The following is a 72,089-nucleotide window of genomic DNA, read 5'->3' on the forward strand; positions in this document are numbered from 1 at the left end:
TCAACATGCTTGCATCCATAATTCCATACAAACATAATCAATTCACCAAAACATGTCTCATAAACATAAGCACATGCATTAATTCAATGTTTAACCAAACAATTTCCATTTAAGAGTTCTCTAAACATGAAACTAAGTTATTTCCTTCTTGGTACCAAAACATGATACTACTTACAACGAAGTAGACATGAACGTACCTCGTATAAATAATCCTTTGTGCCACCTCCTAGAAAACAACCAATAATCACAAATTAATTTCCAAATTAATTTCCAGCAAATAAATTTGATTAAAACTCCTTAAAACTTCCTTTAAAATATATATTTAGAATTAATTAATGATTAGAAATTTAATAGGAACAAAAGCCCCAATTTAATTGCTCCTTAGAACCCTAAAATCTCAATTTAAATAAATTAAAACCCTAGGTTTTAAAATCACAAAATCTAAAAATTAAAACATTTATATAATCTGAAATTATAAATTTAAACCACCAAAATCATGAATTTGATACTAAAAGCATAAAATTTACACTATAACATCAAAACATAAACAAAATTACTAATTTTAAGCAAAATAAGAAAAACAAAGGGGAGAGAGGAAGGAGCAGCCACGAGGGACTGCTGGAGGGTCGCCGGCGGACTGGTGGCTGGCAGTGGCGTCAGGCTGGGAAGCTCATGGTGGCAGCAGGCAACAATGAGCTTTGCTCACGTAGGAAGGAGGAAAGGGAAAGAAAGAAAAAGAAAGAAGAAAAATAAAAGAAAAAGAAAAATAAAGGAAAAATAAAAGAAATAAAATAAAGAAAAATGATATTAACTAACCTTTTTGTGAGGGGAAATTTGGGGATTAATGGGGTATTTATAGGAGAGAGAACTATAGGATAAGTAGCGTAAAATTGGACCTCATGAAAATAATGGACTAATTAAATAATAAAATGGATTAGGCTTTGTTTTTATGGTCATGAATTGTAGGATCTAGGTACATAAAAATCCTATTGTAATAAAATAATTTGAAACTTTTAAAGTAAATTTCGAAAAAATACAAATAAATATTATAAATAAAATAAATTTCATTTATAAAATATTTTAAAATACGGGGGATTACAGTTCAACTGTTGAATGATAGTTTAGTCACTTTTTTTAGAGAAATTTATTTGCTAAAGTTATTGATGATGATGTATTGACACGCTTTCAAAGTAAAAATAAAAAAATAAAAAAAAAACTCGAATAATGCTTTTGTAGCTTTTTTTTCATTTTTCTAAGTGTAATCTGTTTATAATCCGAAATTTGAATTTATCTATTGAATCTTTAATTAATATATTTTCATTCCTTTTTTAAACGATTCCGAACCCACATTTCGAAATTCCTGGATACGCCACTATAATTAGGTTAAGTCATACCAATAATTATAATTTTGTTATGTGTATGCATAACTATTGAAATATTTGGTTTGACGAAAATGTATGTATAGGCGTGAAAAAAGAGTAATGAAGGTGAGCTGGTTGATTGGTTTGGAGGAAACATATGAAATTGTAGGTTAAAAAAGGCTCCCCTGTTTGATTTAGGTACTTATGTGATTACTTTGCTCTTTGTAATTTTCATAATTACTTATTAGGTCCCTTAAAGCCGAGTATTGGATGTTAAAAAATGAATTAAAGATAGTCGTGAAAGGAACAAGGAAAGTAATCTTGAGTAGAATTTTGAAAATTGATGAAAACGAAAAGTGAGTATGATTTCCTTTCAAAAAAAAAAAAAGTGAGTATATACTAAATAAGTACAATATACACCAAGTATTCCATATTATTCCCTCAAAAAAAAAGTATTCCATATTATTGGTCGAAGAGCTTGAACTTGTTGTCTTAGTTTTTTTATTCACATTACTACCTTGCCATTGATTTAAATGATTGTCATTTTCACATTACTGTACTACAAAGTCTGCAGACACTATACCACTCCCTTTTTTATTTTCCCTAATCATGTATTTTAAGTGTAATTTTTCAAATTGTTCAAAAAAAAAAAATTGTGTTATATAATATATGTATTTAGTGGATGTCCATTATACCCTTATGATTAAGTGTTCTATAAGTATAATTTTATCTAAGCATGTTTTTGCTATGCTAAAAGGAACACGTTACTTGATACATGATATTGCCAATAGAATTTATGGCTTAAAAGGTGTAGGGATTTTAAAGGCTGTTGGATTGATTCCATAGCCCATATGCAAGGATTAGCGGGAGATTGTAAGTAATCCTTGCACATAAATAATAAAATATATTGATGGTCAATTTGATACATACATTAACTCAAATATCAACGATTTATCTAATAGAAGTGGCCACATGTTAATTATTTATTTTGAAATGATACCATCCTGAAGATGGATATAAATAAATGTCATTGATTATATACTAGTTGTAAATGCTCCAATTAAAATTGATATTCAGAAGGACAACATCAATTGCTGATGAGCCTATAGCATGCCTAAAGCATGATGGATCAATATGTTCCAAAGATAATTAAGTATCTTCAAAAAGGAAAGGAGTCATTATTGACAATGACAAATTTGAGGAAGTGATAAATTCCATTACATTTCTTGAAGAAATCACTTTTAGTAAAAATTTATATGTTTCATGATTATATAAAAGACTCCAGAAGAGTATGAAATGTCCAACAAGATTAACATGTATGAAGATTATAGTCAAAACTCTTGCAGAGTATGAGTAATTATTGGATAAAATATTAGTTGATTGTCTTGCCAATTGTATAAAGAAACACATGTTGATATTCAAATATCACATCATACTCATGGCCATGCATAAAGTAAGTTTAATAAAGTGATCACTAGTGTTGGAAAACTGACTAGAGTTCAATTTCAGAGATGTGATTGGATGTGATAATTAAATTAGGCCATCCGGGTTCAATAAATACCCGTTATGGAAACCTGAAGTTTCATTTGATAATGTGCTGACACTCTCTCAATGTTAGATATATGAAATGAATTGAATGGCAAGACATAACATTGAGATTGAGCTATTATAATTTGTGTTGATGAAAATTTCAAGAGTTAATAGGTTTTGATTTTCATATATACGAAAGAGAAATAGGTGACCAGAAGTTCACCAGAATAACTACTTATATATTATTGTCAAAGTATTAGGTGACCAGAAGCTCACCAAATACACTATTTAAGTCTTCAAAGATCTAGAAGATCACCACCTAATAGAATTACAAGCAAGTGATTTACGTTTGTATACCAATTTTTTTTATTAGGGCTATTATATGTTAGCACATAAGAAATAGGAGAAGAAAGAAAAACGTACAACTACACAACACATGTCTCCCCATTGACATTGATCTCCAGAAGAGAAAATATTGTGGAAAATGTAATAATAAATACACATGATATGTAAAATTAATAACTAAATGATTCTTCATTGAAATTGTTCTCCAGAAGAGATAAATCTTGTTTAATACAAATTTTCTGAGAGATAAATTTTTATTGTGATCCTCCCAATGAAATGAATTTTAATGCAAATTTATGTACTAAGTTGGTATAGAATTAGACGCCCCTATAAAAAAAATATTTTACCAAGGAGATGAATTAACAAAAGTTGGAAAAAAAAAAAAGTAAATTGATGTTCCCTATAATGGTAGTTTGAAAAGTTACATGCCAACTTTTGTATATTATCAAGATATGTTGTACATTTATAATTTGATTTGTATTCAGTTATGACTCATGTTGCATAGTGTTGAAGATATATTTTGGTCATATTATGTGTATACATTGAGATAAAATCTTGCCAATAATATTTGAATCACTACACCTGAAGTGTGGGTTGTATAATCGGTTCCAAAATAAAGATATGATATGTGGCAAGATAGTGCAGTTAACACTTTTAATATTATAATAGTATATAAATACCATAGTGTATGAAATATCCTAAAAGTGGTATAGATATCTGAATTATTACAATAAATGGCCTATGATAAGAAAAGTTATGATGGTACCAATGAAAAATGTATTCAGATATCATTGTCAAAATAGCATGCAAATTAAAATTGTACCTTGAGGAATTATATGATGACACCTGTATATGATGGAACCGATAAATAATGCATATGCATGATAGAATGGACTAGTGAATAAGGGATCTGAAATGTATGTCCATTTTTTATGTCGACATGAAACTAAGATAATAAATCAAAAATTTATCATGGACTAGTAGTCCAATTAGAAAATGGATTTCTGAAATCCACACTTTACAGTGTTCGCATTTTTGTGTCTTTTATTTATGTGCATGTTTGAGTTTTAAATTTATGTATTACTCATTGTATATACAGGATGTAGTTTGATGCGTTATTCATTACATATGTATTTTGTTTAATGTTTTTATCATGAACTCTACATCTCATGCATATTGCATGTATTAGTTCTATACAACAATTGTGTTATATGTGAATGTTTATGGTATGGCAAGTTTATAATTATGATGAAGGCTAACAAGAAGAAATTTATACTCTGATGTGCTTATAATTGTGATGAAAGTTTATATGATGACGATCTAATAGCATGTTATGAATCATATATGAAAGTTCGCGCAGAACTTATATACAACGTATTCAAATATCTAGCCCTTCAAATTCTATATTCTGAAAAATGATAACGTTGATATTGTTATCAAACTCATGGAGAGTATTGGTGACTAAGTTATTGAAATATCAACCTGAAGTTTAACCAAGTGAGAGTTAATCGATTTTTATATTCATTGGAAAACTCCCGTATGAAATGCAAAATGTCTAAAGAATAATAGTAATGAGCTATATTGCAGTAAGGATAATCTTCTTATGGTCCAGAAGAACCATAAGTAAAGTATATAATAATACTTATGCTATATTATTACTAATTCATATAAGCTTAGATAATGATATCAAGATATCATGGGTTGCTATAAATTATTATCAATATTCGATTATCAATAGCTACTTTTACGACCTCCAGAAGTAGGCATAATTTTGATGGTAAGGCAACTTGAAACAATAATGTCATATAAGATAATGGTAAACGCAACATAGGTATTGTTCTCACAAGTATGGATAAATGAAGATGCTTTACAATGAAGATTCAAGTTTGATCAGGTAGGATCAACTATCAAGGAATGTTATTCAGCTACAAGTGTGAAGTTACTAAGGCATTGAATTCATTACATTGGAAGATCTCAAGTTATGCATTCATCATGGGGAGAAAATACGCGCTGCACTCTTTTTCCCTTATCCATGGTTTTGTCTCACAATGGGTTTTCCTGGTAAGGTTTTTAACGAGGCAACATGTCAAGGCGTATTATGAAAGTGTTGTACTCTTTTTCTTTCACTTGGTTTTTATCACATCGAGTTTTTCGTAGTAAGGTTTTAATGAGGCACACTATTCGATAATGGTCATTCAAGGAAGAGTGTTATATAATATATGTATTTAGTGGATGTCCATTATACCCTTATGATTATTCTAGGATATTCTAGATATAGGCTTGTTATTTTACAAGGAAACCGTAATTGTATCACATGTATATATATATATACTCCCACATCATTCAATAATAAGAATATCGATCTATTCTCTCCCCCACTTTTCCTCTTTCTCTTTAATTTCATAACAAAAAGCGTAATTTTTCAAAAACATTTTTCCCTACAATACACTTTCTCAGTGCTAGCTAGTACACTTCATCTATACTTAAACTAACATGGAATTTTATGCTTGAATCCAAAAGAAAATAATTACATATGTAGTTGAAAACCGTCACCGAGGCAATCACTCAAGCTTACATAGTACCCAAAAATAAAAATAAAAAATACGAGCTACCAAACACTGAAAATCAAGAAGCATATCTTGAAGACTTGAACGTGCGCGATTATACAATTGGAAAGGAAAAAGAAAGGATAATGACTACTCCCTCTATCCCTTAATTTTTGCTCCACTTTCCTTATTAGGGTGTCCTTTTTATTTTGCTCCATACCAATAGCAATAGGGACTACCATTTTCCTCTCACAAACAATATTTAGGACCCACTATTATTCTCTCTCATCAACTTTACCCAACCAAAAATTAATAAAGTGACATATACTTATGGGGCAAAAATAGAGGGACGGAGGGAGTACTTATGACCGAAAGCAACGGCCATTTTTGTAATGGAATAGTAGGCAATTGAACATTAGACAAATGGGCGAATTGGTTCACTGAGGGAAAAATTAAGTGACCAATTCTCATAGTGATTAGAAAAGTGTCCTAGAAAAGTTTTGAAATTTTTTTTTTTTTTTGTGACGGAGAAAAGTTTTGAGTTTGGATGTGGTTGGAAATCTCACTTAGGTCGATCAAGTTTTTATTTTTTAAAAATTAATTAATACTCACTCTGTTCTTAAAAGATAATTGCAAATTAGAAGAAAATCATCATCATAGCTATAACAAATTGTTAATTTGGTGAAGAACTTTAATTTGATTCATTTGTTATCTTTAGTTTGATTCAATTTGTTAAGTTCTTGCTAGATGTCATACATCTAGATTTCATTTGCATATGTCCTACGATTTCGGATCAATAGAACAGCTCAATATGGATCAGTCATAGACCCCGAAAATCATTTGCTATAAAACTAAACTTCAATTCATCAGTATTGAAATAACATATTTTCTCGTTCGACATTATCAGATTATCAAGTTCTACTTCTCGGTGTTATGAAAGACACTAATCAGAAAAAACTGTGATCCTTTGGACATAAGAATGACTCGATCAATCAGTTTCAGTTTCGTCAGTTGCCTCTCCCTCATCAAGGGATACCGGCTTTGAACTGCCTCTGAATTGTTGAATCACCAAAACAGAAGCATTTGTTGAGACCTCTTGAGAGGTCAACAATCCACCAACTGGCCCTAATTCAGGGGAGTTTCTCTTTAAAGTAAGACCCAAATTTGCAGCAACCAAGCCTTCTGGTGACCTTCCTACCAAAACCATGGTACAACGGCTACATTCCTTGACTATGCTGACAGTATCAGAACTTGCTGTTACTACTCTTTCCTCATACTTAACTGATCCACCATCGGACACTTTTTGCTTAACAGCATTCATGGCCTCTTCGTCAGATGCCCTTGAGTCTCCCTTGTTGCCGCTGCTGCTACTATCAATAATATCGAGAGCCACTGTTTCACCTCTCCCCATGTTTTGGTCTGCAATGAAGTGGACTATCCTCAGGGTGATCCCAGGATGCTCAGACATCCGTAGACCCAGAGCCAATGCTTCACGGTCATCAGGTCCACCAAAGAAATAAACACTGATGGTGGAGTCAACATTGCTGGCTGCTACATGGGAAGATCCACCAAACCCACGATCTACTAGAATACCAACTGAGCAAGGAGCATGTTGGAGCACCTTTTTGTTCACCAATCTATACTCCTGTCGTGTGGCTTCTAATGATCCGTCAACCCTTTGGTGTTTGTGGTAGGGAAGGATAACGAGAGCAGTCCTTTTGTTCTCAGCACTAGCACATATGTCTTCATGCATGTCAGGGAAGCGAGAGATTGCTGTCATGGGCCTGATTTGAACCCGGCTGAGCTGCCCATATGCCTCAAAGGCCACCACAACTTGGTTTGAGTCTAACTTCATTGTCTTATTCCAGAAGGGAAGCCCGTTATTCCTGGCTTTGTGAATCATTCGAATTGCAGATGATCTCTCAGAAAGCTCCATGAGATGCATCGCATAGACTGTGAGCCGTTGCTTCTTCTCTATTCCTCGCAAAGCTTCAATTATGTTGATCATTGTTGGGATGTTCCTTCCGCTGTGGAAGCATGTTAAGAATTCGGAGTTGGGAGCTGGGGTCTTTTCTTTGGACTGTCCTCAGCTTATATGCGTGCCTTCTCTTAGCAGGTTTATACACGGCTGTCACAATTGGTGTTGTCATGAATGTGGTTACTAGGGCCATAAGAACCATAATAGCAAAAGTTTGATCATTTAACACCTATAAAGATCAATTAAACGTTAGATAAGAAATTACTACGAAGAAGTATAAGATAAGCAATTATAAGTAATATTGGTTGAAGCCATTAGTAGTTTAGTACCTTTCGATCTTTACCGATATTCAGGACAATCAACTCTACCAAACCTTTGCTGTTCATTAAAAATCCAAGAGCAACAGCCTCATTGACAGGTACTTTACAGAGGCGAGATACAATATAAGTCCCAACAACCTTGCCAAAACAAGCAGTTAGTATGACAAGAAGTAGAAGTCCCCATGACTGAGCCCCTTGGATGGTGGCCACGTTTGTTTTAAGACCACTCGAAACAAAGTACAAAGGAAGCAGGAGGCCAGACACAAGATCCTCAACCTTTTCTATCAAGGCACTGGCAAGAGGCCCTTCCTTCGGCGCTAGAATCCCAAGAACAAATGCACCGAAAAGGGCATGGATTCCAATAACATCAGTCACAAAACCTGCTGCCAAAACTGCAGCTAATGTGGCACAAATGAAAAGCTCATCCACTGGCTCACCATCAGGGCAATAATGCTGATTCATCCACTTAAAGATACTAGGGACTATAAGAATGCACAAACAAACGAAGGCTGCACCACACAAAAATACCCACAAAGAAATGAGAGGAGATTTAGATTTGCCTGTGCTAGAAAGAGCAATGGCTAGAGCAAGGAGAATCCAAGCTGCCACATCATTGACTGCAGCTGCTGACATAGCCATACGGCCCACATCAGTGGTAAGGAGCTTAAGCTCAGCTAAGATACGGGCTAAGACAGGAAATGCTGTGATAGAAAGGGCAACCCCCATAAATACAAGGAAGGGGCCTTGGCTTACACCTTTTGAAATGGTTGCCCTAAGGATAAATGATGTACCGACCCCCATCAAAAATGGCAATGTGATGCCTGCAAGAGCAATGCTCATGGTTTTCTTTCCTGTTTGGCGTAATACTTTTAAATCCAATTCTAGACCCACAAGGAACAGAAAGAAGATGAGCCCGAGATTGGCAAGTGTGTCCAACACTGTAAGACTCTTGGGGGGAATACTGCATGCAGGAACTTTGTGTTACGACCAATAGCAGATGGGCCTAGTAAGATTCCTCCCTGTTAAAGCAACAGAAACAGAAACAGGACATTGAAAACTCAAAGTCAGGGTCAAGATTACACTTGGAATAATTTTTTAGGAAATTATTATCTAATATTCTTGATACATGTGTTTACTTCACATCTCTAGAACAAATTACAACTTCAGCAACTTAATATATTGGGAGCTGACCCAGGCTGTACAATGGAAATGATCAATAGGTCATATATTAACATCAGAAAAGTATAGCAATTTAATTCATTTTAGAGCTAACCCAAGTTGCAACAAACTCATACTTTCCAAAAGAAAATATATCGGTTGGATGATGCTAACATCTAAAGTCATTCAGATAAATATTTACTTTAAGTAAACACAATTATACTTGTAAATTTTAATCATAATTATTTCTGAATTTAATCAGCTAAAGAAAGCTAAACATTAGTTAAGCACATCACCTCACTCTCTTCAGACTTACGGAATATTTCACATCATTAGACAGAACACAAACATGAATAAAGTTTTAAAGGCCTTGTTTCCTGGTTTAAAAAATAAATAATGGTAACCATAAAAAATTTCGTCCCCAATCATATGTTTGAGGATGTTTTGGACTTTCTGTGAATAATTATGCAATCACATCTAGTATTTGTAATCTAATGGGTAATGGAGTAAATGGACAGTTAAAACACCCAGCATAGGTTGAGTCACTTCCAATAAACCATTCATTACGCATTCATTTTTTATTAGTTAAGTTTGTGCTTTCAACTTTTCTCAAGTTCCTCAGCAATACTGCCAGATGTTAGGATAAAAACCTGCTATGCTTTAAGCAGTTTGAGGAAGACAATTCAGAATGTTCCAATAACAGCAAAACTTAATCATATAAAAAGTACTACTCTAAGCTTTGACATTTAATTGCTTTTTCTTCATTATAGTCTTATAGAGGCTTTCCGAGATCACGAGTTATAAATATGAAAAACAATTGAATAAATACAACAAAAGCTTCTCATGTGCCACAAGTGCTCAACAACAAAACTCTTTCTTCTAAATTTTATATGCCTTGTAATGTAAGGCAAATTTGGGCACTCATGTTAAACACATGCATATCCAAATGTCAAACTATGATAATTTTCCATATTTTTGGTCCAATCTAAATTAAAGTGTTTATACTCAATGTATTGAGGACTAGACCAAAAAAACATTCAAGTATAAAACTACTTAACCAATATCATCATCGAAAATCAAAAGTGTCAGCAAGTACTGCTAAGCTACTCAATTCTAAGTTGATATGAAGATGTCTGCTAGAGGTAAAATAGTCGAGAAGTAAATACTTACAATGACCTCAGCAATCACACGAGGCTGCCTCAGAGGTCTAAGAAAGAAAGCCAAGGTACGAGTGAGGACGAGAACAAGAATTATTTGCATGGTAAGAAGGGGAAGAGCAAAATCAAGAGGATTTTCTCCTTGGAAGATTCCGGTGGAGGTAGCCTGCATCGGCTTTGGACAAGTAGTAACATTTACAGCCATGTTGAGATGGAATTATGATGTGAATAAGGTACAAAACCAGCAAAATCCCTCTTTAGTGCCCTGTTTACATGAATGAAGAAGATTTTGTCAGCCAAATATATATGCACAATCATATATACAGTTCACTTCTTACATGAAAACATTTTTGCATTTCTAGTCAAGCAACTAAAGGAGCCGAATTGTCTAAAATACATTTATATGTTACACACTTACACTCAAATAAATGGGCGAGCCCCCATTTATCTCCGAGAGAAACGGTTTTTGTTTATCTCATGCACTTTTCAGTGCCACCTAGGCATTTATTCAATAAAAAACTCTGTATTAAAAGTGGGCCCAAATTTGGGTTAAGTCACGGTGTTAGCTTTAAAATTGACGGAATTTAGACGCTACTTGACCCCCAATCCCCAACATACTTTTAGAATTGCATTTCCCCCAAATTACTGTAATGGAAATGTCATGGTTTCGCTCTGTATGTAGATCTGGCTGAAGGTTGTTTGTCGGGCCTGCTCCGCAGCGGTGTACTTGTCTCTTAATTTCTGTTCTTCGAATGCTTCTTCGCTGTTACGGTTAGTTTTAATTCGCTTACGCAGTTCCAATTTGCCCGTATTATTCCTCCATTAGTCGAATGTGTTGAGTTGTGCTCTCTATATAGCTTAATTACAAGTATTTATGTTTCATTTGTTAAATAAATGATTGTAATATTTGCTAATTCTGTTCTAATTGGATTGTAGTACTGTTGTTATGATACGATTTCTGTTCTAATTGGTTTCTATTTTTGTTGTTATGAAACGAATTTTGTTCTAATTGGTTTCTAGTTTTGTTGGTATGAAACAACTGATTAGTAATTGTGATTGTTGTTCGTTGAAGTGTAGTTGGCTAAACCTGTTAAGCCCCATCACTGACATTATCTCTTATGCATGTACTCTGCATTTTCTGAGTGGATACATTATGCTTTTTTTTTATTTTATTTTTTATATATATATATGCTAGTAGGTGCTTGATCTCATGTCTGAAATGGAAGAAGATGGAGTAGTTCCTTTAGGAGGGAACTGTGAAGAGATTGGTACCTTGATGGAGTGTGTCGTAGGTGAAACTGAACAAGAGGTTGGTCCCTTGTTGGACATAGGTGTAGTTGAAATTGAACACGAGGTTGGTACGCTGTTGGAGATAGGTGTAGATGACAATCAGCAAGAGGGAGCAGAAGCTATGAGTGCAGAGTGTTTGGAGAACATTACCTTGTCTCACACCAAAGAAAATAACACACTCCCTTCTTGTTTCAATGACAAAACTAGGAATTCACCCCAATCCCATTCCCCAACGCATACGGTGAAGTCATTGCAAACCCTTATTTCCAGTACTGAGGAAATTGTGGATGCAAGTGTTGACCCTCCTAAAGAGGGAATGCTATTTAAACGGTGGGAGGAAATTGAGTTGTACTACAAAACTTACGCGGAGCAGTGTGGATTTGGGGTGAGTAGGGTGCAAGGATCATACACTACTACAAAAGTGAGGAGGGCAATAACTTGGAGGTGTGAATGTTGGGAGTCACCGGATATGAGGGCAAAGCGTGATGCAAAGAAAAGGGCTAAGTTCATGGAAGTTGGGGGAAGCGGAGCAAATGTGAAGGGTCTTATTGGTGAATTTTTTTGAGCAAGGTGTAACGGTTACTCAAATTCGTGGTTGTTTAGGGCTTGAGAACATACGATTGCCTAGCGTGAAGGATCTTCAACACGAGGTGTATAAGCAAAGGAGATTGAAGATGGCCGGTGGAGATGCACAAGCCATGATGGCATATTTTGATTATATGCAAGCCGATAACCAAAGGATCAATACGACTCATTAACCAATACCCCAACTGCCGAGGTAAGTGCATGTCCATTGGAATATTCAACAACCCACCAGAACCCATTTCGTTAACCCAACGGGTTCTCCTCTCATCAAATGTGTGGCATATTCTGGAAAATGTCTCAATACGACATTTCATATTAGGTGGCTGCAAATTACAGGTCCCACATAAGAGAAATAAACAACAATTCAGGAATTATATTTACTTTTGAAGACATTGAATACATGACATACCCGACCAAACACTTCCACTTGTTGCTTGATGACCTCGCCCTTTGCCTTTACTCTGCCACCAACACTAACACTATCATCCTTCAAAACCAAATACAGCAGTTCAGTTTCAAACTCACTACAAAAAATGCTCTAGAAAATATAAAGCAATACACCCTATGAAATTTCATACCAAAAACAGTTGAGTTGATAGAACTTTTGTTTCAGAACTTGAATTTCGATTCTTAGCCTGTATCCATCACAAAATCACAGCTTTCAATCAACACACAATATTGCCACTTGATCATCAGGATTAACCCATAGAATGAAAAAATAACAATGACAATAAAGACAACTCATTTACCATTGAAGTTGTTCCCCACCACCAAAAAATTGCACACCACACTCCAAACGATCAAGACAGATAATATAAGCAAGCTTTGGCTACATAAACAACCAAAATCCATATGTTCAAACTGAATTCCATATAGTAATTATAGACATAATTCTTTATTTTTACTTAAACAAGATCACAGTACATATCAACTTATAATTGACAACACTTTATAATGGATTTGCTATTCCAGAAGGTATGCAGCTTCATAATTTAAATCAATTAGTATTACACAATAATTTTTCACAAACACATATCCAATTGATTTCGCAAACAACATCTCAGCAATAACCATAACAGATTAATTGGGTAATAACTGGATTCAATTTCGCAAACAACAATTAATTAATAACTATTAGTTATTCTAGGGCTAATTCTATTCACCAAAAGGGTTATATTCATTCAATTGATTTCGCAAACAATAATTATGCAACTCAACAATTTCTTTACCTCAATCGCAGCAGCAACTCAATCGCAATAGCTCAATCACAAATCCACATTAGCTATATCGGCTTGAAATTGCTCGAACGGTTAGTGAGTTGAGTAGGCTTCCCTGCATGTGCCCCTAAATGGAATAATCGCTTCGCGATGAATTCTCTTCCTCAATTCTGTCACTAGCATGAGCAACATTCACTCTCTTCCCAGGAATTGGTTCTAGGGTTTGGGTTAACGGTTGTTTACAAAGTCGTTAGTCAAACATTTGACTGGAAACTAACGACTAAGAACCGTGAAGTAGCAAGTTGTTGCAAAAAGACATTTTTAACCCCAAGATAAACAAAAGTCGTTTCTCTTGGAGATAAATTTAAATTCGCCGCAAATAAATGTGTATCGACATTTTGCCCCATATTAATTGTCTAACTGTTAGACAACTAGCTCACTCTTTTAAAACACTTTGAATTTTCGTTTACATCTCAGTAATATTTTGAGTTTATAAGATTCTAAAAGTCCGAGAAAAATGAAAGGAAAATTTCAAAGCAATACTCGTATTATGCACGAGAAACCAGATAACAGATTGGCAATTGTTAATCCAACATGATGCTATTGGTTATGCTTATGCATATGAAAATTTACCACAGATTTGTTTAATTAAAATTTCAAAATAGTCGTTGTATCAAATACAAATTCAGAATTTGACAATTCATTGTACTAAAAAAAAAAAAGAGAATAGCAAAAAGAAATTAGTTAAAATGACATGCAAATGAATTTAATACTCAAAAGTCAAAAGTGTCAATTTGTTTTTATTTTTTTTAATGTGATATGGGTGAAATTAATTTTGGTGATGGTATTGGCAAAATGTTGTATGAGAAAATATCTCAATAATTATTCGTTTATTAAATTTAAAGATTAAATGATTCATTTTTTCTATTTTTGTTTTTTTTGAAGGATAGCATTCAATTCACTTTCACCTACCTCTGACTTGCTTAGCATTTGTTGATTACCTTACCAAATCAAGAATATTTTAATATATTTATACATTGAAAACTAAGATTCATTGATATTTTCACATTTCCCATCAAAAAAAGGAAAGAAGAGATGACATTCATCATATTAGAAAAATCAAATTTGCTCCATTTCCTTTCAACATTCATAAGGCATATCTAGATACATTATTTACACCAACATAAAATAAAAATTCTGACACTTGAAAATTTCAGCTTTTAGGGAGAAATTAGTATTTTTTTTTTATATGCACCCGGGTGTATCGTGCTAACGTACTTAAGGGTAAATGAGGAAAAATAATACTCCGAAATGTTCCCAAGGCTTGAGATTAGATTTCGTAAGAGTTGACTAGTTAATAGTTTGTTATAAAAATTAAATCTACATATACCTATCGTTTTATAACTTTTGATGAAAATTAAATATTCAATAATCCCAATTTTTAAGGAAAAAAAGTTGCACACAATTTTGAGAAGGTCCCAGATTGTACATATTCTTGAATAATTGTAAAGTTGGATGATTATTATATAGGGTCATGAGAAATTTAACATTCGAAATAATTAAATAAACCTTGATTTTCAGCGATTCTGAAAATCATAACTATTACGGAAGAAAAAATCACAACAAAACAAAACAAAAAATACACGTTCTACATTATAAATTCAAGCACCATTGCATAATTGCATTGCAAGATTCTCAAAGAATTTTCATTCTTGAAAAAAAAAACAGAACAATTTCAAAGAAAAAATAAAGAAAGTTCACCTGGAGATTTTGATGATATAGTTGAGTAATTCAATTATCTGAGAGAGAGAGTAAAATTAATTGAAGAGCTAAAACACTGAAATTAAGAAACAGAGATCTATATAAACAGCCTTTCAAAAGAAATCTACTAGTATATAAACAGGGAAAATACAAGTTGATCTTCTAGGTCAACGATACAAACAAATCAAGAGGGTATTTCTGTCTTTGTTATCATTTAATAAGGGGTATTTCTGTGAAAGTAGCCTAATGACTTGTTCAATTTTGGCAACTAGATTTGTCTACTGGTGAGTAACGAAGATGGATGTACATTAAAAAAGTCAATAGATGAGATAGTGTGCTCTCCTCTCTCTCCTCTAAAAGAAGAAACCCCCCAGTAAACCAAGGTGCTCGCCGGAGATCCGGCGCTGCAGCCGTTTCTCCGGCGAGTTTCCTCCATTTTCTCTTCTTTCAGTCTGTGAGGATCGCCGACGTGTCTCTGTCCTCCTCTTCTTCTCTTACTTCTCTTCTCCTATCTTTTTTCCCCTTATCGATCTGCTTTTAGGCGACTTCAAACGCCGAGCCGACGCCCTTTTCTCTTCTCTTATAACCTATTAATCTCAGTCTAGAAGGTGTTTATGTGACCCTTTTCCCGGCTAAGAAGTTTTAGAGAAGCCCCTATATTACCCACCTAAGAGAGGAAGGTTCTCGTTCAAAGGATTTCGCCGGCGAAACAAGAGGTCTGGACTAAGCCTAACGCCGCCGTCATAAAGGTTATTGGTAATTTTGACCGTGACGAAAACGGTAAAGTTAGGGTTAGGGTTTCATGGGTCCTTGCCCTGGAGGGCTAGACCTAACGCCGCCGTCATGAGTGGTTCGTGACGAAAACGGTGAAGTTAGGGTTAGGGTTTTGAGGTTCTTTGCTATTATGGTTTCGGATATTAGGTCCGAAAGGGGCTCTCTGATATGGTCGGCTTACCTAAGTACTTCTTGTTATTCAGAGTTTGCTTTATTTTATAGGAAAATTTGATTCTAATAATCTCACCTTTGGCCGGTTTGCTGCTAATAATCCCATCTTTTAATTATTAATAATTCCACCTTTAGGGGGCATTCTCTTCTAACAGTCCCTAACTTGTTGGTGACCAATGTAATAGGTTAATATGCCACATGTCACTTTGTGATTTGTCGAAATATTTTTTATATTTCTTTTAAAAAAAATTAAAAACAAATTTTTTTTTTCCTTTTCCTTCTTCCTTATCGTTGTGAAAATAAAAATATAAAAATTAATTTTTTTTTCTTACCTTCTGGTGGCCAAGGAATTTTTTTAAAAAAATATATATATTTTTATATTTCTTTTAAAAAAAATTTAAAAAAGTAATTTTTTTTCCCTTTCCTTCTTCCTTATCGTTTTGAAAACAAAAATAAAAAAAATTAATTTTTTTCCTTGCCACCTGGTGGCCAAGGATTTTTTTTTTTTTTTTTTTTAATATTTTTTATATTTCTGTTAAAAAAAAATTAAAAAGCAATTTTTTTTCCCTTTCCTTCTTCCTTATCGTTTTGAAAACAAAAAAAAATTAATATTTTTTCTTACCTCCTGGTGGCCAAGGAATTTTTTTTAAAAAAAAAATAAAAAAAAAAACTTACCCAAACAACAAATTACCAGTCATAAGGACCATTAGAAGAGAATACCACTCAAAGGTAGGATTATTAGATAATAATCAAAAGGTGGGATTATTAGCAGCGAATCGGTTAAAGGTGGGATTATTAGAATCAAATTTTCCTATTTTATAAAGTTATGTATGGTTTATTTTAGCCTTTCTTGGTTGTTGTCCTAGTTTGCTGGTGTTATTGGTTATAGTTTATTGGATAGTTGTGTGCGGAGGGAGTTTGGATCCCTTGTTAAGGGATTTGGTTTTGTTGTAGTGTTGAGAGAGCTAACATGGGTTGCCGTTGTTTGGGGGACGAACAAGAAGTTGACCATGACTAGGGTGAAGTGTGTGTTATGGTGGAATGATTATGGTTGTCATTCTGCTCCCTTCTTTATAGTGATCATTGTGATCATTACTCTTGAATTTTTCTATGCGAAACAGGCGCCCAAACTTTGTTTTGGGGTTTCTTGAGCCTCGATGTTGTCAAACCTTTCTTGCCAACAAGAACAACTTATGAATGATAGGTCACATGTCCAAGTGATCGATTTGAAGGCCTTACTTGGTGATAAGTTGATGCCACTAGGTAAGATTAAACTAGCCATGATCGAACAATTTCGATATTCTCTGGTCTCTTTGTGTTTTGAAGTAGGTATCCGCTCTTTGACCTATAAAGAGGTCCTAATTCGATACATGTCCGGCTAACCCCAGTTATGTAATATGGTTTTTAGTGTCGAAAGTGGTAAAGGCTTAAATGTTAAAAGCCATGTAGTAATAAATTTTAGTTGTTATTTTGTATGTTGTAATCTCTGATTTTCTTAGTATAATTTGCTATTGTAAAAAAAAAAAAAAAAAAGTTACGATTGACGTTGATACTTCCTATGTCATTTTTTTTTCAATAAATTTACTCGAGTAAACTTAGACATCTTAATAAGGTACTCAGGTTTAGCGTACAACATTGTTTGTGTTGCCTACAATTGTCCAAGTTTACAATGTAGTCCATATATTTTGGTCAAATTATCTTTGGTAACATTCAACTTCTAATTAATAAGGGCAAACAAACCAATACATAAGGAAGTAGCTGATTTATAAACCAATATACCTTGGTATGGGAAACTATGTACCCTTCCGGTAATTGATTTATTACCACTCTCCCATCTAAAAGTATTAATTTGGGTGTTTGGGTCTGGTTCAGTGAGGTCTGGTCGGGTCGGGTATATTTTAAAACTTCAGTCATGCTAAATTATTATGTTCATGCGAATCGAAAGCTGAATCGGATATTTTTATACTTGATTTCAAATCGGGTCAGGTTGGGTGAGGTTTTAACACCTCTACAGTCCCATCATTGTTTTTATATCTTTAGCCCAAATTCTATATACACAGGCTAACAGATTGTGAGTGGATCTCGCAAATTCTTACCTACACACTTGTGCCGCAGCTAAGCTAAGTGCACCACTGCACCCATATATATAATATATAATACTTTAAAAATGAACATACATTTATTTTTCCCTTCCTTATATCTTAACATTCTCTCTTCTTCTTTCTGCAGACATCTACTTTTGGCCTCCTATCCCGACAGGAAGTGCGATGATGTTACAAAAATCCGTTCTTCATGCTAGATCAAAGTTGAAGTGTTTATGGATTCCGAAATGCATTATGAAGTAAGTTAAAACCGGTATTTGAGACCAAGTTACCTTAGAGCCTAGTCCGATTACTAATTAGGCCTAAAACGTGCTCATACATGTTTAAACTTGATTAATAACGGATCCAAAAGCGTCAAATGCAATGATTGGATCCAATGGATCTTACATTGTTGACAACCAAGCCAACCAGAGCATTTAACCACAAGATATTCGTGCAAGGCCTATACATCTAGATAGCCCTTTCAAAGAGCTTTCCAACGGTATATTCTAAGCCCAATTCCGAGTTAAAACAAAGAAGTTATCATCAAAATACTAAACCGGGCCCTAAAACCGACACCTTTGCACTCAAACGGCCATATCTTTTGATCCATAACAGATTTTAACCTAATTCTAACAGCATTGAAAATCGGACATTCAGAGCTTTCCAATGATATCTTATTTGTCTTAATCCGACTTTGCAATCAAAAGTTATGGAAGTTTTAAAAACGCGTTTTCGTATAAGACAAACCGCACCAAGCGCAACTCTGTAAGTTAGGTGCACGCAAGTTATAAAGTTGCGCGCGGCACTCAGCGCGATTCTGAGAGTTGCGTGTGCCACCTAATGTCGCGTCTCTAAAACCCTAAACCTAGATTCCTACGCCTAAAAATAGGGATTTTCGTTTAATCCTAATCACAATAGAAAAATCAGAATTCTAAACCCTAACATTCTTAAATCCCTAATCTCTCAAGTACTCTTACTATCATACTACTTTTCCCCTCTCTTGCCAACTACTCTTCAACCCTAATCCATTCATTTGAAGTCCTTGGAGGTACAAAGAAGAAAGAAGTCTATAAACATATAAAACGGAGATTTTGCAACAAAGGAAAATAATTAGTTTCCTGAGCACTTAGATAAAGCACTTTTCTTTTCTTGTTTAAATAACTTTAATCAATTAATTAGTGTTGTTTGATCACTTTAAATAAACTTTAATTCATCAATTTCACATAGTATTCTTCCGTTAAACAAGACTAAAATTGGAATAATTATTTGATTGTTTTATCACTTAAGCCAAGGCGAATCTTATTTATTTTTGTTCTTTACACGAATTTGAATAATAAAGAATAATGACATTCGTTGCAATGTAATCTTTATGTGATCAATGTTTGTAAATAAAATCAACTAACTTAGGGTTCGTTTGGCATTGTTGTGGTTTTCTGGTTTTTGGTTTTTTTATTTTCAAAATCATATGATATATGTCATATAATGAATAAAAAATTAGTCAAACTTATTAAAATCCTAATAATTTAGAAAACTGACAACTAAAAAATGGAAACACATTTTTCTTGTTTCCTGTTTTTGGTTTTTGATTTTCAAAAAAACAGAAAACTGAAAACAAAAAACAATGTCAAACAAGCCCTTTGTTTTAGGTATCACGTTGCATATATTGTTTGGTGATGAAATTGTGAAAAAGGAAGAGCTAGTAGAGGCTGCACTTGGGCTAGAATAGCGATTCCTCCCTAAAAGGAACGTTATTTTAGTACCCTCGCTCCTGAACTCATTTCTGGTACACGTAGACCAATTTGGGCAAGGGTAAAGTTATGATTCATGCTAAATATCCCTTGAACCCTATTTGGGAGAAAGGCATGAACGAGGTTTATGAGTTTTCCTAAAACTCTTTGGCGACTCCTTACTAGTTTCTTACAAAAAAACATAATGATAGGATCAACTCTAATTCAAGGTCCCCCAAACAGTCAGGAATTCAAATCCTAACACGCCTTAAAACGGTGTAAAGTCTTATGCTTTTAAAGGGTCATGGGCATAGAGGAGAAGGATCCCCTACAATGGGCACACTCTCCTCACACTTTCTTACCTCTATTAATTTCTCACTCCTCTGTTTTCTTCTTAATCTGAAATTTTCTCTCTCCTCCTTTTTTTTTCTCCTTATTTTATAAGTTAATTTTCTTTCTTACCTCATTTTCCTTCAATCTTTATATTTCTTTGTCCTTCAACTTCAGATATTCTCTGATTCATCACCATTGTAGCATTCTTCATCATCATCATCATCATCATCATCTTCGTCGCGATCGTGAAATTTGAGGTAATTTTAAGTGTGTTTTTTTTTAAATAAATATATGAACGTTATAAAATTGTTGATTTTTATCAATTTTGCATTTGTTTTTTCTAATCTATCATGTTATAGATCGATAATTATTGTCTCTATGATGAACCAAGATTAGATTTAAAGTGGATATTCAAATTTTTAGAGTTAAAATAATTACCATCAAATTTGAGTTCTGTAAATAAAAAAAAAATAATAATAATTGAACATACAGTATTTTTAAAATTGAACATTTTATACAAACTGAACATTAATACAGTAAAATGAACATTAGTATATAAAAATGAACATATTTTAACGATAAATTTTATCTTTATTTTTTGTTAATATATACAATAATGAATTTGAACCTATATGAATGTATGAAAATCATGTTCATTTTTAATACTACCTTCGTTTCATATTTTTTGCAAATTTGGGGTATTATTTGTGAGATATAAAATATTCCAAAGTTGCAAAAAATATGAAACGGAGGTAGTATACTAAATGTTCATAATTTTTTTAAACATATTCATTTGCTTACGTGTTTATTATTTTTATACTAAATGTTCATTTTATTTAATGTGTTCATATATTTTTATGAAATGTTCATTTTATTAGTTATGGTTCACCTATTTTATGGTTGTATAATAAATGTTCATTTTTAATACTACCTCCGGTTTTTTTTATGTGCAACTTTGAGCCATATTGCGGTTCACGAAGCAAAAGATTGAAGGGTAAAGTTTAAGAAAGTATAATGGTGATTAATATATTATAGGAGTATGTAATAAAGGTGGAGAGAAAATATTTGGATAATTAATCAAACCACCCACTTCCACCACCAAAACCAGCCACCACCGCCGCCGCCTTCACCAACACCGTCGGCTTCACCACCACTACCACCCCCACGAAACCACCACCACAACCAACCCCACGAAACCACCACCATCCTCACGTCTTTCCCTCCTTTTTCCGGCAGCCCCCTCCCTAACCAAAAAACCCATAAATTTAACATTCCCCTCCACCACCAGCCCCGACCACCTCCAACCCAGACCCACCCCCAGACCACCCCACCACCCAAACCCGCCATGAAAGCTCGATTAACCTCTTTATCATCATCATTCTCACTACGTCCATTATCACCATTACCCCTCAATTTAACCTCTGATTTCGATTTCAACACCTCTTTCTCTCTCCTAAATGTCATTCTCATTTCCCCCAAAAACCGAAAATCCACCATTAGCAACAATGTCTGTCTCCCCCAATTCCTCTCAACCTCCGTTTCCATGGAACTCAAGCTCCAAAACCCAACACCCAATTCTGAAATTCCGCAAAAACCCACCTCAAATTCTGCCTTAAAAGACCTTTTTATCTTGGAACGCGCGTCTATCGAAGCGGGTGCTAGAGGATCTGCCGGAGCTTTTACTTATGTTGCCTTTACCCGCTTGAAACTGTGAAGACAAAGCTTCAGACAAAAGGGGCTAGTCAAATTTACGCAAATTCCCTTGACGTCATTGTTAAGACCTTCCAATCGAAAGGTATTTTAGGGTTATCAAATTCCAGAAATACAAAATCAAATCCTAGAAAATCAAAACTCAGGAAATCGAAATCAAAATCCAAAAATCGAAATCAAAACCCAGAAATTCGAAACTCAGAAAATCGAAAAAAAAACAGATAATTCGAACATAAATTACCCCACAAAAACGAAAAAAAACCGAAATTGATAACCAAGTTTCAAGCCCAAAGCAGATCCGACTGAAAATTCAAAGAGGAAGACCACACTGTTCATCGGTGGTGGGAGCTAAGGGTCATGGTCATAGGGAGCAGATTTGCGGTGGGATGGAAGGTGGTTCTGAAGGAGCAGAGAAAATGGTGGTTGGAGGGGCGGTAGTCGTGACTCTTGAGAGATGAGGGTGAAAGAGATGAAGAGGGTGAATGGGTGGTGGGTAGATGAGTAAATGGGTGGGTAAAATTAGGTTAATGATTTTAGATTAGACAAAAAATTTATTGTGATTAAAATAATATAAGGGTAACATTAAGAAGATCTGAATTTTTAAGTAAGGGCAAATTTGTAATTTTCTGGGTTTTTGTTTACTAAAAATAGAAAGAAAATAGAAAGTTGCACATAATTGTAAGCGGACTAAAATGGCAAAAGTTGCACATAAAAAAAAACGGAGGTAGTATACTAAATGTTCATATTTTTTTTATTGACATGTTCACTTTTTATTACTAAATATTTATTTTTTTACATGTTTATTTTTTATTTCTAAATGATCATTTTTCTTACGTGTTCATTTTATTTTTTACAAAATTCATTTTTAAGGTCGCGGTCCCTCAATTTTATAATTATATGATAATCATGTTCGCTTTTAATACAGTAAATAATCATTTTTATTTATTTTTTTTACATTTCACCTTTTAATACTAAATGTTCATTTTTCTTATGTGTTCATTTTTTATTACTAAATGTCCATTTTTTTTTTGCATGTTCATATCTTTTTTACTAAATGTTCATTTTATAGGGTGTGATGAAGGTATCTTAGCAACAACAGGGTGCACCTAAGACTTATTGGCTCGATCTCTTAATAAGTTATTGTGCAATTGGATGTAAAGTCCGCACAAAGTCTAAAAGGTACTAGTGATATCAAAATCAAAGTCATGTTCTATTCACTTAAATCAATCGAAATTTCAAGTCATGTCCTCTGATCGAATTTTATTTTCTTATTAAATTCATTTATATTTACAGAACTAAATTTTCCACACCAAGGAAAAAAAAATATTAAACCATTTCCACATCAAAATTGATCTTTATTGACACTCTAATTTGATTATTTGATCATTGTAAGCATTTACGGAATATTGATTTTTAGTCGTTCAAATAAAGGGTATAATAAATCCATTATAGTAGTAGTCGTTTGAAATAGATTACGGTAAGTGATAGTTATGGCTGTTTTATTCTCCAGTATTTTAGAAAAATAAGAATGCATCCTATGAGACTGTTAGTGGACTGTTACATTCTTGTTTATTGAATTTTAAGATTATTTTTTTTATTTATAGTCAAAATTTAAAATATATCACTAATTCAAAATTAGTTAGGAACTGATGTGCTTTTATGACGATTTAAACTATGTAGTAGGCATGTAAAGACTAATAATAATTGGTGAAAATGTTCGATTAAATACATAAAAAATAGCAAAGTAAGCATGAAATATTAGAAATTTCTAATAATAAAAATAAATAAATTATTCTAAACCTGTTGAGTTGACCCGAACCCAAATCTTTGGGCTAGGGTTGAACTTTTCTTGACTTGTAATCTGAAGCGAACCGACCCGAAATGACTCATGACCCAACCCGATTGACAAATCTATATACAATAATAAAATCATATTAGATTGTGGAGTATATTATTTGAATCGATTAGAATATATTATAAATGGATGTTGTACGTTTTGAACTACTTCTTTTGCTCTAAAAAATATTATGATATAAAATCTAAATTTTGATGATAAATACTGAGAGTTATAATTTAATTTTTTTTGAATAAAATTATAATTCAATTTGTACATATGAAATATTGGTATTTTATCGAAAATAAAAACTCTAAACTAACAATTTTATCCTAAAATTCTATCCAAATTTGATTTGATTGAAAATAGAATTTAAACTAACCTTTTTATCCGTCTATCTAAATCTATCCAACGCGGCGCGACACTTGGCGAAACGTTGAAATGCCAAGTGACGCTATATCGTGGCCTGACTAAAAGTTTAGCGATAAGATTTTTGGCTTGAATGTCAAATACGGTCATATAATCTTTTTTATAATGCAGGATATTTAGACATATGATATCATAGGTGCTTATTCTGTGTAGCTGGCCACACCGTATGACCGAGGTTACTTATAGGAATTACTTATTCTGGGATTACTTATTTGGGGTTACTCAGTTGGTCATGTTTTACTTATTTAAGGGTTACTCGGTCAGTCAGATGTTACTTTTTCAGGGGGTACTCGGTCGGTTAGAGGTTACTCACACACAAAAAATACGCTAACTGACTAAGTAACCCCAGAATAAGTAACCCATGACCAAATGAGTAACCCCGGAATAAGTAACCCCAGAAAAAGTAACCTTGGAATAAGTAACCCTAGAATAAGTAACTCCAGTATAAGTAACCTCGGCCACACGATGTGGCCAACCACATATGAAAATTTGTGATTTACGCCCTCCGTTTTTTTTTTATTTGCATCACTTTTCTTTTATGGATATTATTTTTTTTTTAAAATGCATCACTTCTATATTTAGTAACTTTATACTATATTTTATCATTTCTCTCTCTTACTTAAACCCCTCTCAAATTATTTTATCATTTCTCTCTCTTCTATGGTCCCACTTAAATAATAAAAATATATATCCTCTCACATACTTTCTCTTTCATGGTCCCCATCTTACTTTTACTATAATAATTTATTCACCCACTCACAATATTATATTACTCTCCTAAAACTTTGTGCATTCCCAAGTGATGCAAATAAAAAAACGGAGGGAGTATATAATAGTGTATTTTGTTGTAGTTTTGTTTGTAAATAGATATCTATGTTATTATTGACTTGAAATTATTTTTATTGAACAGAAATTATTTTTACTTATCAAAACTAATTTTACCGATTAAACTTATTTTTACTGATTCTCAATTATTTTTTAAATAATTTAAATATATTATAAATGGATCTTATTTTAAAGAACTTTTTGAAACGAATTTTATGATGGAAATAGAACCGAGTTATAGGATATATATTAAAAGTTATGATTAATTTTGTATATATGAAATATTAGAAGTATATCGACGATAAAATTTTAGGTATAAACTTTTTGGCTTTAATGTTAAATACGGTCATATAATCCTTTTTCATTATGTAAATATTTAGCCCATACGATATCATATCGCTTATTTATATAATAGTGTACTTTTGTAAAGATATATTTAATTTCTCAAAAAGGATTATTCAAATAGTATAAAGTAAGATATCTTTGTTATTATTGAATTGAATTATATATTTTTATCGAACTTAAACTAAAATTATTTTTACTGATTAAAACTTATTTTTACTAATTCTCTATTCATTTTTTAAATAAATTAAACATATTATAAATGGAACTTATTTTAAAGAACTTTTTAAATCGAATTTTATGATGGAAATAGAACTGAGTTAAAGGATATTTATTAAAATTATGATTAATTTTGTATATATGAAATATTACGATAATAAAACTCTATACAACAATTTTATCTTAAAAATTTTTTCCAAAATTTGCCTACTTAGCATCATATGTATCACAATAAAACCTATTTGTCGCCTACGTGGCTCAACACTTGGCTAAAAACTAAAATGCCAAGTATCGATGTCTCGTAGCCTGGTTGCGAAACCGACTTTATTTATTAGTGACTAGTACGTGCCCCGGACGTTGCCCCGAGTAACCATTTTAGAGAGTGTGCTTATTTGTGGGCATGTTTTGTATTATTATTATGATTATAAGTACTTCCTCCGTTCTTTTAATATTGCACCACTTGCCTTTTAAAAAAGTTACACAAATATTGCACCATTTCTATTTTAAGATAAAAAATATTTCTGTTAACACTACAAATACCCAACATAGCCTTACTTTTTCACACTTATTCTTTACTTTATGTTTACATCACATGGACACTTTCGTATTTTTACCTTTCTCTCACTTCCTTTTTCCCACTACCAAAATTATTGTGCCCAACTTGTATGGTGCAATAATAAAAAAAACGGAGGAAGTATAATAATAATAATAACAATAATAATAATTATTATTAGTAGTAGTAGTATTTATATTTTTTTTAAATGTTAGATACAAAAAGAAAGTAGAAACACTACCTATTATTCTTTTTTCACATTTGTTATGTTTTTTTTTTCTATTTTTGTAAGTTACACTATATTCACTTGGTCTACTACGACCAAAGTTAGTGAATTATACATAAAAAAAATATATATATAATTAAGATATTGTTTATCAAAGTTCTATGTCGACATATGTACTAAATTTAATTGGAACACTAATAGTAATTTTTTTTTGTAACACATAAAATCTAAATATTATATTATTGGCCTAATTGGACTATTTGTAATATATGGCTGATAAATGGGATACAGAGGCTTTGTAAAACCCGTAAAATTCTAAGACCTTGCTAACATTTATCTGAATTCACTTCAAGATTCCCTTGTATTGTACGGTTTATGTTGTAACCTAATTTTAGTAGTTTTTTACTTCTTTAATTCCATTAACAAAATCACAAACATACACAAAAAGTTACAACCGAATATGAAGAATATCTAATTCAAAAGCTTTAATGGTAAATCAATGGAAGACTAAAAAAATTAATGATACATGACCATATTAATAATTATTATTACGTGGTTATTCGTATAGAAATAAAATTCTATTGTTAATTGGATATTAATATTAATTTGTGTTGCTATAAATAAAATTCTAGTGTTAATAAAAAGATAAATTTTTTTCAAAAGAATTATAAATTATTTTTTGTATACTTTTTTATCCTAAACAAATCTATCCAATCTAATCTAATGTGGCATCTAATCTAATCACAGTATTAACTATTTGTCGCCTATGTGGCTTGACACTTGGCGAAAAACTGGGATGTCAAGTGACTGCGAGACCGACTTTATTTATTAGTGATATGATATGATATGATATAATACTCCGTATATTTATGTTACGTATTATAATAAATATCTTACTATCACAAACCACATAATAAATCACAAACATATACAAAAATATTACAATCGAATATGAAGAATATCTAATTCAAAAGCTTTGATGGTAAATCAATGGTAGACTAAAAAAAATTAATGATACATGGCCATTTTTATAATTATAATTACGTGGTTATTTGTATAGGAGTAAAATTATATTGTTAATTGGATATTCATATTAATTATAATATATGGTGTGTCCCTATAAGTTAAATTCTATTGTCAATAAAAAAGATAAATTTTTTTCAAAAGAATTATAAATTATTTTATGTATACTTTTTTATCCTAAACAAATCTATCCAATCTAATCTAATCTAATCACAATATTTGTCGCTTACGTGGCTCGACACTTGGCGAAAAACTGAAATGTCAAGTGTCGGCGTGTCGCTATCTTGTAGCCTGGTTGCGATATCAGCTTTACTTATTAGTGACTAGTACGTGCCCCAAGCGATGTCCCGGATACCCATTTTAGAGAGAATATTTGTGGTCATGTTTTGTATTATTATTATAATTATAATTATAACAATAATAATTTTTGTTATTAGTAGTATTTATATTTTTTTAAATGTTAGATAAAAAAAAAAAACTAATGATACATAGCCATATTTATAATTATAATTACGTGGTTATTCGTATAGGAGTAAAATTTTATTGTTAATTGGATATTTATATAATATATTAATAATGGGTGGTTTATACACACGGTTGTACGATGCGCATCGTACACACGCCCCAAAACGACACCCCTTAATAAGTGAAACGCAAAATAGTAATTCATGGTTAAAAAGGCGGAAAGAACATCAGTAACAATGCAAGAACATGTGGATTTTAAAGAACATTACGATGGAAACAAAGAACGCGTGAAATAAGGAGGTAATTTTGGGTAGTTACGGCCCACGTGTTACTGCCCACAATAATTGTAAAAAATCATTTGGTAAAAATAATTTCCCAAAAAATCTTTCTCTCTCTAGAATCTCTCTCTATATTCTCTCTAGAATTCTCAAAATTTCAAAACCCTAAGATTTTTCACCCATCAAATTCACAAGAATTAACCTCTAAAATTTTAAAATTTGTGCAATCAACTAAAGAATTTTGATATAATGGCTGATTCTAAGGAGTTGTAAGTGGCATGCAATTGTTTTTAATTTTTTTTTTCCTTTTTTGTTGGGTTTGGCGAGGAACTATCATCTTCGTAGTTCTTGATTTGTAAGTGGCTGATTCTACTGCTTATTTGTTTAATTTGTTTGATTATAATTTTTTTTTTTTGGGTTTTTGAAACAATAGTATTGAACAAGAGAAGGGAAGTGAGCATGAAATTGGAGCTACGAATGAACCTCAAAACGCAGACGCAAGGGTCGAGGTTGAAGACGATGCTACTCTAAATCAGTTTCTGCAAGGTAGTGGTAAAAAACCGTACACTCCATCTGTAATTGGTCCAATTGTAGATCCCGCGCTTCTAAATGAGATTGCAAAAGAAGATGATGCTTCAAAGTGAGTTAAAAAAGTTCTCTTTTTGGATTTATAGTATGTCCTTGTTTTGTTTTTTTTATGTTTTTATTTTTTAGTACTTCAATGTACTGTCAACTTCATTAAAAATGGTAGATCTGTATGGTAGGGTCAATTTTTAAAGTATTATTTAAGTGTATGTTCTCTATATGAAGGTGTTATGTTCTTTTGTTAAATCGTTGTGTACTTTTAATTTGAAAACAATTAGTATTGTTCAATTCACTTTTGATGTTCCCTAAAATTCAGCATTCTATTCTTTTTAGTAGGCATATATGTACTTTTAGATTGAATCTATGTGTATTCATTTTTTATAAATTGATTGTTCTTTTTAATGCATATGCTATGTGTGTTGGTGGTTTTATGGGTTTTAGGTTGGGGTTGTGGCTGGGTAGGTATGGTGGGGTTTCGAGTTGGGTTGGGGTGAGAGGTGGAGGTGGTGGACTGGTAGGGGAGTGGTGGGTGGCTGGTTTGGTTCAAGTGCAGGGGAGTATTGGCCCCTCAATGGTTTCCAAAGATAATTCCTTGAAATTCAATTGCAAGTTCAAGTTATATTCCAAAGTAGTGGTTCACAAAAAATTCTATCCTAAAGCATAAAATAATTTGACACTGTGACTACATTTTAACATAGTTTACTTATAGTAATCTGATCAAAGTATGCTTTGTCATAGAATTTCATGTGATGACTTATTAATTATCAGATTAGCTTCTGTCCAAAACTTGAAATTCCACCCTAAAGTTCATAGTCAACCATTCAAGGAAGACAATATCATGGCATGTCTGCCGCTAAAATCCCAAGTCTCCTACTAAGTCTATTCCAAAGTAGAATCCCAAGTCTCCTACTAAGTCTACATGTATGTCTTGTAATGCCTATGATATATTAGTTCTTTTGTAATGCCTATGTCATGTATGTTTAGTGTTCCTTTTTATTTGGTTTTACACATAAGTTGAGTGCGTTTTTAATTGTTGTATAAATATTTTTAGGAATTTAGATGTTCAACCATTGGATGTGAAGGATGAAAAGGCAGAACAACAACATGAGGAGAAAGGTTCAAAGAAGAAGAAAGACTATAATTTCAAACAAATTGCTACTAAAAAAAGGTGTGTAGAATGTATATAATTTTCTTTTTAATAGGTTTGTATGTTTTTTTTTTATTTTAAGACATGTTCTTTATGATTTTATGCACATAGCAAATATATTTAAAACATATGTGTTCTTTTTTTTTGTTCTTAATATTACAGGAAGAAAGTTGTTGAGCATACCACTGAAGAAAAAAGGCAAACTGTTCAACAGGAAAGAAAAATAATGCTGAAAAAGAGGAGGGCTCCATTGGGAGAGCCTTACTTTCCAGTCAAGGAGAAGCCTGAAGCTGGTGCTGCTCAATCAGCTTCACAATCTAAGGCTCAAAGTACAATAGTGGAAGTGTCAAAGGACATTCCAAGAAAGAACAATAAGGATAAAGGACTTGTTGTTAGAGAGAAAAAAACTGATGTAGCTGAAGTGGATGTGGGTGAACAAGGAGAAATAAAGGAGGAATTTACAACATCCCAAAGGCACACTGTACAACCTTTGCTGAATCTAATAAGGGGATTGGAGGAACAAGAAGAGAAGCTGCAGGCTATAAGAGATATGGGATTTGGAGGTATACTACACCTTGATATGCCTAGGAGCTCCCCTAATTTTAATGCCACATTGGTTCTGAATGTGGATGCTAATGAGGTGTGCATTGTATGTGCTAGAAATAGGACAATAGACATCAAACCTGTTGATGTTCATTTGGTGTATGGTTTACCTATGGGAGGGAAAGTGATAGTTGATGCTGCAAATGAGAATGAGGAGATGGTGATGAGAGAATTGAAAACTTATCATGGTGGTGGTGGAATTCCAAAATTCTCGGCTTTGGTTGATGACTTGTTGGAACCAAACAACCCACCAGATGATAGATGGAAGAGGAGTTTTTTATTGCTAGTGGTGAATTGCTGCATTAAGTCTGTGGCTAACACTCAACCCTTATTCGAGTAATGTTCTTTATTCCCTAAACTAATGTTTTTTTAGCTAATTATTTGTTATGTTCTTTTATATACATAACATGTTCTTTATATGTAACTGTAATGTTTTTTAGAATAATATATCTGTTACTTATTATATATTGTATGCTATGTTCTATTTTATAAAACTATATGTTCTTTTGTTAATTCTGACATGTTTTTTAGTATTATATATGATGTTCTTTCTTATATTTTGTTATTTTATTGGCTAGATTCATGCACACAGCTGTTGACACAAGTCAAATTTCAAGTTTTGATTGGTGTTCTTACACAATACAAAGCTTGATTGACAGTTCTATTTACTATCAAGGAGATGTGAAGGAATACTTTCCTGGTCCACTACCATTCCTTATGGTAGTTTCCACTTTTATTTATTCTTTTATTTAAATATTTTGTATATAGATATATATGTGTTTATCGTACTGGGTTTTTTGTTAACAGATTTGTTACTTTGATCGACTACAAAGGAAAAATATCATTATGGCTAGACAAATTCCTTTAATCAAAGAATGGGATAGTGATAAAATAGCAAAAAGAATTGCTATTGAGAGGAAGCTTGGCTTTGGGCTTGGCACACTGTTGGATAGAATTGAGATCCAAGATGGTTGTGGCCAGCCTTTAGCTATTGAAGGTGTAGTGGACCAACAACAGCAACCGCAGCAGCAACAACAGCAGCAGCAACAACAACAGCAACAACAGCAACAGCAGCAACAACAAGTTCAGGAGGAACAACAACAACAACCTCAAGAACCTTCTAATTTACAGGTAAGCATTTTATAATTAAATATATAAAGTATGTTCTTTAATGGTTAAATATTATGTTCTTTAATGGTTAAACTTGTGTTCTGTAATGGTTAGACTTATGTTCTTTTCCAACTAATTACATGTTATTTTGCTTTCTAATTAAGCATGTATTTTTTTTAATTTTCAGTGTTCTCTAATGACTATGGTTATGTTCTTTTTTATTCCTTACATGTTCTTTTATTTTCTAATTCAGCATGTGTTATAATTTTTAGTGTTCTTTCATGATTATACTTATGTACTTTTTTATTAATTACATGTTCTTTTTTTTCTGTACTTTGTTCTTTTGTAGGAATGCACCCATTTGCTACGCCAAGCAACAGAAACAATTGCTTCTGGATTTGTGAACCTCTCCAAAATTCTTAAGATGGGAGAGAGGTTCCATAATAGACCTATTGATGGGGATGCCACACTGTACAATGTAGCTGCAATGTGGTCCAGACTTTCTGGCATTAAATTGTCGGAAAAAGTAATAAACAATGTACCTTCTCAAAGGGTTGAGGGGAGTTCCATCCTGAGCCAAGATACAGACTTCTTTGCATCTGACTGGTTTGGTGAGATGGTTGACAATGTTGTCAAGAATTCTGGAGTGGAAGGAATCACTGTGGAGAAAGAGAAAGAAGGAGGTGAAGAGGAGGATTCTCAACCCACTGAGTTGGAGCCATTGGTATTCAGTGTGGTTACCCCTTTGACTCCACCAACACAATATACAGGTGATCTAGACCTGAAACTGGCATTGAGCACAGGAAGTCCCCTCAATCTGGGAAACCAACAATTTTCAGACATCGATGAATTTGATTCAGCATTCACTGACCAACAGTTGGAACCAAGTGTACCAGAGGAGATGTTAGATGGTCAAAAGACAGGGTAACTAATAATCTCAAAATGTGATTTCAGATTTGTGTGGTATATTTATTTAGATTTGAATGATTTAGAATACAAATCTGTAATATTTATGTATTATTTAGATGAATGTTGTAACGTTCTTTATGATTTCCTAACTTGTTCTTTACAATTTCATATGTTGTTCTATGTGTTGTCATATAATATTCTATAAAGTGTAATGTTCTGTTTGATTTTATATAATGTTCTCTGAGATTTTATGTGATGTTCTTTGATTTTTTATTTGATGTTCTTTATGGTATCATATCATTTAATGTATGTTTTTTTTTATTAATGATGTATAATATAACTACCTTTGAGTGTAAAAAGGATGCCAGATGAAAACAAGGATCAAGGTATTTTGAGAAGGTGGTAGAAGAAAATGTAGCTGAAAATCAAAGGTATATACATATATACATAGACTTTATAATTATTATGGGTTATTGTTGTTACTTCATAAATATTTTTTGTTTACAATTATTGATTAATACAGTGATGCAACCGAAAAAGAGATGGTATATGTTAGAGCAAAAAGACAGAAAGGAAAGGAGGAAAATAAGGAAAAAAGGTATATGTTCTTTTATAAAAACTGTATGTTCTTTACGTTTTGTTCTTTGTTCTTTTTATAAAAATTTTATAAAAAAATCTATAAAAGATAATTATTATACTGAATAGTATGATTAATTATATATGTGTGCCTTTTTAGTGATGCAACTACAGAAAAGGTAGATTGCAAAAAAAAAAACAGAAAGGAAAGGAGAAAGTGGAAGAACAAAGGTATATGTTCTTTTTTTAGAAATATATGTTCTTTTTAAAAGTATTGTTTGTTATTTCAAATGATATGTATGTTCTTTTACATAAAATTTTATTTGCAGTGTTGGTCCAACACCTACAAAGAGAGCTAGGAAGTTGGGAAAGGTGTACAGGTCTCCTTTCCTAGTGCAATATTCTCATTTGATAGAGGGCACAGATGAGTTCAAAGAAGCTATACTGGAATATGCTTTTTCGGATGTACTTGATGAAGAGTATGTTTTTATTCCTTGTACTAAACTATGCTTTTTCATATGAAATTGATGAAAAACAAGCTTTATTACCCTTATTTAATATTTCTATATTTTTTTCTTTTTATATTTTTTTTTTCTTTTTATGTAGTGAGTTATTTTATGACGATGGATTTGCACATTTGTCAAGAAAATTGATCAAAACAATGGGCGACAATGTATACATCTACAGCGATATAGTTGACGCTTTTTGTCTCATACTTAATGCAAAAAATTCTGCTGATGACAAAAAGAGGATTTTCTTCCCAAATGCAGCCATTGTAAGTGTAATTCAATTGGTTTTGATCCCTATTTTTTTTTAGGATATATTATTAATTTGATTCTAATCCTTTTGTTTTTATAAAACATAGAACTTGTTATGCGTGAGCGATGCGTATGTTGATGATAGTCAAGAAGCTACATATGGTATCAAATATGTTAAATTCGAAGAGACAATCAGATATTGGCTAATTGATTGCAATATAGAATCAGTTAAAGGATATCAGCTGGTAAGTCATATAATGTTCTTTTATTTTAAAGTAGTGTTCTTCTGAATTTAGTATATGTTCTTTAATTTTTAAGTAGTGTTCTTCTGATTTTAGTATATTTTCTTTTCATGGATTAGTTACACATTTTCTGTGACTTCCTTCACTATGTTCTTTTTATTTCTTTGATTGTTCTTTTATATACGTGTGTTGTTCTTTCATGTTTATATCATGTTCTTTACAGTATATTCAATGTTTTTTTTAAAGTACATGTTTTTTTATCTGCCTGTTTCAGTTGTTCTTCCCTGTGTATGCGCACGACCACTTTTATGTGATGGTCATAAATACAAAATCAAAGGCTGTGGAAATTTTGGATAACAGACCACTTGTAGAGGGTGTTTCTTTTTCAGAAAAGTACCATGACTATCCAGAGAAGTTGGTAAGGATGTTATTTAACTTTTATAAATAATGTATGTTTTTAATTAAAATATATAGTGTTCTTTTTGTCTAACTTTTATATTCTTTCGTTGTGTATGGTAGAGGCATGCCTTCTCAATGTACCTGAAACAACATGGGATGAAGTTATGGGAAAAAGTCCTCAACTATGAAATAAAATTGGTAGACATGCCATGGAGAACATTGGACAACAATGTTGATTGCGGAATATACGCAATGCGCCACATGGAGACATACTTCGGGAAGCGTAAATGGAATTGTGGCTTGAGGGCTGATAATGTAATATTATCATATTTTGTATTTTTTTTTATTTAAGAAAATAACAAACATTAATGTTATTCTTTTGTTTTTTTTTCTTTTTTGTGGGTGAACAGTTTGATGCATTGAAGGCACTTAGAATACAGTACGCATATGAGATTCTTGTGGATCAAGTGAATAAGCGTCATGCAGATTTTAGCATGAAGGCCAAGAAATATTTCAAGGAAATTAGGAATGATTAGAGACACTTGTGTTAGTTTTTGAACAAGTATGTCTTTTTGAAAATTTGGTGGATGTTGAACAATTAGCACTGTTTATTTTTTGTATAGTTGGGGCTAATAAACTTTGGAAGCATATTGATTTGGAAGAAAGAATAGAATGAACATGTACAATGTTCTTTATACAACATGTGTTCTTCTGATTTTATGCAATGTTCTTTTGATTACAAACAATGTTCTTTTATTAACATATAATGTTCTATTGATTACATATAATGTTCTTTTAAAAACATCTGATGTTCTTTTTGTTCAGTGAAATTTTATTTCTAGTTATTTTGCATCATATGTCTTATAAACTAACACAAAATATGTCTTTTTATAGGCCACAGTAACCACCATTAATATGCAAAATATGTCTTGTTAAAAAAAAAACTGAAATAGAGTGTTCTAATTTATAAGATCTTATTAAAAAAAAATTAAAAAAAATATAAGGACAAATATGAAATAAAAAAAATTGTTAACGTAGACTAAATAGTACATATCATTTATAATTCTCTAATATTCACTCCAAAATAGTCATCAGGCTAAAAAAACTCCAAAGATCCTCCAAATTCGTTGGAATGTGCCAGAACATTTCCATCAGGTACAGGGAGGAAATCCTTCCAAAAAAAAAAAAAAATTATTTAAGTAAAAGAACAATATGTATAAAATGAAAGAACAAGTTGTAACCATAAAAGAATGTAATATAATATAATTAAGAACAATATATACCTTAATCGTAGTCTGTGCTTTTTGTTTCATCTTTGAAACACCCTTTGCGCTTTTCTTTCTCCATGACTTTATCTTTTGACCTTTGAGCTTGTTGGAAACCTTTTTCTTTGTGCTTTTCCACCTAGTATTCTTTTGACCCTTTTTCCTTTTTTTGATAGGATCCTTGACATCTACCTGAACTGTGTGTTCTTTAACAATGCCTCCATGTTCTCTTTCAAAACCTCCATGTTCTTTTTCAAGTCCTCCATGTTCTTCAGCCAATTCCTCAAATATTACTGCTGGTTCTAATAGACTGCCATCACCTTTTTCTTGAGTAACATCTTGTTCATTCGTTTTTGATAACTCAGGTGGCACATCTTTATCTTCTCCCATCAAGAGATTAATCCTAGCAGTGCATTCTTCAATTGCTTCCTCAATGACAGCTCGAGCACTCAAGTCATTTTGTGCTCAATCTACAAGTGTGATAAATGTACGAATATGATACAATCTCCATACACTACAAGGAGTGACACCCATTTCAGCAACATCATTGTCATCAACTCTAGTGCACATAGCAGCTTTTGTCCATCTCTTGCAAATGTATCTCTTTGGGATATAAGTAATGTTGTTTAAGTGTAAGACACGAAGTGAGTGCTTGCACAACAAACCTACCTCACCAAAATATTTGCAAGTACAATCAACTGTAACTGTTGATTCATCAAATGCAACAGTATGCATGATCAAATCCTTTTTTGGATGCCCAACATGATATTCATAAAGTGGAGGTTGAAATCCTATTACCTTTGCCGTGCAGGGAACACCATTGACAAAATTGTCTTCAAAATGTAAATAGATTTGAATAGTATAAATCTTCCTTGCATGCTCCAACAATCCAATATCTGCCCAAACTATATGACGATTTCCAGTCATACTATCATAATCATTACTACCTTCTCTACTCCTCCACTCATCAACAACCTCAATAAAAGTAGTGTAGAAATCACATAGACCATGAGTGGCATGTAGTCGACGGGAAACTGATTTGTTAGTAGTTTCACTCCTCTGAGATGACATAACACCGCCACTAAAATAATCTTTGGAATATGCAGGACACCACATCTCTTTGATATTATACAGATTTTGCAGCCATTTATTATCTGTGCATTTGTACGTTTTCTGCATGCTGTAAAATAAAAGAACATCATACTAAGTGAAAAGAATGTCAAATATAATAGAAAAGAACACTTGTCTACTTAATTCCAGCACATTAAGTTCACTTCAGAAGAACATCAAATATATGATAAAAGAACATTAAACGAACAACACAAGGAACATTATTTTAAGTAAAAAGAATGTCACATGTAATAAAAAAGAATATCTCTCTATATTAATCCAGCATATTGGGTGTACTTGAGAAGTACATCAAATAAATTACAAAAGAACATTAAACATGAAAATAAAGAACATCGTCTAGCAACTTAAAGAACATTGAATCAGTAAAATATTTAAATAACATAATTTTAAAATTATTAATTCATAGCGTTACCTTGACCAATAGTGCTCGAATTCTTAAATAGTATCGGTATACTTCAAAACAATATCAAACAAATCATTAAAACCTTCCTTTGCTCTAAGTCCTTTGATATTTTTCTTTGCATTCTCCCCAATATGCCACGTACATAGTCGATGTCTGGAATTTGGGAAGACAACCTTAATTGCTTTGGCCATTGCTTGAGCTTGGTCAGTCATTATTGTCACCGGATGTTTGCCACCCATGGATTTCAAAAAAGTATTGAGCAACCACTCAAAAGATTCCCATTTTTCATTGATCAAGAAGCCAATACCAAACATGACATTATTGTTATGATGATTCATACCAACAAAAGGTCCACAAATCATACCATATTTGTTTGTACGGTACGTTGTATCATGGACTAATAAATCACCAAAAGCATCATAATCTACCTTCATTCTATTATCACGAAAGAAGAAAGATTGCAAATGACCTTTTTCATCAACATCAAAGTCATAAAAAAAGTCATACTCACTAGATTTCCTCTCCTTAAAATAGCTAAGCAAGCGCTTTGCATCACAACCGTCAAACATCATTTTCTTATGTTGGGATAAAGCACCATACGCATCCCTACAAAGAAATGAAAGATTTGCCTCTCCACCAGCTTGATGTTTTAAAACACGCACTGCATCAGCAACAGGTATACTACTCTCAGTCAAGCTACTCATCATCACAACTTGTTCATTAGTAACCTGTGTACATACAAAAAAACACATTGTTTCAAAAATAAGAACAGCATGTATTTGTTAAAGAACATATATTGCGCATTTAAGAACATGATTTAAAATAATTTTAAAAATTGTACCATTACCTTCCTATGAGACCTAATCAAATGTCTCTTTGAAACAACAACCCTACTATGATTATGAACCATAGTGTGATTGACCACGACATACAAACCAGACACCTTATCAATATCAAATTGTATATGAGCCTTGCAACCTGTGCGGAAATTCCTCTTTTGGTAAACTTTTGATTGTTCACCATGCTTCTTCTCTTGCTTAAAGCCAACAAAAGAACACACCAAAAAGCGTTGCCTAGGTGTCCTATCTTTGTCATCTCTACGATTCAACCTATCTTTACGTATACCAAAACCATGTTTAAATGCATAACTATTATACAAATCATAAGCCTCTTCATCAAACTTAACTTTTCTGTCAAATAATTCTGATTCAGTTGCCTCGGTAAAACCTGAAATAGGATATCAAAATACATATATATTAAGCTGATGTTCTTACATAATAACATGATGTTCTTTTAAAGGTATAAAATGTTATTTAATATATTTGTAATGTTCTTTATTAAATGCACATTGATAACGGCACATTAATTACAGAAAATACAAAACAGAGTACAACAAAAGTACACGACTCTTTCAGGAAAGTACATTCCATTACAATAAAAGTATATAAAGAGTACTACAAAGTACCTATATAATTAACAATTGCACATGCACTAATAAATAAAATCAACATTGATTTCAAATTACATATAATAACAAATAAAAAAGAACATATGTAAATAATAAAAGAACTTCATCTTCAACCTCATGAAAATCACTGTGAAATTAAAAATATAAAGTAATTCGATAATAAAATTAAAATTATTAGTAATAACTAAATCTAATAATCAAAATTAATGATTAACAAATGAAAAATATAATGAATTAAACAATTCACCTTCATTAAGGTTTACGATACCCTCGACTTCACCTTCATCGTTGATATCATAATCATTTGCATCATCGACAAATCTAGCATTAGAATCATGGCGAAATTCAGATTGATAAACCATTAATAACTTCTTCTACAATGAATTCAAATGATTGATCCTCAAAATTTTCTCTGTAATTCTCTCTCTGTAATTTTCTCTCACTAAAAAGTTTGAAATCTCTATGATTTTCCCTCTTTAAATCTTTTTTGAAAATATCAGTTAACAAAAATTAGCAAAAACTGAAAGCTATAAAATCGGCAACAATTTAGCAAAATTCACGTGATGTTAAACTGTCTCTTTTTTTTTTTAAATTCCCGTAATTAGAAATTAATGGAATTAATCCTGCCAACTCAGCAGGTGTACCATGAGCATGGTACACCCTTGTGTACTATCAAACTTTCAAATTATAATATGTGGTGTGTTGCGTAAAATTCTACCGTCAATAAAAAGATAAATTTTTTTCAAAAAATTATAAAGTATTTTATGTATACTTTTATATGCTAAACAAATCTATCCAATCTAATCTAATCACAATAATATTTATTTGTCGCCTAAGTGGCTCGACACTTGGCAAAAAACTGGAATGCCAAATGTCGCTATCTCGTGGCCTGGCTGCGAGACTGACTTTATTTATTAGTGATATGTATAAAATGATTTGTATCCCAAAAAAAAAAAAAAAAAAAAAAAAAAAAAGTAAAAAAAGTCATGTATTATGTAAGCTATATTTCAAAGAGATCTCCCACTTTAAAGAGTGTCATTTACAGATTTACGGAGTTAGTACAAGGCATAACACCTACTCCGCATTAGTAGGTAGTTCCCAAGAGATAAAGCGCAAATTCCACCCCGAATCCAAATGAAAATGACAAAAATACATGTTGATCGATGTTAAATCAAGCCTTATATTTCTACTTTAAACTTCTACAAGGATAGGTTAAGCAATTTCCGCCAAACTACACAGAACAACCTAACCATACATTATACTTAGTATCACATTATCAAACCAGACACAAAGGCAACTCACAAATTATCACTGTAATCAAGCCCCCTTGAAATACAAACTAACAATTGACGTTGCCATCTTTTCCAAACAATAAATAAAATACATTCCCATGTCATTTTCTGTGAGCTAATTTCTACTGATCTAAATGTATGGAAAGAATGAACAAAATAGTCAAGAGGAACGATCGTGGCGACTTGCATTTCATGAAGATCCAACAGTTCTAAGAAGTTAATTCTGTTTGGAGTCATCTTCTACAGGGTCAATATAGTAAAGCGATGCCAGACAAACAAGGACATCTGTGAGGAGAAGTCCCACAACATCAAACACATACTTTGGGGCAAATAAACCCCATACCTGCAAGGCAGTTTGTACTCTTTAGTTTAACAAAGGCACAACAAATGAACCAAGAATTACTGAAAAAAAGGTGTAATCATTACCATCAAATGCCGTCTTTGTATTGTAACACATAGTACCATACAGGCCACTGAACTTGTAGTCATACATCCATACATCAAATATACCTAACCATACGATAAAAGAAATTGATCAGCAACTTACAAAATCTATAAAACTGATTCCACAATGAGAGCATATAAACTGCACATTTGCGTATGGGTCAACTTACTTGAGATAATTGTGCCGATACGGAGAGTTTGCTTTGCCTTTTCTGATTATTTGAATGTCTTTGAGAAATTAGAATAGGAAGACCAAAAATTGGTAGCAGGAGAGAAAAACCAAACGTGTCAATTGCCAGCAGAATTGCTTGTCTTACAAGCATGAACTCATCAAATCTGCAAATGAAGAAAAAACCACTTGTACAGTTGCTTGAAGAACACATGATCAGTTAATGTGTAGGGGAAAGATGCAAGCAACTATTAACTTAATCAAAATTACATGCATGAGATCATTGGAAGCCAAAATGAGGGCTTCACTATAACCAGCCAAGTCACATATCCATATCCTTCTCCTCTATGCATGTTATATTTCATAACCCATTTGCAACAAAATGCAGAGTTCAGAAAGTATCCTCACCCAACAAATGCAGCACCATATCGAAGGCCATCAAATGCACACCTGTATGAAGATGAAACACAGCATTAAATTTTATTGTTGGACAAAGATCTAAGAAAATACAGCTTATTATAATTGCTACTCAAATAGAGTAGATTCCTACAAACAAACATCGAAATAAGCCTTCAGATCCCTACCAGTGACCGCTGCAGAAAAAAAGAGCAACTGCAAGAAGGCTCCACTGAGTTGTAGGAAGAGAATAGAAAGTAACATTGCTTGAAGTGCCATCTGTAGCAACTTGCCATACGTTCTCCAACCTCATGATGCAAAATGCTGGGAAATGGCAGACCAAATAAAATTATTAAGGAATAGAAAGTCGTGCAATCAATCAACTAGGATAATGCAGAATATTGAGACTCCTCTGATTCATAATACTAGGCATTTAGCTGATTCTTTTTTATCCAAAAAATGAGTCATTCTACAAGATTAACACAACTCAAATGTCACCTTATGGAATCAATATGGTATTATAAGTCATTTTGCCAAATCAATGCAACATTCATTTTTTTTAGTAAAGAGTAATGTTAATCTTAACTAATTCTATCTGAAATCTCAATACATAAAACGACTTATATTTTGAATCAGAGGGAGTAAGCAATAACAAATTTAACTTGGCTAAAAGCTTCAAAAGGGCATGGCATAAGCACCTGCACCGACAGAAGTTAAAGCAACAACAGATCCTTGCTTTCCTGACAGTAGTATGATTGCAGAACTCCATGCACTTAACATGGCAATTATCTTACTAGCAAGGTCGTTTTGATGATACAAGGTCCTCTTTCTGATAAACAGCTGATTAATCACTAAAGCCGCCAATTGGGCAATTCCAACAGCATATATTACCCGAGGAATGTAACTTTTTCCAATGTCCTGGAGTGTGACAGGAAGATTTAAAAGTTCACTATCTAGGATCCAGTGTAATGCAATGAGCGCATAACACAAGATGGTTCCCAAAATAACATATTTTTGGACCCACTGACAAGAGTTGTTGCAAACATATTTGAGCAACAGGTATGCTAATAATAATAGAGCTAGTATAGACACACTTGAAGATAGAGAGATCCAAAACAAATTATCATGGGCATTCCCAAGCATTGAAGCAACACTTGATAAGTTACCAGCCTGCTTTGACAGCCCAAATTCCATAATAAATCTGAGTGCAGAGACCAACAATAATAATAGAGCCGCCTGCAAATATATGAATGGAGAAGAATCAGCATCCAAGGAATTGTAACAAACAAAATAGTTGTGACCAATGAAGCTAAAAGGGTAAAGTTAGCAGAATTAATATAAATGCCTAATTGCCCATTTCACCAGCAAAATGACCAACAAAAAGAAATAGCCTTACTTCTAATAGCATCTGTGCCTTATTAAATGAATTGCGCAGCTCGAGGATGACAGATGTTCCCAAGAAAAATAAGGCAACTTTTCCTTCTTCCACTATATAACACAATGAAATACATAGCATACAATGTCAAGAATGCAAGATCATCTGGTGCAACAAATCATATGAAAAAGGAATGAAACTTACATATATAACTATTTGAAAGGAAGCTGCAAGCTCTTATGATGACTGCAAAAATTGAAAAAACTAAACCAACAGAGGCCTCAGGGCATCTGGTAGACAGAGAAGACTCATAAAATGTGTTCACTCTCTTGATAGCAAATACTTGTACAAGAAGCGACAGAAAAAGAATGCTCAAGCCAACCACCATAAGTTTCAGATTAAACTCCGTCCATTTGGAGCGAGCAAGGCCAATAACACTGTCAAGATAGTGTGCGTACATATCAATCTGCCTCATTAAAGCAGGGAATGATGAAGGACAACTTTCATTCATGTCGGACAGTGAACCTTTCACAACATGCAGCCAGTTCTCCTGTGCTCGAGAATACATGTCTACCGCATGCAACAAGTCCTCAGAGGGGAATCCAATGACAGATGATGCTGAGTACACATTAATATATCTCTTCACCTACAAAAGTTTAAAAAGCATTTAATTCCAGTCTAAAGGGAAATGAAAAAAGATGGGAAATATAAGGCGATCATATATATATATATATATGATCAAGCTACTCCAACAAAGCCAAGAGAATAGTACCAAATATTTCTTCCTCTTAAATAAGATTGTACAATCAGAGAAGGCAACAAACAGGGAAAAATTCAGAGAACTTCAAATACATCTTCACAGAAAGCACATGTAAAAGAAATTTGGCATAGAAGTTAGATCTACCTGCCAAGCATTGATGCAAAGGGCATTAACATAATGCTGCATCCATCTCACTATGTCTGAGTCACTTTCATAAACTTCCATCTGAATACCTTGAGAAAGAAAATTCACCGCGCCAAGAGAATAAAATTGTGGATTTACACGCCCAATGCTGGAAAAGAATCCGATCAGAGGAATAAGTAATCAGATCGGATTTAAACAATAAACAAGTACTTACCACTGACTAAAAGTATAAATTTATGCATTCTACATATTTGACTGACAAAAAACCAACTCTCATGAAAATTAAATTTTCAGGCAGTTGGGGATTTTTTATCTGATTGAACCACAGAAAACAATGTAATGAACTGACCTAGGGGAGGGGCATTAAGGGTAGTCTAATACTACCTCTGATTCACAATAAATGTAACATCGCAACGTTTTGACAATTTTCTTTGTCAAAAAACAACTTTGTCCGTTAATGTTAGTATATATCCATTAGTAAAAAATTATAGAAAAATAATTTTTGAAAATATACATTAAAACAAATCCAACAATATACATATTATTAGTATTAAATTTTTATATACAAGTGAAAAATGTAAAGCAAGTTGAATATTATTAAGAGAGTGGAAACACTTTGGAGAGCTCTAACCTCTCGGGTTTTGGCTAGGAGGAGAACAGCCTCAAAATCTTGTACCATCTTTGTTATATTTAGGTTTTAATCCCAATTTCACCATCTTCTTCCTTTAAATTTTCTAGTTCATAAGCTTTATTGGTCAAAATAATATTTTCACCTCTTTACCAATTTTACCAAAGTCAATCCTCTGTTAAATAAAAATTTTACCTATAGTTTGACTAAATCATAATGATCCTGTATACATCATGTGTCACACAAAAATCCATAAATCACCAGAACAGCATGTGTTAAGGAGTTGAGAAAGAGTTGATAGGAGCTTATATTGCACCTTCCAAAAGGAAAAGGAACACCAAGCATTGCCGATATAGTTACTGCAAAATCAAGCTGCAAATAGTAAATCAACTAAACGCTCAAAATACTATGCTTCGATAGTACCGTACATCATACAACATCCAATAATACACTAACCTGCTCAATGGTGCCAACACATAGTGGCTTTGCATCCTGAAACATAGAACTTCTTTTAGTCTGCTTTTGGTTAAATTTCTACACAAATATCTAGTGAGCTTCTTCACCCTCCCCAACCACAGTACCCAATACACCTCTGCTCAAACAGCATGCAGAGGTCAAATATTGCCAGTTAAGTAAAAGCAATATCAAAATAATGATGTATTGTGCAAGCAGATATGAAAGTAAGACAAGTCATGTAACACTGCCACACTCTACAGTCTCATTCATAAGGCTTAAAGTCAGAGCACAGGTAAGTGTATAAAGAAGAAAGGAAATACCACATTCAATCCACAAGATACAGAATCAAGCTCAGATGGCAATGAAAATGTGCCATTCTTGAAACTCATAGCAAATATTGATGTTTCGACCTGCATGATATAAGGGACATCAGCTCTACAACATTTTGATTAGCAATTCACGGACTCCTTACTAAGAAAAAAATCATTAATGAGAAATGTGTATCATTTCATTTTGTGAAATAAAAAATACTATATTTCAGTGCTGAAACAAAAAATTTGTATCACACCTCCTCTGGGCTTCCACCACCATGGTCACCATTCAATGTTTGGCCATGATCACCCATCACAACCAAGAGAGTATTCTCATGGAGACCACCTGCTCCTGACTGGCTCTTTAAAGCTTCCACAACTTCCTATAAGAAAAACCACAGAGAATCAGAGGGTATAAAAATGAAATAAAGTAGGAAAAAGAAAACCTTCAACAGTCTCTAGAAATTAACACTAATCATCAGCCTCCTAGAATTAAATGTCATGAACATTCCCAGTCTTAATCTAGCAAATGAGAAGACAACAGATTCCACATGAAAAAAAAAAAAAAAAAAAAATCCATGCGCACAAATGAATTGTCGCTATTAAAGACTTACAACACACTGGACATCCTAATTATTTTGGAGTAACCCATACTTTCTCTTAATTAAATGATGCCGCAGGGACATTGCAACTTGTTTATTTCAAAAATGGAGCTGAACACTTTTTTTTTTTAGGGGAGGGGGGGGGGGGTGGTTGAAAATGTGGAAAACATGAAATCTACAACAATGCCAGATGGACCAAAATCTAACAATACTAAATATTTAGTCTTCACATTTCTTCTCTATCACCACATTCAAACAAAAGCATGAATTCATAAAACCCGAATTAGGGGTCTTAACAAACATTATTGCAATTCTTAATAAAGCTTAACAAAACATTTGCACCTCTCACAAGTCACAATAGATATCTCTTAACAAATAACTTCTCTGGTTCTTTTTCAATCGCTACATATTCCCAATTCAGGAGGTTGCAAAATGATTGCAACATCACTTTATTTGGCCTATAACTCTCTCTCTCTCTCCTCATCACATGGGTCCCACTTTCTATCTCTCTCATCTCCTTAAACACTGTGCATCCCACTCCACGCTGCAATTAAAAATGAATGTTGACAGCATATCTCATAACCCTTTATATTATGATTATCTATAAGCTTTAGTAAACTGACCTCCATTATACTGTTATACTGCTCCAACTTATGTATCATAGGCATTGTATTGACCCCAAAAATGTGCCCAGCATGATCCTGGTACAGAGAAAGTTTAAAAAACCATTAGATGTGAAATAACTTACATACAAGGTTAGACTGAAACTCCAGGATGACAAAAATTATATCACAAAGACAGAGCATAATGAAACGGAATTCTACCTATCTAGAAGGTCTTGGAGAGTACACTTTACACCGGCAAAGTGGCTGCTTCTATAGTGTGTAAAAAATTTACATTCAACAACAGAGTAACAGACCACACTAATAGTCAGAGTCAAACAAATGGAATTTCACACTTAATGGGAAACAGCCTAAAGTAACCAAAGTTTGGGCAAAATAAGTTCTATTAAGAAAATTCCATACACAATAAGCTTAGATCAGACAATCAATTCAGACAAATCAAGTTCAGATAAGAAAAGTATATATCCTCCCCGGCACCTGAAATGCACCAACCAAAGCAAAAGAAATGAAAGTTTGCTATTATTACATTTATGTTAGGCAACATTGTGACACCAACAAAAAGACTAGCAATTACATTTTACATTTATACACAATTACATCTCCCTCACTTTAAGGCTTTCAATGATGTCACATAGTGCAGTCATATATCCTCTTTGGTTAGAAAACATAATTTTATTGTATTCAAAGATGGTTGGCATGAAGTTCTTGTGAATCTTACGAAGTATATTTTAGCAACAACAATCTAGAATCATAGAAACTTCAACAACATTTTTCAGTATAGTAAAATAAATAATCTTCATAAATATCTTAAATCTGTAAAAAGCACATAAGTACAACCTCGGAATAAGCATTTAGTCATCTATAAGAGACTTGTTCCAGAAGAATCTTTATGCCACTTGCCCACTTGATCAAGTTAGATATTCAGCAATTATAGAAGGCAGCATTATGATAAAATTAAGTGTTTCATGGAGAATAGCAGCAAGCACTTTGCTCTACATTTTCAGATCCTATTTTTTGTTTCTGTAATTTGTTTTGTTCCCTTATAAATAAGTCCTAGCCTCAAGAACATTCCTTGATCGCCCAGTCCACCAGAAACCACAGGCCCCATACACCCACTTTTCCCATACAGAAAACTCCAACTATTACACTGGCATCAATACACTCCTAGAAGAAAGAGAGAAAGAGATAAGAAATGCAAATATAAGCACCTTCTGCCATGTGAGAACTGAAATTTATCTGATTTGGAAAATAAATAATTGGATGCAACTGCACAAATGTGGATCGAGGATTTAACTCCAGTAAATTCAAAAAGAACCACAAGTTTTGCTAATTTGCAGTTTCTGGTTGCTGCATGTTTAGATGTCCATGTATGTACTACAATCCACATAAAGAAGGGTGTACATTGTTCAAAAACTGAATTTAAAAGTCGGGGTAATATAGTTTCTAATACTTCAATGTAATATTTGTACTCTAAGTCATAATATAATTTCTAATCTCAATCATTCCTACTTAACCAGAAGTGCGTAATATCAATAGAATACTTTCTTTGCCACTTATAGATAACAAATAGCTTATCAACCAAAAGAGCAACAATGCTCGCCTTAACAAGGCCTTGGCCTAAGTCCAACATCATGAGTCCAAAATATACAAACCAAACACAAGCTTTAACTCCAAAATAAAGCCATTAAATGTTTAAGTGCACATCATAATGATATCCTCATTTCCTTCAGCATTAAATATCTATGCTTTTGAAGAAAAGCCTTTCTCTAGCACCTAAACTCCACAGTATAGGAGTATCTTTTATCCACAATAAAATCCCACTAAACATATGATCCTTATAAGCCAATTTTTCTCATCATTGGATCATTGTAATTCTCATCTTTAAGAAGCTCCTTTTAGAGGGGATTGTCTCAACGAAAAAGACAGTCTTCTCCCTAATCACCCTACCGTCCTCCCCTTAAAATAACTTCTCCTTACAATAACTATCTCAATGAACATCAAAAAATTCAAATTCCTTCGTTTGTCTACTTTTTACCATTTGCCTAATGCTACTCTCTATAAAAAGCAAGTAAAAAAACAAAAAAGAAACTCCGTAACTCTTGGTTGTCAATTAAAAGGGTAAAAATTTAACGCAGATAAAAATGTATTCCTTGTTCACTATAAAAATCCTGCCTTCAATACAAAATTTGTACAAGTACAAAATGTCTGAATTATCTAAAGCCTCTAAATGTTCCAATATTCTACCCTCCCCTTCTACCCCCAACCCCCTCTGGTGTGTTTCAACAAGAATCACATCACCCTTTCTTGTTGTGGCCAACATGATTTTATCTCCAATGAACAGGTATGACCATGACCATTGCACCAATCCTTCATATCTAGAGAACTTATTCATCAAAATACAGAAGCTCCAAATGATTGTTAGGTGTCGTGACAAGGGTACATTAATGCTGTCAGCGATTAGTTAAGCCTTGGGCAAGAAGTTGTGCAGAGATATTGAGTGAAAGGTGGCAGAGTTAGTTATAGAGTGAAAACATGATATAAGCAAGTTGGGGAATAATAAGAGAGATGTAAGGGAAAGCAGAAAAATAGGAAACCAGAGGAAGGATTGTATCTATGGCGGCATGGCGCTATCAAATCACCAGTAAAAGCATACGAGAAGAAACAAAAAGAAGCCACAATTCTTTGAATGAAATTATTCTCTTGCATTCCATAGCAATCACAGAATGCAAGGATTGATTACAAATAAATTCTTTTTGAATGTTCCAAATGACCTAAGACAACATGTTAAAGCAATTAATTTGTAGCGTAAGGGATAACTTACCACTCCCAGGAAGTGCGCAATCAGCACATCCCAATTTTCATCATGAAGAGATGGAATCAAGTGCTCAATACACCCATTGTCAACCTAACAAATAGTATCAAAAGTTAGTAGCTTCATAATTACAAACTTGCATGACATGTTCACTAGAAAATGAATGTAAATTGAACAATGAACATAATATACCGTATCCAGATCTTTAACATTAAATGAAGGATACGGAAAAGATTTCTTAAAATGGTGAGGAAACAGCTGCAGCCATGTATCATCACCCATCATTACAACTCGCTTTCCATTTTCCACTAACTGCACAAGTCCAATATCAACTCTTGCTCAAAAAATGAACAAATATTTTTTATTACTCGTATATTTTAATGTGAAAGAGTAAAGAAAAGCTCAAAGGCCACCACTAGGCCCTCCATCACAGAAGGCCAAGCACAATTGGTTTATTGGTGTCAAGGGAAATATGTAACAAGACCAGCCTAACCTCACCATTAGACCAGAAATTGAACTTGGGTCTCAGAGGTGAAAGGGATAAAGTATTATAATCTCGACTGAGCTGATTTAGTTAAAGCTAGACGTATCACACACACACACAAAATCTAAAAAAATTTGCAAGGATGATAACTCATATGTCAATCCCCCTTTCACAGCTCAAGTGGGTTACATGAATATAATTATTATTGGTGGAAAACAGGATGATTAAATGAAAGATTCAAAATGCTCCCTATGTTTCTATTTCTATGCCCCATTTGATTTTGGAAAAAATTAAATGTTTGATTGTGTGGATTTGATGAGAGAACAAAGTGGTGGGACAGTACATAGTTGAGGAGAGTAAAGTGATGGTCTGATGGAACAATATGACTATAGATTGGATGAATTATACATCTAGGGACATTTTTTATAGTGGAAAATGGGCAATACAAATAGGTTCAGAGGGACTATAAACTAAAAATAAAAAAAGAAAAAAGAAAAGAAATGGGAAAATAAATATTGGAACCTGCTGAATAAAATTATCCTCAACAATTGCAGGAGCACCAAAGCTATTGCCCACATCTACGAATGTTGGCAGTCCACCAGTTGTCAAGCCCTAGATAACAGCAAAGAACAAAGATGATGGTGAGCTGAAATTCTTAGATTGAAAGAAATTGAATTCAACAATTTATATGTAGTAAACATAGAAGCCAAGACAGTGCATACTCCAAAAAAAAAAAAAAAAAAAAAAACTTCGTACATATGATAGCACAAGTATCCACTAGAAACTCATAAGCTTTATAGCCTTGACCAGGTCCAGCACCAGTAAAATCTGGCCAACAACAAGCCAAGTGCCAAGTACTCATGTTTAACCTATTCAAGCAGAAACACAAACACTATTGCAAAAAAACCATATGCACATAGCAATATGGCATTCTCCTTTCCATGTCAATCTGCCGTAACTCCATAAGGCAACAGCTGTGCTACATATGGAAACCCATAATCATATATGCACACAATAAAATGTGAGAGTAGAGAATAGGAGACTCAGTTTGTATTGGAGCAGAAGCAATAGATGCAGCCAGATTCCAGTAAACCTACACTAAAGAAGGCTGAATAAACTTAAAAGTCAACCATTATTCATTTTGGATTGAAGAAGTGCAAGCTGCAAATCTTGAAATCAAAATTGAACATAATGCTGCAGAGAAGCTCACGAAAGGAAGACATCTTTCTCCATAATTCCACATATATCATTCAACTTCTATCCATAAAGATTTAAACTTGGATTTTTGGTACAGAAAAACCTCATAAGATTTGGCAGAACAAAGGTAACTCTTTTGCTGAGTTTGCGTGACTGTCAATTTTTGTGACTCCAACATGATCCATATACAATGTTATCAGAATCGGGATTCTACTTTGGATCGGAAAGACCTATCAAGATCGGATCGTGGGATCGCACGATCCTACCAATTTTCAATTTTAAGACATAGTACATGTATAAAATTGTTGTGAGATCATATTTTTTGTAACAAAAAGACTAATATTGCAAATATTTGGTGATTTACTCATTAAAAAGGCGATACTTCATTAAAATCCTAATTATAGCTAATATTTCGACATTTTTCTCAATAAATTTGTACATAAGAATCTTGAGAACAAGGCAATAGTTATGAGTTCAACGACAAAATAATACACATAATGACATAAAATAGTTTTAATTACAAAACACTTAGATCTTAGTTTTAGTTAAAATATATTCATCAATCATCATATCCAAAACTCAAATTGCCATAATCAACATCATCACTTCTAACATCAGTTCCTCGTGTACTAATTGCACTAGTGTAAAAAAAACGAGCTATTTGTTGACAAACTTCTTCTCTTTCTTCCTTTTTATATTTCTGATTAAGTGTTGTTTGAACTCCAGGTTTGTTTCTACTCACAAAAGCATCCATTCCCCCCCTCCTGTTCAAATTAATACTTTGTTGATATTCATAAGTATCATCATCCTCGCCTATATCATTAAATTTTTTCTTTTTTCTACTAGACTGTTCAGCATTAGCTTGTAATAGGTCTCTAAATTTATGTTTCACATCATCCGGAACTTGCAAACATCTCTCAACATTACAACCAGTCCCAGCAAGGTGATGTTTAAGCCTATAAACACCACCAGCACGCACAACACCACAATATTTGCATCTTACTTTCTTTCACTATCTACCTCAGTACCATGTTAGTACCATGTTCCCAGCCTAGGTCAAAAATTTTCCTTTTCTTTTTAACACAGCTTGCAGTGGCTGACATAATTCGAAGGATCAATTTTAACAGAGGCGCATAAATAATACCAACCTACAAATATAAAGGGAAAATTCGATACAAAAAATAATTGAGCACTTCAACCTAAATTGAATAGCAGTAGAAAATCGAACAAAATCTAAAGTCTAAACAAAACTTCTTAATTGAATAGCAGTAGAAAATCCCTAAATTGAATAGTAGTACAAAAAAGAATTCGATACAAAATCCCTAAATTGAATAGCAATAGAAAATCGAACAAAGAACATGCAAATTTACCAAAAACAATCCCTAAAATACCAAGCAAAAAAAAGAAAAATTGAAAAATTCATAATTTAGGATTTACTTTAGGAACATACGACATACCAGATTTGCAGCTAGATTATTTGCAAGCTTGTAGCAAAAAGATAAGTTTATGCTTGTGCTTAAATATGATAATGGTGAAAATGGGGATTTGGAGTTGGAGGTTGAATGTCTGTGAAAATGGTGAAAATGGGGTTGAATGTCGTGAAACTATTGAAAGTGGATGGGAAAAGGGTTTTTACATTATTTTTTGTCCAACTTGGGGCTAGAATATTAATAGGCCAGCCCGTAGTTTGTTTGGCTGACTAAACACTCAACTTTAAGCTTTTGGGTAGGATCGTTGGAATCGACATAGAATCGCGATCCCACCGATCCTATACGATTCTAACGATCCTATGCCCGATTCTTTGCAAATCCGATCTTAAGCACGATCCAAGTCGTTGATTTTAACAACATTGTCCATATATAGATATTACATTTTTTTCCCTTTAAATCCTGTTGAATTTTCTATATCTGATAAAACTCACCTTGTCCCATTCTTGTATAATCAAAAGAAAGGATTCCCCCAATTCTAATCCTTGCCTCAACAGGATTAGTACTTGGTTCTTACAATTTTGATGTTAGATATAGTTGGAAGTACAGGGTTACTTTTCAGACCAAGCTAGTTACTTACACCTGACATATATGATTTATAGGTGCCACGGGAGCAGGAATGAAACTGACAATGACCTCTATCCTCATTGCTAGGCAAGCTCGTGTTACAGTTTCACATTCCATTAAGTACAATTACATTGTTATGCAAATCAGAGACTCACATAATAAAATGTTTAGGTTGAAAAGCTGAGGTCCAAAAGTCCACAAGAATCTTTGAAATGAGGAGAGATAGTACCCAGGCAACCAAATTTAAATGTGCAAAACTGATCCCTTGAAAAAGTGCACATCACAAAACAATGATGAAGACAGAAATACCCAGGCAACCAAATTTATATGTGCAAAAGTAATCCCTTGAAAAAGTATGCATCACAAAACAATGATGAAAATAGAAAGAGCACCCTATTTCAGATAAAATCAGAAGAATCAAATTATTATTTGATTAATAATCCCGGATCTCTTATCTCTTTCAAACCAACACACTTCCACCCGTAAAATGCTCCAAAGTATGATCAAGCAGATCTACTCTATTATTTACTGTGAGGTAAGTAAACCTCTCAAAGAGGATTCCACGTCAAATAAAAGTTCCTAGAAACGGAGAATTCATGCTCAAAAGCTATCAAGATTGAGCAAAGATAAAGATAAGATGCAATAATCTTCACCTTCAAACGCTGTAAACTAGTTGTAGGAGGGTCAGCAATGGCTTTGAAAATCCTAGCTGTGGACCCCGCCTCTGCTGCTAGCTTCTGTATTACTTGTAACTTGTCCATCCATGGTTTCTTCTCTACAGCAACATATAGTTATCACTTAATAAAGTGCTCAAATTGTCCATATAAGATATCAAAGCATGAAAGAGATGAGCTACAAGACCAGATTCAATTTTACACATTCTTTAAATTGCTAAATTTTACAGGGTTGAAAAATAACACGACCAGAAATTACCAGATCCCACAGCAGCGCCACTATATATTATATACTTAAATCATCATACAACTGAAAATAATTGTCACATTGACCACCATATCTTACATTAACAGAAAACTGGAGCTAGGAGTCTCTTTCAGCGTAGATTTCATCTTCTTCACAAATTCCATTTGGTGCTTTACAATTTTAACACAGCTAAACTTCACAAATGATCCAAGTGTCGTGACATTTCAAACATCCAAAACCTACAGTAACTATAAGCTAGTGAAGGGTCATGAAATGTTATTAAAACTATACAAACATACATGAGATGATTTGTACGCTTCTCGTCTTGGCAAATTTTTCTCTACAGCTGAGAAAAGAGGTGTGTGTTGGGAGATTCGGGCTTTTGAAAATTTTGCCTATGATTAATCAATATTTAAGGAAATATGACACCCGAATACTCCAAATTGGTAAACTCGAATTCTATTTCGGGACCAAAGACGTATTTGACTTCGCTCCATGAGCTTTTCAAATAACTTGAAACACATTAAACAACTACAAATCACAGAATGTCCAATGTTTCAGATTCGAGCACACATTATCAATCGAAGAAACAACCAAAAGTTGTGTGATTTTTTATTTTATTTTTAATTAAGATTTATACAAGTCCAAATTCAATGAAATAAAAAGTTATCCTGGATAAACAAATGCCAAAACATAGTATGATAGTAGCAAACTTCCAAAGAAATGCAAAAAAAAGAAAAAAAAAAAAGAAAAAAAAAGAAAAAGAAAAATCAGCTTCATAATTTGGGGCAGAATTACAATACAAATCTACTAACCTGGAAAAAAGCTACTTGGCGCGACAAAATCAAACCTGCAACAAAATCAAAACCCTAAAAAATCGACAAAATTTACAGCTCAAATTCAATGCTAATGAAACTGATTCACCATAATTACCTCAAAGCGTCGAAAACGATAATGACGAGACGATCAACAACCGGTTTAGTCCAACAAGTTTGATTACTCCCTTGAGACGAAGACGAAGACGAAGATGAAGATGAAGATGAAGATGAAGGGATTGATGAAGAATCGAAGCAAGGAGAGAGAGAAACATCGGAGCAATTGCTGTAGTAAGGGAGTTCAGTGCGAGTGAGAAGAAACCCTCGAGTGAAGAGAAAAATGGCGAGGCAATGGATGAAGAAGATGAAGAAGAATGGCCATATTAGTTGTAATTTTGTTGCTTTTGATCGAGTTTTCGGCACCATTTTTGTGGATATTCAGACAACAATGGAGTTCATCAGATTTCTGGGAAAATTTTCAAACGAAGACTTGAATGTGAGACTCTGCTGGGTTAAGAGTCCTTAGAAGTTAAGACTGCAGTGTTACTGCTCGTTTGGTACGAAACGAAGGAAATAGGAATAGGAAAAGAATTTGAGGCGTTTGATTACTCGTAGTCTCGTAGAGCTAGCAGTATTTAACTCGACACCACACAACAATAAACCTAACATGACTCGACACAAAAGTACTCATATCAACATAAAAAAAAATAAGAAAAAAAAAATAAAAAAATGAGCCTAGTCTTCTTTGGATAAATTGGTCAAATTACGCAATTATCCACATGTTACTATTATTGTTTCGGACTTTCGGGGTTTTTTGTAGTTCAGTTGGAAAGTAAGCTGGAAAGCTGCAGTCAACCGGCACAAGCACTTGCAAAACAACTCTAGTAGCTAGTTATAAATAGCGGTAATTCTATAAATTGGCCATGATGCAAGTTCATCCCAAATCTACCTTTATTATTTCGAAGGTTTTTTGAAGTTCACTTAGAAAGGCTGCACTCAACCGGCACGAGCACCTGCAAAACAACGTATATTCCGCCAATCAAGTTAATAATTGGAAACAAATTTTTTAGAGAGAGAGAAAGTAGAGATAAGGGAGAGCTAAAGTTTGGTATTGAAAATTAAATGAACATGTCCCATTAATTAATGATTGGGGTTTTTATATAGTTCTAGGATAGCGTACTCTTATGATTTTGTGTCCTAAAACAACGACTTATGTATGATTGGTTACTCAGTATGTGTATGAAACGTGTAATAGGATAGCACCAGTTTTACATCATCTCTAAGAATTTAGGCTTAAACGTACAAATATGTGAACAATATGAACATGTCATCTTCTATTAACTAAAAAAAGAGGAAATATATGTATACATATTGATACCCCTTAAACATACACATAAATGAACATGTGTCATCTTCTCCTTTTTTATTTTATTTTAGGAAAAAGATAAGCAGCTAAATGAACATGTGTCATAATAAGGGCTTCATATAAGAAGCTAAAAGTGGAAAGAATAGACAATTAATAAACATTTATTACACCGATTTACTCGTAATTTGTCAATAAATTCTCAACTTAATACTAAAAAATGAAGTATATTAAATAGCATTACCCTTTATTTTATTTTTAATGATACTTAGTTATTTACCATGTTATCCTTGCCTTGAATGCCTTCTCCCCTCTATATAGGGGCAATGGAACTTGTGGTTGTTTAAATGACAAGGGATATTAATGGGATGGAACGAACGTAGATATTTGTCTCTTCATCTTGATCACCTGCTATAATTTAGTCATTTTTTCCCCACTTCCCCATGTCCCAATATAATTTCTATTAGTCTCATTGTCATTAACGCATCACCTTCCTTTGAGATATACCTTATATGTGAGTCAAATAATCCATGGCACATGTCAATTACAATTTTTATCCCTACTATTGCTCCATCAAACCTCTACTCAATTCCATTTGAATGGAATAAATTTCAATATACATCCGCCTCATTGACATCTTTATTCATGATAGTGTGTCAAATAGTATTTCATACTTCTTCCGGTCCATAAACTCCATCTCATTTGACTTTTTATGGGTCTACAAACATGTATTAAGGTGTATTTGCATTTATATACTTGTATTATAAAAATATGCATTGAAATGAATTTGATAGGATCATATATATATATATGGTAAGAAAAAGATGAACATTAGGAAACCCTCCGTACGAGGGGAATTCCTAATGCGTCTAAAAAGAGGATAGGAATTAAAGAAGAGTTGTTACAAAAACTAATGTCCATACTATCATAATTAAATGACCCACATTAGCAACCCAGTCCGCCGCTTTATTTGCCTCTCAATAAACATGCCGAATGCTGCAGTTGTCAAATTTGCTAAGAAGACAACGTATGCCTGTAATGATATACTCGATCTGCCATGTAATTGACCAACTACCTATAACTGAGTTGATGGCTAGCAAATTATCACCTTCGATGTGAATATTCTTGATCCCTTTCTCGAGAGCTAGAAGAATGCCTTTGAGAAGTGAAGTAGCTTCTGCTATGAAAACCTTGGTGTTACCGAGATTGAAAGTGCGCGCTCTAATAATTGTCCCAGTGTTGTCTCTGATGATGTTTCCCACTGTAGAGTTGTTGAAAAGTGAATCGTTAAAGTTGAGTTATATGATTTATATGGAGTATCTTTTATATGTTAATGAAGATTTTGGTAAAATTTGTAAAATACATATGTATACTTTATACTCCCTCCGTGCCTTATACCGTTATACATAAGATAAAAAAAAAATAAAAAACACTCATGTACTCATGTATATGCATGATTAGAATTTTCTTAGTGTAATGTATAGTTCCCAAATATTATTGTTATTATTAATTTACACTTACTATTATTGTTGATTAAAGATATAATTAGTCAAAGACAAATGTGTCATCAAAATGGACCACTTCAAAAATTACAGAGGACAATCTTTTGGAGAGCCACCATATAAGCACCAAGCCTAACCAGCTGAAAGGGCACTGAAAAAAATCCATATAAAATTATAAATACTCCATTCTCCAGACTTTATAGGATGGATAATGTTTCATAAAGTAAACTACAGTATTTCATTTCTCATTTCTTGTTGCCGCCGTCCATAATCGCCAATATCCGATCATTTAGTATGTAATTCTTTTTTTCTCAAATTCTTGATTTTTTTTTCCTGGGAAATTTCTGTTCTTGTTAGTAATCATCATCAACCTACCGAATTTTCTTTTTGTCCCCCTTTTTATTTCTGTAAATTTATAATCTTTGGTTGATTTTGGTGTTAATTAGTTTATTGTCATGAAAGAACATATTTTTTTAATATGAGTTATTTGGGTGATTATGTGTTTACTGTTTAGGTTCTTCTAATTGTAAAATTGCCTTAATTCGACCAGAAATTAAGATTATCGAATCAAATGCATGGTAATAAGAATCAAGCTCCAAATCGATAGGTTTCATTCCTATTCCAACCCAGTTTGCGAACCGAACGCTTCTGATTGTATAATAATGTGGGGTTTTGGTGTTAAATTTGTTTGTTATGTTATTGATTTTATTAAGAAATCTGTATTGTACTACGGAATAGTAGTTTATTATAATTCTGTTTTCACGCAATGCTAGTTAGTATTGTAGTGTACTTATAATTCGTTTTTTTGTCCGTTCAATGTCATTTGTAATGAATTTTTTTAGTATTGCCCCTAATCCCATACCTTATGGTGCGGTTATGGTACCGTGAATATCATGTATTATTTATGTGGAACGCGCATAATTGAGCTCCTAATCGTTGGTGAAGGATGGGGTGAAATAGATGGTACTGGAACACTGAACACAATCTACCAAGGGGTTAGTAAAGTGTTATAACTGATAAGTGTTTCAGATCTTTGAAATTTCTTGAATGAATGTCTGCTTCTTACTGCTATAATTTTGTTTTCGTTTATTGTGTTGGTACAATGGTGTTAGAAATTATAGGTGTTGCATGGTCATTGCCGTTCTTGTAATCATAATTGTGCAACTTGGGACCAGTATTTTTTAACAATTACGGGAGCCATTGGAAGTTCTTTAATTCTTTTGAAAGTTGCTTCTGGATCTGAAACATTGCGAAGAATTTCTTGACTAGTTGTCCACTTACAAAATTCTGTGTTTTTTACCAACTTGCCTTCAATGCTATTGTGCTATCTAAGTGATAGCTCAATCAATTCTTTGATGGTTCATTGTTTCTTGTGATGCCTCAAATTTGTGTGTGTGTGTGTGTGTTTGCTATTTTTCTCCTCACCAATACTTAGGGTTTTTTTTTTGTAGTTTGACTCATGGAACTAGAACCATCCTGGAAGGATCATGATTGTAGATACTTGTCGGTCAGTAAAGAAGACAATACAAGCGAACCTGACGTGGTTGACCCTTTGTTAGAAATAACTCCTGTCAATGATGAAGAAAAGGATGTTGTCTGTATTAACTCCATTCTCCCAGATGATATTTTAGAGCGAGTTTTTGGACATCTTCCAGTTTCAACAGTTATTAAAGCAGGTTGTGTATGTAAGAAATGGAATGATATGTTGCAGTCTGAAAGATTTATACAGAATCTGCCTAGCACTTCACCTCAAAAACCTTGGTACTTCATGTTTACCAACGACTCTGATCCGCAAGGGCATGTATATGATCCTATGCTTTTGAAGTGGTACAGATTTGAGATCCCGTATGTTGAGATGCCTAGTTGGAATCTTTTTTCATCTTCAGGTTTAGTATGCTTTATGGATAATGACTCTAGGAGAAAACTATATGTTTGTAATCCAGTTACAAGATGTTGTAGAAAGCTTGCAGGGCCTTATGGTACAGAATTATCTGATTACTGTGCCCTTGCAGTCTCATTGGATGAATCATCACGAAAGTATACACTGGCTATAGTGAGATCTAAACAAGCTCCTGGAGAACAGGCAGATTGGGGTCTCTCAATTGATGTTTATAGTTCCAAAAATAAGTTATGGACATGTCCTGTGGAGGTTAATTTACAAGCTTGGAGAAGTGGAGCTGACAGTGTGATATGTGGTGGGATTCTGTATTTTGTGGTATATCTAACAAGGACACTGGGCTTTATAAGCCCCCACTATGGTGTGCTGGCTTATGATCTTGCTTCTGAGTCCTTTGACATTGATGTGGTTGAACGCGTGATTCTGGCACCTTGTCCTGTCACATGCATGCGGTTGATGAACATTAAAGAAGAGCTTGTTATGGTGGGAGGGATTGAGAAACAAGGGCGATCTGGCGTGATCAAAGGCATTGGTATCTGGGTTCTTAAAGGGAAGGCGTGGGAAGAGGTTTCCCGTATGCCAAACAAATTCTTCAGAGGATTTGGGGAGTTTGACGATGTCTTTGCCAGTAGTGGTTTTGACAATCTTATATACATTCAGGGCTATGGAACTCCTGCTCTTCTTATGTTTGAAATGAATACAAAAGAATGGAGGTGGTCACACAGATGCCCTGCCACCAAGAAGTTTCCTCTCCAGCTGTTTTCTGGAATTTGTTTTGAACCCCGGTTTGATATTTCTCCGTGATTTGGGCATTCTACGATCATCATTTCTTCTCGACTCTGCTAGATTTCTACAGTACTCATTTCCATCAATACGCGAAATATTAGCATCCAATAATGAGCAGGTGGTACCCTCCTCCATTCATAACTCGTGGTAAGTGCAGGCTGTTCCTTCATGATGGTACATCCCGTGTAGTTGAGAGTCGATGCTGCATTATGTTGCTGATGCTTCTTGTTTCCTATTGACTAGTTCTATGACAGATGGTATGCCGTGGTAAATTGTTCTCTGGGCTTTGAACCATTGTCTTCTCGTATAGAGACAAAAAAATTGCTTTCTGGAACCAAAATTTGAAATGGATTGTGGTTTAAATGTAATTGCTACATGGAATCTCTGAAACAATTTTGAGCTCATTTTTCTCATTGCATTCCTCTGCTTTAGGGTAGCTCATTAAAATTGGAGTTAGAGGAAAGGGTGATAGGGTCGAAAAAGTATATTATTTATGTATCTTCAACTCTTGATTTTATATTGGCATTTAATAATTTAAGGGTATTATAAGTAATTTCCTTGCCTAGATACGAGTTACTACAATTTTATTTATTTGTTTGTAGGAAGGAAGATTTCGGCGTCAAAGTGTATTATAAGTAAAACCCACAAGCCCAATCGACTCACATGTGTCTCAAACCATCAAGGACTTGAATTGAGAAACATGAGCTTTGAAGTATAACAATCTGCCACTTAACAGGTCAGAGGGAAGAGAGTAGCTCAAAACTTTTCATAGCTCTCACTAGTGAAGTGAAAGCAGCCTTGAGAGATTTTTGTGGAATACCAAGTGGAGGCTGATTTTTTGGTTAAATGGTGTTTCATTAAAGCTCAATTTCGGTGGGTCAGTTTGCAACAATTAATTTAGCAGCGACAGCCGACAGGATTCATCATCAGGGACAACCTTCAATCTTGGATTCTTGGTATTACCAAATTAATCTTCATTCACATAGCTTTACAACATGGTATCCTCAATATTCAAATTGAGGGCAACAATCTGTTAGTTATCAGCTTTGTCCAAGGCGTTAGGTCCATTCCATGGGAGATCAAGCACATCATTAGCAAATGTGGTTCATCTAGTCAGTGAAAACATGGATATTATTTAATTTCTGTTCTTTCTTCAAATACATTGGAAATTTCCTTCGTGAGGAGGGCTTCTTAATGGTTTTTCCTTTTTCTTACCTTAAATAAATAATAATAATAAAAACAGCAACGGGTATAATAGCATGATTGAGTAAGGAGTATTATTTATTACAATCAATCTCTTAAGAATGTATCTACATAACCCAATGATTAAAGGAAGACACTGATTATGATACTGCTTTTTTTCTTAAACAAAAATGAGTATTACATTTGTTTAAGGGTAGGATGAGGTGGGGTGGGGCGCGGGGAATAAAGGATTGGACTAATTTTGCTCCACTACCGCCCACTTTTATTTGCAATTTTCACACCAACACCCACCATACCACCCTCACCCTTGGGGTAGTATGTGGTGGTAGGTCTACTTTCTTTTACGAGGGGGTCTACAATCTCGCTAACTATCTATACCTAGCTTCTCTTCTCTATAAATTATCTCTTTCACTCCTTTAACGACCAAAGCTCACTGATGGCAAGATTGGCAACGTACTATTCTTACTTTATTGGCCTTATTAGGTTGACAATATAAATGGGAGAAACAAAACTTATGGGAATTAAGTTGGATACTTATTTGATTGACACACAAAAACAAAAATGAAGGAGGTGAGAATTCATGAAAGTTTTAGCTTTTCACTAAACATAAAAGTAAATTACCAACACCCTCAATCAAAATTTATGAGAAATTTTATTACAGAGCCTCAACGAAACAAATTAAGAAATTTATAAGAATTTCATAAGGGAAATAACTTTTCATGTAATACATATTTTTGTAACACTCCGTAATTTATTTCGTGTGTCAATAAACAAGCAAGCACCATGTATTATGGATAGACGTTGTGAATTTGTGAACTAGCATAGAGTTTGGTGTCCTATTTTCCATAAATTAATCATTCAAATAATAATAAAAAAAAAAATACAATTGGAAAATATTTCTCAAAATAGTAATTTTTTTTTTACTGAAATTGTGAACTATCCCATCAATAAGGGATTAGATTTGCACCAATTTGACACGCAACAGAACTAAGCATCGAACACACATGTACATGTTATTTATACGGAGTAGGAAAAATATTTCAGTAAATAATGGGTTTTTGTGCAAGCATTAAATTGGCTTTCTGTCGGCCTTGTTTGGATGTTTCAGCAAGAATCAAAAGGACTAGTCCCATCCGATTTGGAAGATGACATTAAACGATCACTTCTCTAGATTCACTTTGCTCATTTCGAGATTCCCATTTTTAGTAATAATTTGTGTCAAGTTTTATGCCTTTGAGGATGCATGTTAGGCTAATGCTTCATGTTAACGTTATTTTAATTGTGCTTTTGCCAACTTCGACGCCTTCGATTTAGTAACGAAACATGCATTTGATATTGGTGCATGTATTTGATGGTACTCCTAGAATGATTACGTGAATAAAATGCACTCTCGTTCTCTTATATGAACAAATAATCTATTGCATACTTATACGTATTGCTTAATTACATCAAAAAGTTATTTATAAATTTTCTTATAGTAATCCCTTCTTAAATTCATTATGTGACCAAATAAAACTAATTTATTTTTTTGAAAAATGAGCACATAAACCCCCATTTAATTTTTCATAGACTTTTCATTATTTTTCATGAAACCATCTATACCATATTAAATTGACCTAAATGAGTATGAACACTACAATAGTACAATATCAAGGATATCTCTAGTAGGAATGACAACGGATCGGATTTGGGTCGAATAGAGCTCCACCCGCATCCACCCGATCCACCCGCCACCCGCAAAACCCATCACCCGCGTCCGATCCATCCGTCATCCGCGGGTGAAACGAGTGGATCGGATGCTTAGCGGGTGATATTATAATTTTATTTTTTGTAAATACATAAAAGTTATTGGTGGTTAATATTACGAGTGATGACTATATTTTTAACAAATACATCGAAGTATCGATGTTATCCTTGTAAAAAAAAAAAAAAATAATATCATATTTAATAATTTTTAGAAAAATATTTAAGTACAAATAGAGTATATAAGGTCAATTTTTTTTTTTGAAAAAACTAATTTATATCGGATGGATGACGGATCGGGTGATAAACGGATGACAAATGGAACGAAGCCCCACCCGAATCCAACCCGATCCGTCACCCATTTCATCCGTCACCAGCCCTTCATCCGTTAAATGCAGATTTTCGTCAATTTATTTATATCGGGTGGATCGAATTTACAGATATCTATTTATAATTGTCATCCCAAATCTCTAGATTCTCTCCTAACTAAAGGTTCAAAATTTCCTCTTCACCTCCTTTTAAAGGTTTTATTACGAAGTATTTCATTTAGTTAAAACCATTAACCTAATCTTCTCGTATCACGTAAACCCATACAATACCCAATTAAGAAACACTACTCTTATAATGTGAATAAATTTATCACAACCAATTATGCTTGGTGGAGGTCAAAGTCACGAATTCGAGTGTCATCACTAACATTCACTTGGGAGTTTTAAGCGTTAACGTGTGTAGAAGGGTTGGACGACTAGTCAGGGAAAAAAAAAAAAACAGCATAGGTCATAGCCTCCGTAGGGGACCAATTTCATTACCACATTTGTAATAATTACAATCATAATCCGTACTTTTTGTTTCTCTTCACAACTCTCTTTCTTTCTCCTGGAGAAATTATTGTAGACTTCCAACTTCCTTGAAGATTGACACCAAATTTTTGCCAGGTAGCAAAAACCATGTAAAATAAACATAAAAAGAAATAAAAAAAAAAAAAACAGAATGAAAGTAGAAAAAAAAAACAGAGGAAAAAAGAAAACCAAAAACAGAGTATATCTGAGTTTTCTGACAGAAGTGAAAGCTAAACTCATCAGACACCCAAAATCCACAAAAAATCAAGGAAAAAATGGGTAAAATCCAGAAAATCAGTCAGAAAGGAGTGAAATTGAGGTGAAAGATGAAATCTTTAGAGAGAGAAAGAGGGAAATTTAGAGAGAGAAATGAAAATAAGGGAAGAAGAAGAAAGTGGGGAAAAAGGTACAATTTCAGCGGAAAAAAAGGATGAATTTTTTAGTAGAAGAAGAAAGTCTTTGCCTTTATTGGCTGCCTGTAAAAGGGGTTTTTGTGGGCCCAGAAATTCCACTGTTACTACCCCAGTCATCTTATGGAAGGAGGTTGTTGTTGTTGGAGCTCAAAACACCATAATTAAAGGCAACAACAAAAACAACACTTTTCCTCTTTTTTCTTCATTTTCTTTCTCTTGTTATTCTTCTGCTGCTGCTCAATTTTCTGCTAGGAAACTTGGTTCCGTTTTTTGGGAGTTTCAACATTATTTTAATTCTGAAGAAATGTATTTGGGTGTCAATAATCATAATCAAAGGGGTCGTAGAATTCATCATAGATTGAATAAGGATGAGGGTTTTGATCATAATCTTCATCAGATTAATGGACATCCCTCTTTACCAGTTGATCCTCATAGAGGCGGTTCTTCTGATTATCAGGTTACTTCATTTACTCTTTTTATTTTCTAGTTTTGAATTTGTTGTTTTAGTTTGGGTTTTTGATTGTAAAACCAATTGTGAGGCTAATTTTTTTGTCATATCTGTGGTTTCTTTATCTATTTGAAGTTAGTGAGACATGGAGGGTAATGGTAATGATGTAGACGGGATTTGATCCGAGACTTTATTTGCTTTTTCATTGATTTAGAATTGGGTTTTCTGTTTTAAGGCCTAATTCATGAAATTTAATTGATTTTGTGTGGGTTTATTTCAGGAAGCTTTCACTTGTCTTGACTGATGGTACATTCTGTTAGTGACATTTGTAAATTTTATATTCAGACCCTATTTGATGAATTTGTTGGGTATAATTGATTCTAGCTTTTAAGTCCTCAATAGTTGGTTGAGTTTGGTGTCTTCTGGTTTCTAAAGATGGGCATATTTACATTTTTGTGTCTTGCCTTTTGTTGTGGGATGTTACATTGTTACATGATTGTTTAATTACCCAATTCAGATTTTCATGTCTATCATTAGTTTGCTGTTACCCTGTCTGTTTAATATCCGGAATTTAGCTCGTGTGCTTCACTTTGCTATGACTTGTGGGTTTTTGTTTGTTGTTACTTGTTGCCATTGTATGAACTACTAGCACCTAATTCGACGAAAAAGCCAACCCTTAATCACGATTTCATGTCAAATCAGCTGAAAAACAATGCTGAGTTTTTGTTGGATAGACGGCAACTTGACAGGGTATATGGAGACTGTTAGACAGTAAGAACTTCTCTGATAGGAATCAGACTCTAGAGTCTAGATGACCTTCTATGCCGCTGATTGATCGATTGTTCCCCGGAGTAGTCTTTAATCTCTTTATGAATTGTCTGATATGAGTCAGGGACTTAAGACTATCATTGCAATTATTGCTGACTGAGCTTTGTTTGTTAAGTTGAGTTTTTCTTTAAATGATTTTTTTGACTCTATTGATGTCTATTGATTTTTGAGCAGTGCTTGCAAATGTAATTTTGGAAACACTTAATGCTTTATTTACTTGGATAAAAAAAGTAGTTTGACTAAGAATTCGAGGAAAGTTGCTTTGAGTATTTCAGTCATGCCTCGTGGGAAGTTGGAGTTTTGTTTAGTCGAAAGGCATATAGCTAAATTGGAATCCTAGGATAATTGTTAAACAAAGTTTCAAGTTCTAATGAATTACGGAGTAAACAAAAAATAAATATAGTCATAGCTCCTCAGCACACCTAACTTAGCTTGAAACTTGTGAGAAGATTTTAGCTTTCAAAACTGGAATAAGGAGTTGCTCATCATCTTTAATTTTTGCTTATTGAATCTGATGTGCGGCAGCCTTCAAGTGCTGGTAGCTTGAGGAGACATATTGCAGCCTCACTGATGCGGCATCATCAATCATCAGAAAGGAATAAACACGCGCTGCAGCCTCTTTCTCCCGCAAGCTATGGTAGTTCCTTGGAGGTACTTATCTTTAAATCTTTGATTATTTGTTTGTACCAAATTTTTGAGAAATAAAGAGAGTTATCTTTTCCTCTTAATCAAATCAAAGGTACTGTTTTGCTTAGTATGTGCAGTTTGTAATGTATGGCCACTAGTGAAAAACAACCAAAAGTTATCATTTGAGTTTGGCAACACGTTTTGATTTCCTGTATTAGGGCTTTTCTTTGATTCAGAAAGCTTGTCCTATGTTCAGATTCATCTATGGAATTCGTGGGCTCATATACAATGTTTAAATAGCGTGTACTTTTGGTGTATGATCAGAATAGAGCTCTGAAGGCATCTCGTAATGCCTGCTTAATGGCAGTTGAGTTTACAACTCTTTTGCGCTTATCTATGACTTTCTATCGCCAATTCTGGCTACTTGGACTAAGGACTATTATTACAGATAAATATCATGGGTAGCACCCATACCTTTCTCAACTCATGTTTCTAGGTCTAATTGAATTTTCTGAGCATCATTTAACAAGTTGAGTGCTTGCTTATTTTGACTGGACCATATTATATATATTTTTTGCATTATTTGGCCCTTCATGACGTGTCTACTGTCTAGTGCTCAAATCCCACGTCAAAGTGTTGAATATCCAACAAGTGTAGTGAAGCCGTGAAATAAATAGGAATAGTTTAGTGTTTGAGGGTTAAATTAGTGTTATACTTCCCTCACCTCCCCTATGAACCGTGGCGAAGGTGCATATTCAAAGGTAAGGTGCACCTCAGTTGGGTGTATCTCTGAAACATAATGATTAATGAAGTTGAAATTGTATCTCCAGATCTTTTCAAAGTGCCAGAATGTGCAATGTTGCTAGTAAAACTGGGTTGATTTATGCTCTGGCTGACATAGCCATTTTAGGGGGATAGATTTTCCCTTCTGTCTGAGGACTATTTGTTTTTTTCTTTAAATTATTTCTGTTTTTAATAATATGCTTTGTCCTTATTGCTGTATGACATGTGGCTGTGTGTGTACATTCAGATGGCTCCTTATAACCCAGCAGCAACTCCTGACAGTTCAATTGAGTTAAGGGGAAGGATGGGTGAGCCTAATTATGGCTTTAAAACATCAACCGAGTTGCTTAAAGTGTTGAACCGTATATGGACACTTGAAGAGCAGCATGCTTCCAATGTGTCTCTGGTGAAAGCATTGAAACACGAGCTTGATCATGCCCGTGGTAGGATCAAAGAGTTGCTCAGAGATCAACAAGCAAATCGTCATGAGATTGATGAACTATTGAAACAAATCTCACAAGATAACATATCTAGGAAGAGCAAAGAACAAGAGCGGGTAGAGGCTGCTCTCCAATCTGTGAGAGATGAATTGGAAGATGAAAGGAAGTTGAGAAAACGATCTGAAAGCTTGCATAGGAAGCTAGCTAGGGAGCTGTTTGAGATCAAGGTGGCCTTATCAACCACTCTCAAAGAGCTTGAAAAAGAAAGAACATCAGGTGAGCTCCTAGAAGAACTTTGTGATGAGTTTGCCAAAACTATTAGGGAATATGCAAAACAAGTGCACGATGTCAAACAGAAGTCTGACAGGGACTGGACTGGCCACACTAGTCATGACAATTTGATCCTACACATTTCCGAATCTTGGCTTGATGAGCGAGCTCAGAGGAGAGACAGGGAAGCACAGAGAGCATCTGCTGTTGTTGACAAATTGAGACCTGAAATAGAGACATTTCTCACAGCTCGACAAACAGCTAACATAGACACTAAAGAAACTGATCACAAAGAGAGCCGTTTAAGGCATCGTTCCCTCGAATCAATTCCTGAGGTTGGGAATGCCCCTGAAGATTCAGCTGCCTATTCTGACTCTCGCTGTGCTGAGAAAAGCAAAGTGGGCCCCAGCCACTACGAGGAGCAGGAAGAACTTGCATTGAATGGGAGGAGGAAGGGTCAAAGTCCTCCTAGTGTGCAGATGTCGGAACCTCAAAACACTCGGGAAATTGACTCTAGAATGAAAACAGGTGAAGGAACCCCGACAGAAATCAGCATGCTCCAGAAGTCTGAGATTTATGATTCCTACCAAAAGAAGAAGAATTACGATGAAGAAGGGCATGGATCGAACTCAAAAACAGTTGACAAACTAATTAGTGAGTTGCTGTTATCAGAAGGTGGGAGTTTCCCTCCTGAATATGAATACAAGGAAGCTGCTTCGAGTAATCCTTCTACATTGAAAAGGCATGCAAGCCCTGTGAGACAGTGGATGACAAACATGAGATCCCCGGATCCCAAAATTTCTGAGTCATCTTCAAGATTGCAGTCAGTGAGAGAGAATTCATTAAAAGCCAAGTTACAAGAACCCAAGTCTAAAGGGCAGCGTTCACGTTTGAAAATCCTAAAAGGTTAGTCATGAGTCATGACTCATATGAGACTATTGAAGAGTTTAAATGTATAGCTTACTGGATATTTTTTGGTTTTCTAACATGCTTTTAGAGATAGATTTATCAATTATCTTTGTGAAATGTCCTAGTATGTTTTGTAATGTTACTTTTACAAATTTGTACATATCGAAAAATCACGATGTTCTAGATTTCCAATGGTATTAAGTCAGGGATGTTGCACATTTTCAGTATATCAGGTTCTCTTTTGGGAAGAAAGGAAGAAGTAGCTTTTACTTCATGGTCATCGGATTGTTATTTATGCCTTCGGGATAACTAATGTGTACACATCAATTGTAGTTTCCTTTTTTGGTCAGTTGGATTGAATCAAGTTTTGTTGACATTCATTTCTTTCTGGTTCTTGTAATCTCCTTTGTTGTTAGCTTTAGTGAAGTTCTGTAGTGTTTGAGTCTTTCTGTAAGTACTATTTTTGGTGAGTGAAATTATATTATGCAGTTTTCCTTTTTTAGCCCCATAACATTTGATTGTAATAAGGGTTTGGGTATATTAAAATGATCAAGTTGAGAGATAAAATTTTGGAAATTTGTGGCTAAAAATCTACTTTGCTAGTTTGTTCTGATTATGTAAATGTCACAATTTTGTTATATCCAACCATGTACAATGTATGACAAATTCCTTTGAAAAAAAAAAACCATGTATTAGTACATAATTTCAAGGTAGCATTTAATTTAGGTAATTTATAACAAATCGGCTAAGCGATAGCATCTCTATAGAATTATTACCTCCCTGTCTTTTTGTTCTCTACGCTTTTTCCATAATATATACTTCATATATTCCTTTTTATTTTTTTTACACTTCTACATCATAAAATTTATGGTAATTGTTATTACACTTTAATCCTTCTTGTCGACACCAAAGAGCTTAAGAGCATACTTTTGCATACACGCTACTTGCAACCTAAACTTCTTACTTTCTTTTCTTCCATTCTTAAATCATGTGCAAATAGTAAGTGTTAAGAACATTATGAAACAAAAGTAGCATAAAAACTAATACTCTGCACCTTAGTTTTTAAGCTGAAAAGATAATACAAGTACTACCATGATCTCTTCACTTGATTTCTACTAAGCAACTTTTTTTTTTTTTTTTTTTTATAACTATAGCAACCAATTTTCACTAATTTATTTATTTTGATGAATTTTTTTTTATTTTTAATGTATTGAAATTGATTATTTTTTAGCACTATATTTTGTATAAAGTTACTGAACTTATTTACTAAACAAATTGTTTCAACTTATTTTTATTTTTTTACTTAAAATTACGTAGTACTCCATAATTTTTTTTTTTTTTTTTGACAGGTAGTACTCCATAAATCTTATTTCCCCTCAAAAAAAAAAAAAAACCTTATTTAAGCCCAAGAAAACAACAAAAGGCCTGGATTGGAGAGTTGGAATAATGGGAGGTGGCGCAACGTTGAAATGGGTGTTGCAATTACACAAAGACGTTCCAAAGGCTGCTCGTTTTTATTCCGAAGGCTTAGACTTCACTCTCCATCTCTGCACTCTTCGTTGGGCCCACCTTCAATCTGGCCCTCTCAATCTCGCCCTTCTTCAACCCTCTTCTTGGTATTTTCTTCTTTTCATTCTATATTGATCAATCTTTATTTTGGGTTTCTTGTTGCAATAATAATCATACGAAGAAAAACAGTTATACCCTTTCTATGATTACATAATATGGTCATATTATTTGCACTTTTTCTTTTGTAAATATTCAATTTTGTTTTGGGTTTGATGTATTTTTTTTCTTCTTATATATAGCAATTAGCAATTGCATGAGTTATACCCTTTTAGCAAAGTGTTAAGATCTTTGTAAAATTTGGGCATGTTTGGTAAATTTACCAATTGCAGTTGCAGGTAATTAGTGTACTAGTGTGTAGCTGTTCTACTAGATGTCAGTGATTAAATGCTGATTGTTAACCATTTGGTGTCAAGTTAGAAAGTTTTCAAGGTAATTCTATAGGTACATTTGGTTTTAGGATGAATTTCTGCTGCGTTTGAAAGGTTATCTCAAGCTCTAATAATAGCTACTTTGAAACCACTACCCTGCCAAACACCGAAGTTCAGTACTTCAGTTTAGTGGTATCTTGACCTATTCAAAACTCCAATTATAGCTGCTTGCTGGAATTTTCTTATGAAAAAACCCTATGCGTATTACTGCTTTTGGTTGTTGATATACTATCATAACGTTTTTTTTGGGCTAATTAGTAAGGAATTCAAGCAACAAGCTTAGTAAGCTAGGATATCTTCCAAGTTACAATTGTTTGATTAATCAGTGGGATGTGCTGGATAATATAGAAGCCCAAAATGTGGCTTTTCTCTTTAGGTGAATATAGAGAATAAAGGCAGTTCATGAATACAAAATTTTTAAGGCGTTAGGCTGATAGGAGAGAGGATGTGCTATAGGGATAAGTATGATATGCAAGGAGTGTAAGGAGGAAAAGAACCCTTAATTCACCTAGTAAAATATTCACGGAAAGAAGATGATCATGATGATACAAAATGTATTACAGGATTGTAGTTTCCCTCCTACCAAATTTTAATATGGAAAAGATCACTGAGATGCAACTGAAAATTGCAGTTACCTATACACTTGCAGTGAGAAGTGACTAAGTGAGAAGAAGGTAAATGGGAAGTTTTTTTGCGGAACAAACCATAAGAGAGAAATTGCATTTTTTTGTGGGTGGAGGGAATACTATGCTTTTGGAGCTGGTTAGCAATGAAGGGATTGGACAAGAATCTCATGTGAAGGAGGTCCAAATAGATGATTTAAGTTAATGTGTCCCGGTCAATGAGAAAAACCCAACAGTGAAAGTTTTATAGACTATGCACTAGGAACTATGGCTTCATCAACAGGTGCTTAGATGAATAGGAAAGCTACACTACATCTGGAGAAATGGTCACCTTTTGTGTCAAGTAGTGTTTTCATTAAGCAAGATTCGATTAAAGCTAGTTTAAGAGAGAAAAAATCCACTTTGGCTCTCACCATTGCCTATTGCTTACTTCTTTCCAGTCTACTTACACAAAAAGAAAATGTAGTAACTTTTGTTTGGGTCAGGAGTGAATGTTTTGTAGCAGATGCCTGCCAGACTAATATTAGTTCATGCTTGGTTTTTGGTGACCTGAGAAGGAGAACATGGCTACTAGGTAATCACTTGATTATATTGGCATGGTGTTGGTTTAGTTTATGCGTGTACTGTGTTAGTTGATAAGTTACAAAAAAAAGAGAGGGGGGAGGGGATCAGTTTGATGGTTCATGCAAGTTAACCTGTGATAGCTTGAAGTCTAGCCTAGATGTAAATACAATCTTAAATATGGTTAAAAGGTGGTGATAGTATGAAGTCTAGCCTAGATGCAAAATGTAATCTTTTGTTTGGATCAGGAGTGAACGTTTTGTAGCAGATGCCAAGTGCCAGACTTCTATTAGTTCATGCTTGGTTTTTGGTGACCTGAAAAGGAGAACATGGCTACTAGGGAATTACTTGATTATATTGGCATGGTGTTTATGTGTGTACCGTGTTAGTTTTTATGTGCGTACTGTATTAGTTGATAAGGAAAAAAAGGGGGCATGCATATTAACCTGTGATAGCATGAAGTCTAGCCTAGATGTAATTGAGTACAATTTTCATACAGAAAAGTCCTAGTAAATTGACTTTGATCTATCTTTACTC

The 72,089-nt window shown here is 33.6% G+C and overlaps 5 protein-coding genes and 1 pseudogene across 8 annotated transcripts in view; 3 read left to right on the forward strand and 3 right to left on the reverse strand.

Moving 5' to 3' along the window:
* Positions 1–6,594: 6,594 nt before the first annotated feature.
* On the reverse strand, positions 6,595–16,247 carry LOC110719620 (annotated as a pseudogene).
* Positions 16,248–36,300: 20,053 nt separating this feature from the next.
* LOC110719234 (protein FAR1-RELATED SEQUENCE 5-like) lies at positions 36,301–39,199 on the reverse strand. The gene is made up of 4 exons (XM_021898133.1): positions 39,085–39,199; positions 38,217–38,596; positions 37,421–38,097; positions 36,301–37,015 (listed from the first exon to the last, which is right to left on the reverse strand). Exons 1-4 carry the CDS (start codon positions 39,197–39,199, stop codon positions 36,301–36,303), a joined length of 1,887 nt encoding a protein of 628 aa, XP_021753825.1.
* Positions 39,200–39,991: 792 nt separating this feature from the next.
* On the reverse strand, positions 39,992–55,142 carry LOC110719621 (GPI ethanolamine phosphate transferase 3-like). Of its 2 annotated transcripts, none has more exons than XM_021898594.1 (20): positions 54,439–55,142; positions 54,321–54,355; positions 53,238–53,359; positions 49,856–49,945; positions 49,042–49,161; positions 48,859–48,942; positions 46,038–46,115; positions 45,070–45,195; positions 44,822–44,911; positions 44,502–44,537; positions 44,362–44,417; positions 43,418–43,565; positions 42,718–43,159; positions 42,535–42,626; positions 41,837–42,374; positions 41,327–41,462; positions 41,151–41,192; positions 40,744–40,909; positions 40,556–40,639; positions 39,992–40,472 (listed from the first exon to the last, which is right to left on the reverse strand). In XM_021898594.1, exons 1-20 carry the CDS (start codon positions 54,744–54,746, stop codon positions 40,347–40,349), a joined length of 2,919 nt encoding a protein of 972 aa, XP_021754286.1. In that variant the 5' UTR covers positions 54,747–55,142; the 3' UTR covers positions 39,992–40,346. The 2 variants fall into 2 exon arrangements, with proteins under 2 accessions (XP_021754286.1, XP_021754287.1); XM_021898595.1 differs by having other exon boundaries at positions 53,238–53,354; positions 54,439–54,486.
* A 2,149-nt stretch (positions 55,143–57,291) lies between these two features.
* Positions 57,292–61,082, forward strand: LOC110719622 (F-box/kelch-repeat protein At3g61590-like). Of its 2 annotated transcripts, XR_002511145.1 has the most exons (3): positions 57,292–57,477; positions 58,637–60,015; positions 60,471–61,082. XR_002511145.1 is itself a non-coding variant. In XM_021898596.1 (2 exons), exon 2 carries the CDS (start codon positions 58,645–58,647, stop codon positions 59,884–59,886), a length of 1,242 nt encoding a protein of 413 aa, XP_021754288.1. In that variant the 5' UTR covers positions 57,292–57,477; positions 58,637–58,644; the 3' UTR covers positions 59,887–60,385. The 2 variants fall into 2 exon arrangements, 1 of the variants encoding a protein (XP_021754288.1); XM_021898596.1 differs by lacking the exon at positions 60,471–61,082 and having other exon boundaries at positions 58,637–60,385.
* A 2,301-nt stretch (positions 61,083–63,383) lies between these two features.
* Positions 63,384–69,807, forward strand: LOC110719623 (uncharacterized protein At5g41620-like). Of its 2 annotated transcripts, none has more exons than XM_021898597.1 (4): positions 63,384–64,523; positions 65,868–65,993; positions 67,000–68,368; positions 68,597–68,882. In XM_021898597.1, exons 1-4 carry the CDS (start codon positions 64,023–64,025, stop codon positions 68,632–68,634), a joined length of 2,034 nt encoding a protein of 677 aa, XP_021754289.1. In that variant the 5' UTR covers positions 63,384–64,022; the 3' UTR covers positions 68,635–68,882. The 2 variants fall into 2 exon arrangements, with proteins under 2 accessions (XP_021754289.1, XP_021754290.1); XM_021898598.1 differs by lacking the exon at positions 68,597–68,882 and adding an exon at positions 69,721–69,807 and having other exon boundaries at positions 63,386–64,523.
* LOC110719626 overlaps positions 69,796–72,089 on the forward strand; it is a 5,747-nt gene continuing 3,453 nt past the window's right edge. Inside the window, exon 1 of the mRNA XM_021898601.1 lies at positions 69,796–69,987. Coding sequence (XP_021754293.1) covers positions 69,818–69,987 — 170 coding nt within the window. The 5' untranslated portion in view covers positions 69,796–69,817. The remainder of the gene's footprint in view (positions 69,988–72,089) is intronic.

Source organism: Chenopodium quinoa, unplaced genomic scaffold, assembly GCF_001683475.1.
Source record: "Chenopodium quinoa cultivar QQ74 unplaced genomic scaffold, ASM168347v1, whole genome shotgun sequence".
Lineage (NCBI taxonomy): Eukaryota > Viridiplantae > Streptophyta > Magnoliopsida > Caryophyllales > Amaranthaceae > Chenopodium > Chenopodium quinoa.

What these genes read in the sequence shown, in the direction of transcription:
- LOC110719234 (XM_021898133.1), bottom strand. Translation starts at nt 39,199, where the DNA reads ATGGTTTATCAATCTGAATTTCGCCATGATTCTAATGCTAGATTTGTC. An exon ending in TATCGTAAACCTTAATGAAG is followed by an intron (nt 38,597 to 39,084) that starts GTGAATTGTTTA and finishes ATCCTATTTCAG; the next exon opens with GTTTTACCGAGGCAACTGAA. An exon ending in TTGTTTGATATTGTTTTGAA is followed by an intron (nt 37,016 to 37,420) that starts GTATACCGATAC and finishes TTTATTTTACAG; the next exon opens with CATGCAGAAAACGTACAAAT.
- LOC110719621 (XM_021898594.1), bottom strand. Translation starts at nt 54,746, where the DNA reads ATGGTGCCGAAAACTCGATCAAAAGCAACAAAATTACAACTAATATGG. An exon ending in CTAGTTTACAGCGTTTGAAG is followed by an intron (nt 49,946 to 53,237) that starts GTGAAGATTATT and finishes GCTGTTATCTAG; the next exon opens with GGCTTGACAACTGGTGGACT. An exon ending in AGGCACAGATGCTATTAGAA is followed by an intron (nt 42,375 to 42,534) that starts GTAAGGCTATTT and finishes ATATATTTGCAG; the next exon opens with GCGGCTCTATTATTATTGTT.
- LOC110719622 (XM_021898596.1), top strand. Translation starts at nt 58,645, where the DNA reads ATGGAACTAGAACCATCCTGGAAGGATCATGATTGTAGATACTTGTCG.
- LOC110719623 (XM_021898597.1), top strand. Translation starts at nt 64,023, where the DNA reads ATGAAAATAAGGGAAGAAGAAGAAAGTGGGGAAAAAGGTACAATTTCA. An exon ending in GCGGTTCTTCTGATTATCAG is followed by an intron (nt 64,524 to 65,867) that starts GTTACTTCATTT and finishes GATGTGCGGCAG; the next exon opens with CCTTCAAGTGCTGGTAGCTT. An exon ending in GCTATGGTAGTTCCTTGGAG is followed by an intron (nt 65,994 to 66,999) that starts GTACTTATCTTT and finishes GTGTACATTCAG; the next exon opens with ATGGCTCCTTATAACCCAGC.